The sequence below is a fragment of the Pseudophryne corroboree genome, chromosome 6, assembly GCF_028390025.1.
Source record: "Pseudophryne corroboree isolate aPseCor3 chromosome 6, aPseCor3.hap2, whole genome shotgun sequence".
NCBI classification, from domain to species: Eukaryota; Metazoa; Chordata; class Amphibia; order Anura; family Myobatrachidae; genus Pseudophryne; species Pseudophryne corroboree.
The window spans coordinates 616,911,610-616,983,698 of record NC_086449.1 but is presented as its reverse complement, the minus strand read 5'-3'; positions in this window follow the sequence as shown (position 1 = coordinate 616,983,698).

Sequence of the window (72,089 nt, the reverse complement as noted above, 5' to 3'; positions counted from 1 at the left end):
GATACGATCCGGACCATTTGTCCAGCAGATCCCACTGAAAAGTTCTTGCATGAAATCTGCCGACTGGAATTGCTTCGAAGGAAGTCACCATTTTTTTACCATGGCCCTTGTGCAATGATGCACTGATTTTAGGAGGTTCCTGACTAGCTCGGATAACTCCCTGGCTTTCTCTTCCGGGAGAAACACCTTTTTCTGGACTGTGTCCAGAATCATCCCTAAGCACAGGAGACTTGTTGTCGGGATCAGCTGCGATTTTGGAATATTTAGAATCCACCCCTGCTGTTGTAACAGTATCCGAGATAGTGCTACTCCGACCTCCAACTGTTCCCTGGACTTTGCCCTTATCAGGAGATCGTCCAAGTAAGGGATAATTAAGACGCCTTTTCTTCGAAGAAGAACCATCATTTCGGCCATTACCTTGGTAAAGACCCGGGGTGCCGTGGACAATCCAAACGGCAGCGTCTGAAACTGATAGTGACAGTTCTGTACCACGAACCTGAGGTACCCTTAGTGATAAGGGCAAATTTGGGACATGGAGGTAAGCATCCCTGATGTCTCGGGACTCCATATAGTCCCCTTCTTCCCGGTTCGTTATCACTGCTCTGAGTGACTCCATCTTGATTTGAACCTTTGTAAGTGTTCAAATTTTTTTAGATTTAGAATAGGTCTCACCTAGCCTTCTGGCTTCAGTACCACAATATAGTGTGGAATAATACCCCATTTCTTGTTGTAGGAGGGGTAATTTAATTATCACCTGCTGGGAATACAGCTCGTGAATTGTTTCCCATACTGCCTCCTTGTCGGAGGGAGACCTTGGTAAAGCAGACTTCAGGAGCCTGCGCAGGGGAAACGTCTCGACATTCCAATCTGTACCCCTGGGATACTACTTGTAGGATCCAGGGGTCCTGTACGGTCTCAGCGTCATGCTGAGAGCTTGTCAGAAGCGGTGGAACGCTTCTGTTCCTGGGAATGGGCTGCCTGCTGCAGTCTTCTTCCCTTTCCTCTATCCCTGGGCAGATATGACTCTTATAGGGACGAAAGGACTGAGGCTGAAAATACGGTGTCTTTTTCTGCAGAGATGTGACTTAGGGTAAAAAAAAAAAATGGTGGATTTTCCAGCAGTTGCCGTGACCACCAGGTCCCATGGACCGACCCCAAATAACTCCTCCCCTTTATACGGCAATACATCTTTGTGCCGTTTGGAATCTGCATCACCTGACCACTGTCGTGTCCATAAACATCTTCTTGCAGATATGGACATCGCACTTACTCTTGATGCCAGAGTGCAAATATCCCTCTGTGCATCTCGCATATATAGAAATGCATCCTTTAAATGCTCTATAGTCAATAAAATACTGTCCCTGTCAAGGGTATCAATATTTTTAGTCAGGGAATCCGACCAAGCCACCCCAGCTCTGCACATCCAGGCTGAGGCGATCGCTGGTCGCAGTATAACACCAGTATGTGTGTATATACTTTTTATGATATTTTCCAGCCTCCTGTCAGCTGGCTCCTTGAGGACGGCCCTATCTATAGACGGTACCGCCACTTGTTCTGATAAGCGTGTGAGCGCCTTATCCACCCTAAGGGGTGTTTCCCAACGCGCCCTAACTTCTGGCGGGAAAGGGTATACCGCCCATATTTTCTATCGGGGGGAACCCACGCATCATCACACACTTCATTTAATTTATCTGATTCAGGAAAAACTACGGTAGTTTTTTCACATCCCACATAATACCCTCTTTTGTGGTACTTGTAGTATCAGAAATATGTAACACCTCCTTCATTGCCCTTAACGTGTGGCCCTAATAAGGAATACGTTTGTTTATTCACCGTCGACCCTGGATTCAGTGTCCCTGTCTGTGTCTGTGTCGACCGACTAAAGTAAACGGGCGTTTTAAAACCCCTGACGGTGTTTTTGAGACGTCTGGACCGGTACTAATTGTTTGTCGGCCGTCTCATGTCGTCAACCGACCTTGCCGCGTGTTGACATTATCACGTAATTCCCTAAATAAGCCATCCATTCCGGTGTCGACTCCCTAGAGAGTGACATCACCATTACAGGCAATTGCTCCGCCTCCTCACCAACATCGTCCTCATACATGTCGACACACACGTACCGACACACAGCACACACACAGGGAATGCTCTGATAGAGGACAGGACCTACTAGCCCTTTGGAGAGACAGAGGGAGAGTTTGCCAGCACACACCAAAAACGCTATAATTATATAGGGACAACCTTATATAAGTGTTTTCCCTTATAGCATCTTTTTTATATATTTCTAACGCCAAATTAGTGCCCCCCCTCTCTGTTTTAACCCTGTTTCTGTAGTGCAGTGCAGGGGAGAGCCTGGGAGCCTTCCCTCCAGCCTTTCTGTGAGGGAAAATGGCGCTGTGTGCTGAGGAGATAGGCCCCGCCCCTTTTTCGGCGGCCTCGTCTCCCGCTCTTAACGGATTCTGGCAGGGGTTAAATATCTCCATATAGCCCCCGGAGGCTATATGTGAGGTATTTTTAGCCAAAAATAGGTTTTCATTGCCTCCCAGGGCGCCCCCCTTCCAGCGCCCTGCACCCTCAGTGACTGCCGTGTGAAGTGTGCTGAGAGGAAATGGCGCACAGCTGCAGTGCTGTGCGCTACCTTAAGAAGACTGAGGAGTCTTCATGCCGCCGATTCTGGACCTTCTTCTTGTTTCAGCATCTGCAAGGGGGCCGGCGGCGAGGCTCCGGTGACCATCCAGGCTGTACCTGTGATCGTCCCTCTGGAGCTAATGTCCAGTAGCCAAAGAAGCCAATCCATCCTGCACGCAGGTGAGTTCACTTCTTCTCCCCTAAGTCCCTCGTTGCAGTGATCCTGTTGCCAGCAGGACTCACTGTAAAATAAAAAACCTAAGCTAAACTTTTCTAAGCAGCTCTTTAGGAGAGCCACCTAGATTGCACCCTTCTCGGCCGGGCACAAAAATCTAACTGAGGCTTGGAGGAGGGTCATAGGGGGAGGAGCCAGTGCACACCACCTGATCCTAAAGCTTTACTTTTTGTGCCCTGTCTCCTGCGGAGCCGCTATTCCCCATGGTCCTTTCAGGAACCCCAGCATCCACTAGGACGATAGAGAAATTCTGGGTGCTCTCTGCGGGAGAGCGCAGCCAGGTCGGCTCAGCGGGGCGGGCAGGGGAGGCTGTGATGTAAAGGAGGGGGTGGCCGGAGGCGGGACAGGGGTGGAGTAAGGGCAGGATGGGGGCGGAGCAAGGGCGGGGTCACAGTGACACCTCCTTTAAGCCACGCCCTCACTCTGTAATGCCGCGATCACCGGCATTACACTGCAGGGGGCGTGGCTATGATGACGCGATTCAGCAAGAATCGCGTCATCGACTGCCCGGACCGCCCACTTTACACACTAAGTGGGGGGACGGGCAGGGGGGACCCCGCAAATCGGGAGACTTGCCTGCTCTTCCGGGGGGCCGGGAGGGTCACCCGATTTTCGGGAGCCTCCCGGCCATTCCGGTAGAGTAGGCAAGTATGCCTGGAGTGCACATGGTTTTGCCCAACTGCTAACAAATTTCCTGCTGCGATCAACTTGGAATTACCCCCGTAGTGCAGCACACTATTTCTAGGCAACTGTGAGTCTGTCTTGCTAGTCTGGATGTAATATTAACTGATTGTACTGTAGGTGCTATTTTCTTAAAGGAGGCTCTCAGCGATATCCACATGGCTGTGTCTGGCAATAACTAGGTTTACAACTGTGCCACTTGATCCTGACTCATCCTTAAACGCAATGTAGGTAGCTAAGGTGTCTCTCTCCCTGTTATGAGCAGTCTCTCTATCTCTGGAAGGACTTGCGATGAGTAGTTGGTGAAACAGGGTTACTGACCTGTACTCCAAAAAGGATACTGTACTCAATTGTTACATTTACACTGTCTGGCTGAGTGCAGTACATCAGCTGCAGGCCCCTGTGATATTGAGTCCTGAATCCTTTAAGCTGTCTGTGTAACTAAGACAGTATTGTTCCTTACTGCACTACAACGTTCTGGCTGTGGGCTGAGAAAACTGCAGCACGTGACTGTCTGCTTCTGCGCAGAGGTACTTACTGCTATTTGATGGCTCTTATCAGTCTCATAAAGGGTGTTGGTACTATAGACACTGGCTAATTTACTGTATAAAACCGTGATCTCTTGTATACCAGGGTATTTCAGCAGGGAGTTTGTGACAGTCAATTAGATCATTCAGCAATTACTGAGACTGCTACTACGGAGTGTGAGAATGCATAATCTGCAATGGGGCTCCTGGATCTCACTAGAAGTGGCTATTTTGCCTCAGGGCTGACGTAATCTGCTCACCACTCCATAGACACTCTCTTTGTCAACTGCTGGACTCTGATTTATTGAACATCAGGTAAGGAGTCTCCTTTGGTCACCATGTACACCACCAAATCAGCTCAGCACCTTCTGCTCCTAGGTCCTGTTCCACTCTGCCCATCCTCCTAAATTGGCCGCGGCCCAACTGCCAACAGACTCGGCACACGGCTATTAACTGTCCAAGCGCATGACAGATATAGCATAGAAAATGTTCTTAACTCTTTCCTTGCTGAAGTCTCAAATCATTTAGCCAGGCTGCATTTTGGAGAGGGGAAAAAGGGCGCAGAAATAAGTTAAATGTCCATGGCAACTCTGTTGGGGTGTCACATATATATAGGGGCCTATTCATGAAGTAGCGAAAAGCAAACCAGACTTTTCAGTGCTCTGTTGTATTCAGGAAGGAGGTTACTGTGGATACATTCCTGACTTCTCCAGCTGCAACCCCCTGCTCCGTCCCTGGATCGCTTCCCCATACAGTGGTATGGGGAGAGCGATTCATAGAGCAACGGAAACTCAGCTTTCAGTTCCACTGCTGAATACAGATTTGCCATCTCAGGCGTAATCTGTACTTTAAAACGAAAAGAGTATGGAAGCTGAATACTTGCCCGCTCTCTGCCCGGTATCCACTGAAGCTCTGCCCTCTTTCCTAGGTCAGCATGCATTGCATCTGCTCTGTATTGCTCTGCTGCCTGAAGGTCACAGATTCATAGGGGGTTTCCTCCAAATAATAATTACAAGATACAAAGCTACAACGTTGAATGTCTCATATATATTTATATAAAAAAATAGATCACATTATTAAAAAATAAATATATATTTTGTGTTATAATGTAATCTATTTTTTATATAAATATAAATGATACAATCAAAGTTATTTAAGTTATAGCTTGTAATTATTATTTGGGGGAAACTGAGAAAAACTGTCTTGTGAGCTGCAGCAAATCCCAATCCACTCCAGCTCCACTCCATTACTAACCAGTGTACCCCGGTGAGTATGACTGTAAAACGCTTATTTTCAATTAACCTTCTCACTGGTTAAGCAACTGGGTGTCTGTAATGATAAGGCATTCTGCAGGTGTGTACATAACTCTGCCATACTATCGCAACCATCAGTAGCGGATCTTGCCACGGGCAAGCAGGACTTTTGCCCAGGGCGCCGCCTTCCGGAGGGCGCCACACCATGGCAAGATCCGCTCTGTCCCGCTGCCGCTGCCTGCTGTCAAGGGAACTAGACGCGTAGCGTCTAGTTTTCCTTCGTGGAGAGGACCTTTACTGTGTGGTGCGCGATGACGTCATCGCGCACCGCATAGCATTTCAGCGGCGCTCCTACTGTACAGGGGGCATAACTGACCACGCCCCCTGTATGAAACCACACCCCTATTTCCCACCCGGCGCGCAAAAAGCCCTAGAACCGGCCCTGGCAACCATACACACATTTCTATCATACAGTATGCAGCATATGTGACAGCGCAGAGTTCTGCTCTCCCAACAGTTTACTGTTTTTCTGTCTAGTGTTGTTTTATTTCTAAGTAGAGAGCAGTACATCTGTAAGGCTTGCACTAAATAGCGTTCTCTTCTATCCTACAAAACTATGCACATCTTCTATTCTTCTATTCTCCGAAAATCCGACTTTTGGAAAAAGGTAGATAGAGTACAGACACAACACATTCCTCATTGTTATAAATAGCACCCAATAACAGAATGAAGGGAAAGGCAATGTACCACAGGCAGTTATCAAACCACCCAGAAGGAAGAGCCCTAAAAAGATCTCAAGGGGTGGGACTCTGAAGACATCATCCAGTTTTCACAACAATATTTCTGAGGAAGCGGCCTCACTTCAGAGACCGAGAAACACGTCAAGCACCGCTGTACATCGAGCCCTGCAGACTCTTCTCTGACATCAGCAACTACAAGCCTTATCAGCTAAGTTCCTGATACTCCTTTCACAGCTCCGTATCGTCTGGTTGCCGGCACCAGCAGGAGAGATCGCACAAACTATCTACAGTTGAGGCTGGGTAAGCGCTGTCCATACAAACAAGACCGACGAGTGTCCGTGGACTGCAGCGAGATTAAGAGCATACCTGATGCTAATGCCATGCATCGAACTGCCCTAATATTGCCTCTTGTTAATGGTCTCACTTCATTGGTGATATTAAGGAGCGTAATTTGGCTTTGAGAATTTTAATGCCAAACAGGAAACTTTCTGATAATTTATTTATAATAAGCTACTACTTAAGCTTTACAATTAACCTGGTTAAAGTAGACATTGCTGTGTGGAGTCATATTACCAGGGAGGAAGAAAGATTTGTTACAAAGTAATAAGGAGAGGCCTTTCCAGTGGATACAAATTATTCCTTTCCTACATTACTAAAAGGATACAACTGATCTATTCCCAGTGCTGGGTCTGCAGTCTGTCCAATGGCTATAAAGAGAGCGTGGTTTTATTTTTATATTGGTGTGTATTGTTATACTATATTTTTATATTTTTCCATTTTCATTTTTTATTTTTTATTTTTATGTGTTTATGTGGATTGTTTGATACTATCATAGCGCTTCTGTCACGATCCGGGTAACTGGACGCCATTACTTACCATTCAGGTGTCTCCTGAGGCTGGCTCAGCGCTCCAGGGCCGGGTCTCAGCTGTGTTGCTGATATCCACGTTCTACATCTACCCCCTGTCATCTCGCAGCGATGTCACAGCGGCCTCATGTTTAAGTGTCAGAATGACGTCTCCAGCCTCCGCGGCCTCCGCCACCGCATCTGTGTTTTCAGTTTACAGAATTATTCAGTGTAACGTTTCCTGCCTGCTGCGGCTTCCACCGTCATTCCTGTGATTCTAGCATTCAAGTGACTAGTATGGCGTTTCCTGTCTTCCGCGGCCTCCGCCGCCATTACTGTATTCTCCACATGGTCTCACAAACTAACTTTCCCTCCGAATGCTAACATGGGCGCAGCCATGTTGGTTTTAATCACATGCTTCACTTTCACCAATCCGCTGTACTGCTGGACCCTGCATAATTGCTCAGCCAATGCCTGCCTCTCTGCAGGTATAAATATAAATATCATGTGCCTGAGCCAGGAAGTTGTCAGTGCTTTGGTTGTCAAACCTTGTGTTACCAGTCTCTCCTCTTTGTGGTTGTTTCTGCTTCAGGTTTTCCAGCTCCTGCTTCCAAACTCCATTAGAGACCCGCACCAGCCTACCATCGTGCGGTGCAGCCTGACTCCTGGTTATTGTTAACACCAGCTTCTAGCATACAGCTTCCAGCGGTGCCCTGTTTGCCATTGCATCCTACTCCTGGTTATTGCTAACACCGGCTTCCAGCACTCTGCTTCCAGCGGTGTTCTGTTTCCAAGAATCATCAGTTTCACCATCGATTATCAAAAAAACATCGATCTCTATAATCATCGAACTCTAGCTTAATTTCTGCATAATAATTTCACAGTTCTTCAGCTGACCCGGCTCCGTCCGGCATACCTGACAGTCTACTTTTCATTCAACAATACTACCAGCTTCCAGGGAAACATCTGCTGGCCAGTTCCTAGTTTTATTTCACTACTCTGCAGACGGGTCTTGGTTAAGGACATTCCATCTCCTGGTCTATTAGAACTGTACCTGACATAACCATACCCAGAGGCATTCTCTCCTCTGCAGTACTCCAAGGAACTGTTTATTGTTTTATCACTCATTCCATACTTGCAAAGTACTGCCAATGTATTTACAGAACTGTGCTTAATAAAACCCATTGACTTTTACTCCTGTTGTCGTGGTCACGCCTTCGGGCATTGGTACTGCAATTCAATCTGCATGTCTAAGGGCCTAATACAGCCCTCTAAGTTTAAGTACATCTCAGCCTCTACAACTGAGGCTTCCTCTCGTCAGCCCCAGCCCTCAGTTGTGACAGCTTCCCTTTTTTTTTCTTTTTATACACAATCATCCAGTTTTTGTCTTATTTTCTTCTTCAAGAATTGACAATCAAGCCCTATATTACACTTTCATTGCTAAACTAAACACAGGACTAAAACTTATAATTACAAACTACAGGTATGTCATATGTGTGAAATGTTTTGATCAGCGTTTTTTAGCTATGGGCTGCAGGGCTGCAGCCCCCCCCCCCCCCCCTTCCTCTCCCCCAGGTAAAATCCTCCACCCAGCTCACTGTCAGTGAAGCCAGATGACACTACACTGGCTTCACTGGGACTGATGGTGACTTTGTATTGGAAGTCTTACCTGCCAGTCACAAACACTACAGGCAGTTCCATTGGGAGGTGTTTCCTCCCTCTGGGACTGCCAGACCGGGCTGCGATAGGCAGAGAGCTATCTTCCTGTAGGAAGCCAGCTCTCTACCTCATCAGCCCTAGCTGGCTTCTATGCAGTCCATAGAAGCCTCGGTGTTCTGCATGTGCAGTACCATCACTGCTACTGCACATGTGCCGGATCCTGGAGTCTGTGAACTGTACCTAGTACAGGTGCCGGGACCAAGGCTGCGGCAGGGACAAGGTGATGGATCCCCAGCAGCATCACCAGCAGCAGCCTTCCTCACCATGGTAGGTGCCGCCGCTTGTATTGCGTGCACATATTTAGACTGAAACTAGTACTTTATAAGATTATTTGGTTATGGTGCAATCTTTAGCAATTGTAGAATAAAACTAGAAAAATAATTTACATTATTTGTATTCAACCAACAAACAAACAGTAAGGCTATAGTGCTATTTTATTTGTATATATTTAGTTTCAATTAAAAGGCCCAGTATTTCAAAATAATCATTTTAAAACAATAATAAATCAAAACAAATCTATACAGAATGGAGAAGTTATTTAACTTTGACTGAGTCAAAAAAGTATAACATTCTGGCAGTAGAATGGAAAAAAAGACAGTATGTATGCAGTTCTCCCAGAAAACATCTCAAGATGCAGGGCCAGATGGCTGTAAACTTTAGAGACTTGTGGGGACTGTTTATTATTATCACTCATCACGGGATAAAGGTGTGTACACACAGTGAAATAAATCTGTAAGATTTTGACTATATACAGTTGTCAAAATCTTAAGGAAAGTTAGTGCATATCTCAAGGTGTTAGGCAGCTTGCGATACCGTTTCGATCCTGATGCGCGCTCCCGTGGGTTCAGTATCGTAAGGCTAGATAGAATGTGCAGGCAAGTCAATCTTGACTATCTCGTGTTACTATCTAGTACAAAGTATAGTCAAAATTGGCACTTAAGGGGGGTACTGATGGGGGAGATGTGTGCTGGGCGATCTTAACACAGACCGCTCAGTACACATCTCTCCCCCCGCTCAGCACAGCGAGGGGACGGACGGACTGGGGGCCGCACACTTCACACAGCGGTGAAGTGAGCGACCCGCTAGCACTGGTGTTAGCCCCGCGCATCGCTATCTCTGGGGGGCATACACACGACAGATTCGTGCTTAAGAGCTAAGCAATCTAGTCAGATTGCTTAGATTTTAAACACGGATCTCTCCGTGTGTACCCCCCTTTAGTCAAAATCGTACATACAGTAGACAAAATCTCAAGTACAGATAGTCAAAATCTGGGCTATCTGGGCTCTGGGATAGTTCAAGGGAAATCGCATAGTCAAAATCGGGCATAGCAAGGATCTCACCTTGTGTACACACCTTCGAGATTTGATGTTATTTTATTTTTTACTGCTTATCAAAACAGAGACATCTGATTGTTAATTAATTGCCTTTGAGAATGAACTGGTTTGGGGTAAGTATATTAACCATTTCTGTTGGACAATTTGCACAATTCTCCCATATATTAGCTGAATTTACAGCTCTTACAGGTGCAAGGGATCTGTATGACCAAGTCTCTGATTTCAGTGTCACTAATGTAAAAAAAATATATAACACACACTTTATTTCAATAATTAAATAAATTATACAAATATATATCTATAAAAACATGCAGGGTGGTTCTTATATCTGCAACATGTGCTGTGCTATGCCCTCCATCCCAATGGCTCTTACTGTTGATAAACACAGGACAGCTTTCCTGAAGCAGAGGACAAGTAGACCGGGAATGGAGCACATGTCCTGGGCCCCACACTCTCAGGGGGTCTTGAGACCTGGGGCAAAGTATAGGCAGAGTAGCTGTTAGTAGCACACTCCACCAACCCCAATACATTTTCTTGCTCTGCTGAATGTACAGTATAACTCACAGTTGAGCAGACATGGCATGGGCCCACTGCACATCCTATTAAGAGACCACCTGTTTCCTGATTGGTGCACACATTCTCAATTAGCTTCCTTGTGTACATGGGCAGGAGAGAGGACACACAGAATGATTAGGTGGAGGACAGCAGAACAATTTATAGATAACAGAAAATTATTCAAGATACTATAAGCAAGATTGAGGAGGAGGAGTAGAAAGAGAATTAGAGGTGAGAGACAAATAATGTTTAACTTGCAGACAGGGCCATCATTTCATATGGGCTCAATGGGCATTTGCCCAAGAACTCCAGGAGTATAAGGGCACCAAGACTGATAGCTGAGAGTCCCCTCTTTCCAGGGGTACCAGAATTTTGGGAAATTGGAGTTATCCAACTTTAAAGCAGTGGTCCCCATCCAAGCCTGTTCATTGCTCTTCCCAGCCAGATATTTTGGGTTCTGTCTGACTTAGAGGTCTATTTTACTACAATAATGTGAAAAAGGTTGTTTTCACACCCGTTTCACATTATTTTAGTATCACCTGAATGTATTAAAGGGCATTTGGAGCAGTTTTCATGAAAAACTGCTCCAAATCCTTTAATTCACTTTTTTTTAGTAACACTTTTCACATTTCCCATACTTATAATGGGAAATGTGATGTGGCCAAATTTACTAAAAAAGTAATGTGAAAAAATACCGCAGTGTGCCCTATGATAATCTCGCCAGCTCAGGCTGGCGAGATCACAAGGCAGCACTGCGATCTGCACCCTTTTGCCCAGCTTTCTCTGCCTCTGGCAGAGAATGCTGAGCGGGATCCGGCTCCAGTGTTCAGCTCTGTGTGTCTGATGGACACACAAGCTGATCAAAGTGTAAAAAGAAAAAGTAAAAGAAAAAAAAAAAAACATACTCACCTGTCCAGGGAGCTGGTGTCTGCTGCTCCGATGAGCGCTGCCGGGCGCCAGGTCCCCCATATGCTGCAGTGTGACCCCGGTTCAGTAAAGTGACGCTGCAAAGTGGCAGCGCACTTTACAGCACCGGGGGTCAATGCAGTGCACAGGATCCGGCACCCGGCAGCCCAGCAGAAGCAGCACGGACTGGCTCCCTGGACAGGTGAGTATATTATCCTGCTGGGGGGGTATGCAGCGCATGGAGGTAGTCGCGATGGGTGGTCAACTGGGCGGCGGCGGTAGCGGCGATGTCGGCAGGGGCGGCGCATGTTCAGAAGGACATTGGGGTATTTTTTATGAAAAATACCCCGATGATGCTGCGGAGTGTCATCGCAGGGACAGAGCTTGACCGCAAGCTCTGTCCCTGTATGCGATAATTGATACATTCCTGTGATGTAATCAATTATCACAGTGCGATTTGGGCCAATTTCATCATCTGTCATCCGCATCCTGGATGCAGATGGTGATAAATAGGCACCTTAGAGTTATATGCAGTTTTATATTGTTGGTTGATTGCTCTGGCTCCTGAACTATCTACCCCTCCCCTGCATATTAAACCATACTTGCCTACCTGACTCTCTCCATGAGGGAGAAAATGCTCTGTTCCTGGACTTTCTACCACCCTGGAAGTCATGTACCAGGGCCCCTTCATTCAGCCCAATGCCCCTTCTACAGTTTAGTGTTTACCCTCCTGCCCCATCTGTGCAGTAAAGGGGTAAAATTACTGCTCCAGGTCCTACATGCTGAGTGGAAGCTAGAACACCCCCTATCGCCCGCGGGACATCAAAGCTGCCACTGATAGCACCCCTATTGCTGGAGGATGGGTAGGGGCCTCAGTGCATTGCTGTGCCCAGGGGCCTATACTGCTGTTAAGATGGCCCTGCTTGCAGAGAGAAAGCAGGGGGTGTGACAGAACGAACACTGAAAACAGAAAAATTAAAGTGTAAATTGAAATATTGTTATTGGGATGTACTATGCCTTGCATCCCAAAATGCAAAACTTTCCACCTCCAATCAGGTATACACTGGCATTAATAATGCCGGTAGGTACCCAGAAATGCAATAAAATTTGCAAAGTACAGCTCTCCTGACACGTGCTGTCCTTTGCAAAAGAAGGATTTCCAGGTTTAGGAAACAGGAGTTCTCCTTACCATCCACAGACTGAAACTTGCCGCCGTGGGGTGTGATGGGAGGGATCAGATTTGGTCTCTCTCAGAAGGACAGTGAAAATAAGCCCATAGGCTTCTATATGTATTGCATTCCAGTGCTTGGTACATATGAAAATTCAACCAAGTCTCTGAAAACTGCCTTTTCTGAGTTTTCGCTGTATTTTCATGCTTAGTACATCCCGCACTGTGGGCCTAATTCAAGGTTGATTGCAAAATCTTCCTCTAATGGGCAAAACCATGTTGCACTGCAGGGGGGGGGGGCAGATATAACGTGCAGAGAGAGTTAGATTTGGGTGGGTTATATTGTTTCTGTGCAGCCTAACTGATGGATGCTTTATTGCTGGATGCTTTATTTTTACACTGCAATTTAGATATCAGTTTGAACACACCCCACCCAAATCTAACTCTGTCTGCACATGTTATATCTGCTCCACCTGCAATGCACATGGTTTTTCCCATTAGAGGAAGATTTTGATTTTGCAATCAACCTTGAATTAGGCCCAATATGTCTATTACATACTTACCTACTCTCCTGGGTTCTGAGTAAGACACCCAATTTTTTGGGTAGTCCCTTGCATCCCCGGAAGAGTGGGCACCTCTCCTGCATTCAGCCCACTTCCTAGTGAAGTGGGCAGAATGGGGAGAAAAATACAGCAAAAGTGCGGAACTGGCAGAGGGGCCGGAGCCTAATGACGCAATTACATGCTAATTGTGTAATTTTAGCTCCGCCCAATGCAAATATTGTCCAATCATGGACTTTCCCGGTGAGTGGGTGGGGCCTAATGAAACAATTAGCTCAGCCCTGCCCTCATCACCGCCCACCCACTTCTCCTCCCCTGACATCTCCTGGAGACGAGAATACAAATGTCAGTAAGTATGGTCTATTATTAACCATTACTTTTACCCCAATGCCCCACATCTAGGAATCTTGGGTGTTGGGGTAAAGGTTGTTGGAACGATCCCTATTGCTCTCTGTATATGGCTAGTATTTCTGGGGGGACTTACTTCTTTTTTTTGCTGGTTGATCCCCTAGGAAATTCAGGCCCATGCTAACCAGCCTGTGGATTGTTACCAGCGGTGGTTCCTACTTACTTTAAGTAAGGGGGCTTCCGCTACCCCCAGCCTGAAGAGTAGAGGAGACATGGAGCCCTGGGTCCCAACACCTGAGCAATGGATCTGGCAGGTGCCGGGACTGCACATGCGAAACCCTCCAGCTTCTATGGACTGCACTATCTACAGCCCATAGAAGCCAGATTGGGCTGCGTGAAAGGCAGGAAGCCATCTCTGTGCCTATCACAGCCCTGACTGGCAGGAACCACTTCACAATGAGACTGCCTATAGTGTCTGTGACTGACAGGTAGGACTTCCAATAGAAAGTCACTGTCAGCCACTGTGAAGCCAGTGCAGTCATAGAGAGGGGTGGCGGATTTTACCTGGGGAGGGGGGGGGGGGGGGGGGGCTGCAATCCTTCAGCCCATAGATAAAATCCACCACTGATCATTTCCAATGTGGTGGGGGGACTCAATGCTGTAGTCTCACTTGCTATAGTGCATTTTTTTTAAAAGTAGTGATGTGTGGGTTTATAACCCAAAGCATATTGCTGGAAGCTTGGCAAAGCAGCTTCAAATTCATGTGCAATTATGACCAGACAGGAAAGCCTGGGCATCTGTAGGTGCCTGGAAGTTATGGGAGTCTTAACCCTCTCCCCCACTCACACACACCATCTCCTCTACCACCCTGACTCACACAAAGTCCCGCACCTTCAGCAACTTGCAGGCTATTACATTTAGCCGAAGATGTCCATGCTACAGTATGGTAACCCTTTTCCTGGTAATGCCTTTTTAAGATCGGGTATAAATGCTGATATTAATGATGTGTCTGGGAAAACAGTGGTCAGAGTGAGATGGATGGATGGATACTTGCCTTAGCATATGCTTGTAAATCTGGTGACAGCAGACGTTCGCATATACCTGCACTTTGCATCTGAATCATGCCCTATAGCTGCAATTTCTGTTTTAATTTGGTTCTCTAGAGTTGGCTTTAAAATACTAAAAAAATAATGGGCCTAATTTACTGTAGATGCGATCACAAGGTGGCTATTGTATGGAAATTGTATATTTTCTTACTGCACATGCGTCTGAGCCGCAATGTGCACACACAGCGATTTAATTGTGATGGTGGTTACACCAAGGAAGTAGTCCCAAAGTGAGTGCCAGGTAGACAGCGTAAGAGGGTGGTAACGGGGTGATTGGGTAAATGCAGGCATGTCATGGCCGTTCAGATGGCATTTTCTGGGCATGGATAAATTAGCAATTGCTACTAGAGAGCTCTCTGCATGCCTGGAGAGCAGCTCAGCCTCTGACTCTGCCACATGACCCAATTTGCGACGATGGTATCCATGTATCAGCAGTTGTACATTGTCAGACGGAAATGATGCGACAGAAGTGGACGCCCCTATTCTGAGGTTAGCTTCTGTCCATATTAGTATATAATCTAAATTGAGAACGGCAAAATATAGCAACAGCAGCGGCAAGAACAACCAATTAGGCCCAATATCATATCCAGAACTACATATAATGTCACTTTTACAACTTCGCTAAGATTTCCAGGATAAACTGAAGCTGTCAGACGAGCACCAACCAAATTTAAGGTAAGTACACACTATGCGATTTTTGGGTCGAACCAACAATCTGCACCATTTTTTTTACTAATGGAAGCACCTGATATCGATGGTACACATCAAGCAATTATTTGTTAAAACCTGCAGATTTTCTGGTGAAGTTGCATTAGTACGCCCACAAGGAGGATGACGTAGTCACAAAAAATGGTTGGAAAGATTTTTGAAAATGCTCACAAACAAATATAAGGACCTTTTGGCCAATATCGTCTGCCAAGGCTGACCAGTATGATAATTGAAGCGGAGTGGTTCTACCCCTTTTTGGACTGTTTTATGGATGTTTGGCCTACACACTACACCAAAGACAGAAAGATATTGGCATATTGGCCCAATAATTGTATAGTGTGTACCCTAGCTTTACACTTTGGAGATGCTCCAGGCCCCAGGGACACAACTGTTCAACATATTTTGAAATTGTATTGATGTGCTCCGGCTCATAAGGTTTTTAGAACGGAATGACTCTGGCAACAAATGTCAGTCATCAAGTGAGTTATTGTTAGTGTTTTGTTTATTGTGTTACACAGTGATTGTAAATCTGCCATTAGTCACACAGCATACGTAGATGGCACAATTGATTTCGTAGAGAAGGAAAATGCATCCATTATTAACAGGTCTCAAACAAGCTGAATTGTTACTGTCAACATAATAATTGCATTATTAGTTGGCTATAAGCTGCAATAATATTTTTTTAACCTTTCGCAGTACATGAGATTTTATTGGTACCAAAGATTTCCGCAGACTGTATGTGGCCCTTAGGGAATGCTAATTTGTGTTTGTTAGTGGGGGTGGATTTATTGTAATTGAATGATGATAAAGTTATAGTTACAAAAATGCAACACTGTCATCTCATTTACATTTCATGATGAGGAGGCTGTGCACTTAAAATGTCACCAAAATCTGTCACAATGGAAGTAACTAAAGTAATCCCTTCTGCACAACAAATCCCTTCATAATATATACTGTAAATCCCTTTTTAAGATTGTCTTTATTATTTTTTAATTTTCTGGTGTCTGTTCTATTTTCAGTTTCCTTTTCAGTATGGTGTGACTGTGAACATTGGTGGTCAATCCGAGTTGTTCGCTCTGTAATTTTCTTCGCATCGCAGCGATTTTCCGCTAATTGCGCATGTGCAATGTTCGCACTGCGCCAAGTTAATTTGCTATGCAGTTAGGTATTTTACTCACGGCATTACGAGGTTTTTTCTTCGTTCTGGTGATCGTAATGTGATTGACAGGAAGTGGGTGTTTCTGGGCGGAAACTGGACGTTTTATGGGTGTGTGCGAAAAAACGCTGCCGTTTCTGGGAAAAACGCGGGAGTGTCTGAAGAAACGGGGGAGTGTCTGGTCGAACGCTGGGTGTGTTTGTGACATCAAACGAGGAACGAAACTGACTGAACTGATCGCAGTTGCCGAGTAAATGTGGAGCTACTTAGAAACTGCTAAGAACTGTCTATTCGCAATTCTGCTAATCTTTCATTCGCAATTTTACTATGCTAAGATTCACTCCCAGTAGGCGGCGGCTTAGCGTGTGCAAAGCTGCTAAAAGCAGCTTGCGAGCGAACAACTCGGAATGACCACCCTTAGCTTTAGCTCTGTCTCCTTTCCTCCCACCAACATGTTCTAACAGCAGCGTTAGTTCTACCTATGGGCCTGTAATGTCAGTGTGACTGACACTGATGGTGTCGCTAAGTGTTGCTGTTCACTAAAGGTACGATCAGAGGTGCATGCACACAGCACACAATGCCAATGTAGCTGAGCCATTATTTGCTGCTAGTCATGTGCAAAGAGTACTGGAAACTTATACATTGCATGCATTACCCTGGGGCAGATGTACCAAGACTTGGACAGTGATAAAGTCGAGAGAAACTACCAACCAATCAGGCACTAACTGTCAATATGCAAACAGCCTGTAACATGGCAGTTAGCAGCTGATTGATTGGTACATTATCTCCGTCCACTTTATCTCTCTCCAAGGCTAAGTACATCTTACCCCCTGAGTGTATTCACAAAAGCACTATTGCATACGGGAGAGCTGGTATCAGATCTCGAGAGGCAAAGTGATGGGCATTCCTGAGCGATGTCTGGGAGGTGGGCTGAATGAAAAAAAGTCATCTCAGGGGCGTGATATGGGAGCACTATGGGCATATCACTGCAAGCAGGCTGCATTCTCAGGCGCATAGCCACTTCCAAATGAGAAACTGCACGTGCCATTTGTAGGTGCAACTGTTGATGGTGGATGCGATGATGTACTAAAACTAGTCCATCTAGATTAGAACAACCATCAGTGCTACTTCATGCAGGGAGGCAGAGAATGGGTGTCTCAGGCATTTGCATATTAGAGCACCTGTGACTCTGGCAACAGGTGCTAAAGTGGAAGAAGCAGTGTCCATCTCTGAATCAGGTCCTAAGGGTAAGTGGTCAAAGTAGAGGGAGCTTGCATATCTCATAAGGAGCAGGCACAGCAATTCAACCCTGAGCAGTGTAGGCAGGGCTGCCATCAGAAATTGTGAGGCCAAAAACAAATGGAACAAATTCCTTATTGTGTATGTTCCTCAGCTTTCATCACATGTCAACAGACCTTAAACATGTCCCTTACTTTCCCAGCAATCATCACCCCTGTAAGGTGGTCTGTGTGCAAATCACCACAGGACTCTGGAGAACTGCAGAAGAGTGACATTACTAGCTGCAGATCATGCTGAACAATGGCTGCAGAGGCACCTTCCAGTATAACAAACACAACCTGTATAACAAACACTTCCTGCATAACAAAATGGATTTCAATGATGCAACTTCCGCCATCCACGTACAGCATACATCTACAACTTCATGTCCCTACATCAGGGCCTAACTAGGTATGCGCCATCGCACATAGTGCTGCAGGATAAGGTGAGCTGCTGGCAGCACTTGTCAGTTATCTGTTTTAATTACTTTCACTTGTGGCATCTCCCCTTTTTTAAGTCCAGCATCTCCAGACCACCCTTTTCTCCTTTCCCTACTTCTTCCGTTGCTAATACCATTACAACATTTACAAATGGAGCAGTACTCATCTAGCGTGGCTCCATCGCATACGTGCACTCCCGGCGGGACTAGGCGATCCGGTGCCTAGCCCCGCCACGGGAGTGCACAGAGTTGCTCCCATTCAAATGAATAGGGCGCGTGCGTGTAACGGACGCATGCGCGCCCCAGACGCTGCGATCAGCATGCCCAGGCAGGCGTACCCATACACAGACGGAGCTACGATTAGCGTGGCTCCATCTATATGAACTTAATTTGAGAGCTTTTTGTTATTCAGTCACAAGTTCCTTTATTACCATTCAAGATGCTGACATACCCGGGATTTGAACCCATTGCCTGTGGCATTGCACTCAGACACTCTATTCATTGAGATATCTGTCCTTCCATAGAAAGGGAGAGAATTCTAATCTAGAGAAATCTAACTATTTGAAGCTTATTCTGTACTTTTTGAAAATATGATCAGCATTGCAGCTGAGCAGATCTATGTAGTGTGTGGCTGCAAGGGATTGGACATGTGGCTGCACATTACATAGATCTGCTCAATTACAATGCTGATAATTTTTTTGTACAAAGTGCAAGTAGCTTCATATAGTTAGATATCTCATAGTGTTTATGCAGGATCAAATAGCTCAATAAGTAGGGTGTTTGACTGGAAAGCAACAGGTTATGCGATTGAATCCTGGGTATGGCAGTAAATTGTAACTGAATAACAACAAGCTCTAAAGTTAAGTACATGAATATGGTATAAAGAGAATTTGTGTCAAAATTCTGTTATTCCCCTTCCCCATGTGGGCATGCGCCTTATTTCCCTATTGAAAAAATGATGGGGGGGGGGGGGGGGGGGTCCAATTCTCCTTCTGGCACAGGGTTTGGTGGTTCCTTTATATCGGTCTTTGGATTAAAGTTTTGTGGTGGCAGCGTCTCCAGGCCACCACCCTGGTGTCCAGCAGTGGGACTCCCACTGGTACTGCTCTTATGCAGCAGATTCATGGGGGTCTGTTGCCTACTTTATCCTCTTTATAGCAGCCGAGGTGGGGCTTAACTGTCATCCTCCTTGTGGCTGCTGTGTACCTGTGGTGGAGGCTCCCTCTGGTGGTCAGTGTGCAGAACTGCAGTAATCGTGCCAGAGTATCAGGTCTCCTGCTTGTGCTCTAGTAGTGTTATTTCTGTGCTTGTCTGATTCTTTCCAATGGTCCAACCCAGCCACTGTAGTAGGTCCATTTTGCAGCTCTGCCTGTGATCCTGACCTTAGCCTGTGCTTTATTTATGTCCACCTCTAGGTACAGTACCCTGACATTTTGTATAATTGTCTTACATTGCTCATGCATTTATATTGCTTATTTATTTTTACTTTTTTTTAAGCTTTAATATGTTATGCCAGAATGATTTAGTTTTTTTAATTTGATCTACAGAATTGTATATTTAATATTTTTAAAATCACCCAAAAATGTAATCTGAATTAAAGATCACATCTATCAAACTTAATGTAACTTTACTGTGTAGTGTAAATAACTATGCCATATTTAACAACATATATATTCATAAACATTTGTAATTTGAAGCCGATGTCTGCTGAGGATGTGTTCGGCATACCGGCGTTGGGGATACCGACAGTCGGAATACTGACACCAGAATCCCGACACCGCTCACGATGCTGGAATTCTGACTGTCACTACCCCAAACGTAAGTAGGTAGAGTTTAAAGAGACCATTTCCATGTTGTCTCGTGTTAGCAATTTCTGAGACTGTACATAAATTTAATGAATTTAGAAGAGGGGACCTCAGTGAATTAACCACTTAACTGACAATTTAAAAAAAAGTTTAGAAATTGTAATTTTTTTTTTATGAGTGAATCAGGTGAAGAACATCTATTTAACCTTATCCAAAATGATTTTAGTGAAAAAATATATATATTTTTTTATATTTAAGCCCCCCAAAAACATCAGAACATCGGTCATCACCATCGGAACATCGAGACTATAGCAGCCGGGACAACCATCAGGTACACGGCGGGAGGGAAGGGGGGGGGGGGGGTTGTTTAATTGACACTTTCCCATTGGCTGCTATTGTCTGCAGCAGCTGGGTGGGGCTCCTGTCGTGCTGACCGATCGGCAGTGATCGATAGCACAGCAGGCACTGGGAGAGGGTGCAGCAAGGCCTCCCTCCGAGAGTTGCAGCTGTGGGAAGTTTGCCTTCCCTGCAGTTGCACGCGCTGTTTATCTGACTGGTCGCATCCTGTGCAACAAGGTCAGATAAAGCACTTGCTGCTGTGGTCACATTTGATGCGACCATGTCAGGCAAGTGGTTAAGATGAGTACATTAGAACATGATATAAGTGACTGGTGCAAAGTATAATAAACTTGCCCTGTTAACAAGCCTAATGTGCCCTACACACTGGGCGACGGCAGCAATTTGGACGATGATTGATCTCGATATCGTCCAAATTGACTTGCAGTGCAAAGCCATTGGAAAACCAATGATGAACGATAGCGGGACCGCACATCGCTCATCGTTGCTGCATACACAGTGAGCAATATGAACAATTTCTCGTTCATTAATGAACAAGAACATTCATATCGCCCTGCAACATTGCCCAGTATGTAGGGTGCATTAGAGCTGTTTAAGGTTGACATGGGTGATTGCTACTGCCAGATTGCTGCACTGCTACCCTCATACGTCACCAGCTGGCGCTCTGTATGTTCCACTTAACTCCGCTCTATCCAGACTACTCATTGGTGTATAACTGTGAGCATGGCTGTGCAATCCGCTTCTGCTACACTTCAAATAACCCTACACCTGGTTAAGCACTCATGCTGTTTAGTGCATCTGGATACTGCTGGGGCTACTATTATAACCTGCATTCCACCACCAATAGTACACTCATATCAGCAAAAGCAACATACAGAAGGCCTAATTCAGATCTGATCGCAGCAGCAAATTTGTTAGCAAAACCATGGCCCTCATTCTGAGTTGTTCGCTCGGTAAAAATCTTCGCATCGCAGCGATTTTCCGCTTAATGCGCATGCGCAATGTCCGCACTGCGACTGCGCCAAGTAAATTTGCTATGCACTTAGGAATTTTACTCACGGCTTTTTCATCGTTCTGGCGATCGTAATGTGATTGACAGGAAATGGGTGTTACTGGGCGGAAACAGGCCGTTTTATGGGCGTGTGGGAAAAAACGCTACCGTTTCCGGAAAAAACGCAGGAGTGGCCGGAGGAACGGAGGAGTGTCTGGGCGAATGCTGGGTGTGTTTGTGACGTCAAACCAGGAACGACAAGCACTGAACTGATCGCAGATGCCGAGTAAGTCTGGAGCTACTCAGAAACTGCTACGAGGTGTGTAATCGCAATATTGCGAATACATCGGTCGCAATTTTAAGATGCTAAGATTCACTCCCAGTAGGCGGCGGCTTAGCATGAGCAAATCTGCTAAAATCCGCTTGCGAGCGAACAACTCGGAATGAGGGCCCATGTGCAGTGCAGGTGGGGCAGATATAACGTGCAGAGAGAATTAGATTTGGGTGGGGTGTGTTCAAACTGAAATCTAAATTGCAGTGTAAAAATAAAGGAACCAGTATTTACTCTGCACAGAAACAATATAACCCACCCAAATCTATCTCTCTGTACATATTATATCTGCCCCACCTGCAGTGCACATGGTTTTGCCCATTAGCTAACAAATTTGCTGCTGCGATCAGATCTGAATTACCCCCAGAGTTTGGTAGTGTATATGTGAGAGGCAGAATGATAGTTCTGAAAAACAAAGAACACGGTGTACCTATAATGGGTGAAGGGGATGCCATTGCTACAAGCCCAGATACTTAGGGGGCCCCAGATGAATCCTATATAATAAAAGGCTAATGCTGCTCCTCACCTTTATAGAGGAAATTCAGGTGTTTTGCGTGCCTGCGGCCACTAGATTGTGGCCGATGGAGTGTTGCTCCATTTGAGATCGCACAGCCGCCAGTGCTGACATTACTGTTATGTTGTTCCATCATTTTTTGACAGGCTGGTAACTAGTATCATATAGTTGTCTAACAAGTTCCAGGTATTCCCTGTAAAGCTATTGAATCTGGCTTGTTACCCATTCAGAAGAGGGGGGCTTGTCAGCACGCATACAGGTGGCAGTCTCTCTTCTCCCTTACAGTAAAGTGACACAACATGATCCATCTCCTGCACCCCTGACTAACCCTCACAGACAGGGCAGTCATCAGAAATTGTGGTGCCTGAGACTAACTAAATAGGCAAACACTCCCTCCCTCCCCCCCACCCCCGGGGTGGAGCTGTGAACAAAGTGGGTGGAGCTACAGTGGGAGTGAGGCATCAATTGGTATGTAAACCAGTTTAAAAAAATTGTATCAAAGTTTGGTCTGTGGGGGTGTGTTATTATAACATGACCCTGTCTGCATATCACAACCACCTCCCTCACACATATACCAAGCCCTGCCCCAGCCACTTCTCTCTCACACACATATACCCCAGCCACGTACCTCTCACACATATGGGCGGGATGTACTAAGCGGAAAATGCGGTAAACTCCCTGTTTACCGCATTTTCCTGATGTACTAACTACCGGCCGGCAGGACAGCGCCGCGGCCTATGCGCTTCTCTCCGCGGCGCTGTGTGAGGGATCCGATCGGATCCCTCCCAGCATGCCCTGCGGCCGCCCCGTCTCCCCGCGCATGCGCAGACTGACTCCTGGGGCCGAATCCCGGAAGTCAGGCTGCCGCTGCGCATCGCGGAGGACAGCTCTTATCGGAAGAGCTGTCCTCCGCAATGCTGATCGCATAAGTTAGTACATATGCAATCAGCATCGTGGCGCAGGACGGCGATGGGCGGCGATGTACATTAGTACATCCCGCCCATATATACCCAGCCCTGCTCCAGCCACTTCCTCTCACACACATATACCAAGCCCTGCCCCAGCCACTTCTCTCTCACACACATATACCCCAGCCACGTACCTCTCACACATATATACCCTGCCCTGCCCCAGCCACTTCCTCTCACACACATATACCCCAGCCACCTATTGTACCTCTCACACATATATACCCAGCCCTGCCCCAGCCACTTCCTCTCACACACATATACCCCAGCCACATACCTCTCACACATATACTGTATCCCCAGCCCTGCCCCAGCCACTTCCTCTCACACACATATACCCCAGCCACCTATCGTACCTCTCACATATATATACCCAGCCCTGCCACAGCCATCTCACTCTCACACACTTATACCCCAGCCCTGCCCCAGCCACCAACCTCTCACACATATATGCTCATGTCCCATCCACCTCCCTCACACACATATACCCAAGACACCTACCTCTCACACATATATACCCAGCCCTGCTCCAGCCACCTCCCTCTCACACACATATACTCCAGCCACTTATGTCTCACACATATATGCTCCTGTCCCAGTCACCTTCCTCTCACACATACAGTATAGATACAAGTCACCAAGAATGATACATAATACCCTCATGGCTGCTACACCTCACACACACACACACACACACACACACACACACACACATACCCCAACCACCTCCCTCTCACACACATATACCCAGCCCTACCCCAGTCACTTCCCTCTCACACACATATATAGTAGCTATGCCCCAGCCACTTCTCTCTCACACACATATACCCAACCCTGCCCCAGCCACCTCCATCTCACACACATATACCCCAGCCACCTCCCTGTCACACACATACATACTATATCCCTGCCTTACAGCTGTCAGCCAGACTTTCCCAATGTAGATGCTACTGTAGATCCAAGTTTTCCCAGTGTGCTACTTGGTCTGCCATGATCCTGCAGACATAATGTTGCATTCTCTGTGACTTCTGTTAAACGTGATGCTTCCTTGTGTCTACAGTATGTACCTGTTTATCCATACTGTAAGTTTTAGGTCTCCTATATGGCGGTGGCCATTTTATTGAGGACATTTCTATATAGATACTTGTTTGCAGCTTCGCAGGCCCCCTCTCTGTCAGGTCCCCCCTGATGTCGGCCCTGCTCACAGGCGCATCTGAGTTAATCAGTGAGCCCACCACAGTTGGAGAGGAGGCTTCTTCTTGATTACAGTCTCTGTGACGTGAACCCTGGGGCTTGAAATTGTTCTCCTAGATTAGAAATGTCAAAGAAGGGCAACTCTGTGTAAAGAAGTCCTTAAGCTTCTATAGGCAACACCATGTATAATTGATGTTGCCTATAATCAACAAGCAAAATGGCAGCATGAACAATGTAATGTTTAGCATTAACTATTTCACTGCACTGAGGCCATGGGTCCGATTCCCACCATGGCCCTAACTGTGTGCCATTTGTATATTCTCCCCGTGCTTGTGTGGGTTTCCTCCAGGTACCCCGGTTCCTCCCACAATCCAAAAATATACTCGTAGGCAAATTGGCTCAGAAAAATTAACCCTAGCATGAATGTGTACTTGTGGCAGGATCAGGGGCGGACGGACCCCATTACAGATAATAAGCAGCAGCACAGCGACGGCGTAATCGCCCCCCCCCCCCTTTCCCTTCCACCCATCTCCCTCACTTACTCCTTGATGGGCTCCTGTAGTCAAAGGGAGGGGGAGGCTGTGTGTCTGCATGTCACCAGCAAACTGTGACACGCCAGGCACAGTGGAGGGTCAGCAAAGGGGTCCCGTCTCCACTCCAGCAATGATGTGACCAGCCTGGCACCTCTGATGACAGCCCTGCGAACCGCTTCCATAGTAACAATCACATTGCAGCCTGCTAAGGGGGAGAATCCCGCCGCTGGAGGTAAGGTAGGAGATGCTTTATGCGGAAGGTGCAAACCAGTCACCACAGTTACTCATGGCACCTTCTGTTGGCTGGCACCTGCGTAGTCGGTGTAACAGGAAATCAGGCCCTGGGTAAGCTCTACTGGGGCAGGGACTGATGTGAATAGCCAAGTATTCTCTGTGAAGTGCTACAGAATATGTGAACGCTATACAAATAACTGGTAATAAATAATAATAGTATATATTCAGACAAAGTACCTATGGTTCTTACCCTCTTGTTGAACTACATATAAAGAACTGTCAGCCAGATTTCAGATCAACAACAGCTGGAAAGCCACAGGCTATGTTAACATAACTTAATATTTTCAGCATCTGTGCTGGCTTCACAAATATAAGTATTGTCAACATGCTGTTTCTGACCATGTATCAACTTTCTACTACGTATAAGCTAGCACTGCAGAGGACGACAGGATGACTAGTGTCTACATGCCGTATTATTTGGATCCACTCATAATGATCGTAAAACTACTGTAGTTGGGCTTCCCAGCAATAACTCTTTTAGGGAATAATAATAATAATAATAATAATAATAATAATAATAATAATAATAATATTTTTATTTATATAGCACTTTTCTCCAGCTTTACAAGCATCAAAATGTAACACAGAGGTTTAGTGTTACATCAAGAGGAAAACAAACCAAAAAACAAAGAACCTAGAGTACATAATAAACTTAGAGCAAGATTGGTGCACTCATTTTAGGTAATAAATTCCACAGGTTATATAACCCACCCATGAAAGGAACCATACGAGACAGTCATTTTGGGCACACTACAATATATAGGTTACCCTGGATGGCATAGGCAATGCCTACAAAAGATGACACAGGAATGTTTTTCATTTAGGGGCCTATCAAATAATATTTGTGGCATATCTCCCAAAAATATTTCCATTTATGACAACAGCCATAGCCCCTTGTCAGATTTAGTAAGCTACGGAATGCAAAGCATTCCCAGCAATGAAATCTGCATGCTGGAATACCGACGCCAGAATCCCAACACTCAGGGCCGGACTGGGACTAAAAATAGTCCCTGGCATTTAAAGCACACAGGCCCCCCTCAGCGTCAGCATGTGGCTCTTTTAATAGACTCCTCCCCTTACTATTCCTGACTCCTCCTACTTCTTAGTATATGCTCCTACAAATATTATTAATATTAGACCAACATACAAGTGTACATCATTTTCTCTATTAAAATACCAGTGTAAATAAAGAGCACTGCCCCCCCCCCCCAAAATCTAATTAGAGCATCAAATTATGTCGCACACTGTAGTAGTGCCCAATATAGCTATTTATGACAAACCATAGTAGTGTCCATTACAGCCCATTATGCCACACACAATGATGCGCATTATAACAAATTATGCCACACAAAGTAATGCCCATTATGTCACACACATTATGTCCCAGTGATTTCTGCCTGTACTGCTGGCCACCGTGGGACTTCGGAGGGGTAAGTACAGTATATTTATATGGGTGCAGAATGTGTAGTGTGAGACCCCCTGCACCACACACCTTGCACCCATTATAGATACACCAATGCCTACAGTTTACTACATAGGAACAATTACAAGGGCCCTACACCAATAACTAGGCCCTAGCAGTGGCAGATATTACCTATGAGCTACAGGACTGCAGCCCCTCCCAGGTAAAATCCACCACCCTTTTCAGTGTCCGTGAGACTGCACTGGCTTCACTGTGGCTGGCAGTGATTACCTATTGGAAGTCCTACCTGTCAGTCACAGACACTACAGGCAGTCCCATTGGGAGATGTTGACATTTGTGAAAAAATAAGGAAAATCTGTTTGTTTGTTTGTTTGTTTTTTACAACTTGTGTATTTAATAAAGCCCAGTAAGTGCCATGCCCCACTGCTTTACTAAATGCAAGCACTGAGTCGATACAAATCATGATCAGTCAATAGAAGAGCAGGAGCAGCAACCAAGCACTAGTCCTGTGGATGCTTCCAGTCATGACAGTACTACAAGATCTATTGAAGATGGTTCAGGGGAGCAGAAAGTTTAGAAAAGGGCACTATAAATCGAAATCTTTCACAATGCTAAAAAAAAGAGGCAAATGTGTCACTTTAAAAACCAGCAAATCATCACTACCCAAAAAAAAAAAACAACACACTAAGGGCAAAGAACAAACTGTGTGTTCATAATCCCTGTGTTTCACAAATCCCTAAGGGGAGTTTAGGGATGTCCACATTGTCTACATGTCAGTCTGACATTTTTCACACTGTATCCATAGAGAAGCCTATTTTGCCTCCTGCCATCATTTCTGCACCATCTGCAAATGTGAGGATGAGAAGTACAAGTAAAGATGGTGATGATAACATAACAAAAATTGAGGAAGCTAGTATGGAAGTGCAACAGGATAAGAGGGATATTTGTGTACTATCTGGCACTAATGAGGATATTGATGATGATGATGATGATGATGATGATGGGGATGTTGTTTGTGTAAGTCAGCCACCAGTGGCAGCAGTTCTTGCCCTTGATAAAAAAGAAAATCATCGTGATGCCTGGGCATAAAACAAAAAAATCCACCTCTTGTGTGTGGGATTATTTTTTACCTATATCCTGAAAATGTCTTTGAAAACATCTGCTCTGTTGGTGAGGCCAATTTAGTAGAGGTAGGGACATTAACCAACTAGGCACCGCCTCCATATTATGTCATTTATGGCGATTTCATTAAATTTATTTTACAAAATTATAATAATTTGTAAAATAACAACAATAAACAGTCCAGTATCAACTACCAGAAGTTTGGACCAGCTAATGCAGTCTCCGCCATCAATTTCCTCATTAATGATCAGAGGTAGTCCTTCTAAAAATTGGTTTTTGGAGGCCCAAACAAACCAAGCACTTCATGCTCAAAGTGGCAGTCCCTGCCGCTAAAGTGCTTGGTTTGTTATACTGTACATGTCCTTTTTAATATTAAACAAAAGGGTGGGTGGGACAATTCTATTTTGCACTGGGTTTTTTTTTCTGCCACTGCTGTGCTGCAATGTTTCATAGATGTGCTATAAACTGCAGTGTGTTTGTGCCGCTACTCTGTCATTTAGTAACCAGCCAAACAATATTATGAATTGTGAGGTGGTCTAAATTAACTGTAAATTACTGGAAAGTAGTGTTATTGATGTTAATAATACTGTAGGAACAAACCAAATATGTGATTTTAGCTGTTTTTATACATTTTTGAAATAAAAATACAGATCCAAAACCAAAACACGTGAGAGCGGTTTTGGCTAGACCAAAACCCTGCGATGAATAAGAACCAAAACCAAAACACGGGCACATCTCTAGTTCGGGTGGTAGTCATGTGACCGCCGGTCGGCTGACCGACAGTCACATGACCTCCTCCGTGAGCCCGACGGCTCACTATCCCGATGGTCGGCATGCCGACCAACAGGGACTATTTCCACTCGTGGGTGTCCACGACACCCATAGAGTGGGAATAGAACCCGTGGCGACCGCAGGTCGCCACCGAGCCCGCAGCGTGGCGAGCGCAGCGAGCCCGCAAGGGGCTTGCTGCACTCGCCCCTCCCCGCCGGGATCCCGGCGTCGTTATGCTGCCGGGATCCCGGCGTCGGTAAGGTGACCAGCGGTCAGGAGACCGCCGGTCACCCGTACTACACCCCTCTAGTTCTTGCCATATATAAACCAATTCATATACAGTATATTACATTCAAATGTAAATTATACACATTCCCAGAACAATTGCAAGAATATAAACCATGTGCAGTATTTGTGCCATGCAAGGTGGTGCCACAGTGGCAGAGGAAGTGGGTGCTGCTATCTGAATGTCAGCAGAACAGCCTGATCTGTGAATCACATGTACCAGTTTCCTCTGAATACCACACTGTCAAGTACAGCAACCAAATGAGAGATTATATATCAGTAACATTGCTAGTGGACACACCAGACAGAAGTTCCGTTTCCGTGGTTTCACTTCTCCTGGTAACATTGTGTACAGCATGTAGAAGGTTGTTTTACTGCAAACACATACAATATGCATAGCCTATTTACAGGGGAGAATGACACAAGCTGTTCACTCCACTATTTGACCACCAATTAAATGCTTTGTTTGACATAACATATCCCTGTTGTTAAACACCTCTCTGAGCTTTGTACAAAGGCAAAAAGTATATACAAAATAAGTTAAAATAGCAATTTAACCTACATTTTGTAGTTTCAATATTGTTTCTGAAATATACTAATAATGAATATGAAATTAATTATCAGTCTGATCTAGTCTCCAGGTTACAGAGAAGGTGATTGTTCAGAGCCTACTGGGATCAGAAATAAAGTAGATACATTTTTTGTGAATTTTGGATTATCTCCATTGCGATTAGATATACTATTAACTGTAATGTTTTTTTTACTTCTTAGATGTTTTGTTTTATTTGTAACCATAGAATTATTCATATTTTATGACAATTAAATCATTAAAAGTAGATATATTTTAAATAAATATTAAAGAACGGTCATTTTTGATAATTGAACCTTTGCATTTTTCAATAATCTATAATGGTATTAGAAAAATTATTGTTATTCTATGCTTTCTCCAGCCAAGAGAGAGCACAGAAACTAGTGTACGCTGTATAGTCAGATTGAGAGTCCAGTCACTTGGCAGCATAACGTCCGCAGACAGCTTTCATCCTATATCATGTCACAGCTACCCTGGTTCTCCCGTAACGCTGTATGCTGCCAGACTCTGAACACGAGTCAAGCAATTTACTCCCAGGGATATATTTACTAAAGTGCGGATTTATAGAACTGGAGATATTGCCCATAGCAACTAATCAGATTCTAGATTTATCTTCTAGAGGGTGCTAGATAAATGATAAGTAAAATATGATTGGTTGCTATGGACAACATCTCCACTTCTAGAAACCCGCACTTTAGTAAATATACACCCTAAGTGAGGGAAGTATTGGCCATATGTCTCATCAGGAGATTACAACCTACAGTAAGAAGAGAAGATTGCTTGGGTTAAGGAAGGATTTGGGATCATCAACCTTTTTAATGATAGAAAATGGGTTTTGTGAGACTAGGATCACCTATGGAATACGTTTCTCTTGTGTGTTGTTTCGCTGTTCTCCTAGGTCAGAGTCGCTGTGCTTGGGGTCCACATTGGAAGAAGATTCACACCATTCTAGCTGTGGACTTTCTACAGGATTAACACAGCTTTTTTCTTGTAGCTTCAGAGCAGGTGCAAACTTTGCAAATTTCATTATTTTAAGGTAAAATTTCAGAACTTGGCCCAGAACCACTTGGACACCCTCCCTAATTACAAATTAGGCACCTGGAAGTTTTCAGTTAGCTTAATTAGAGTAATATTTACATATCATTGGGGTATTTTACTGCAAGGTGCAGAATAATGAGTTAAAAGGTGTGGGATAGGTATATGGGGCAGCTGTAATGGCTACAAATAACACCAAAGACAACGTTTTCACATTTTCACATTTTGCACATTTAACTAATGCATTTGTTTAAATGCAAAAAATTATATATTAATTTCCTGTTATTTAAAAATGGACATATCTGCCATTTGAACCATTTTAATTGCGCTTTTTTTATTGATGCCAGTAATAGACATCTATACTGTTTTCCAATATTTATTTTGTTTTTTTAAGGGTAAAGGCAGTTCTACACATTTTTTCTATTTTTCACGCTGTTTTTTTTTTTTTTATAAAAAATTGTGCCCAATTACAATTGGATAGCACAAGAATGGGGGCATATATTGCTGTGGTAAGCAGAAAATTGGGCACAATAGATTAGTTAATTTCTGAGGTAAAAATCACACAGCTAACTAGATACGCCTCTTTGTGTAACATTAATTATAACATCACAAGTTTAAATGAGTTAAAATTATATTTTCAAACATAATTAAGGTTTTTCTCACCCTGCAGGACATGCAGCAAATGAGCTGAAGGCAACAGCATGTCTTGAAAGCTGCAAGATCATATAGGAGATAGAGATGAGCGGGTTCGGTTTCTCTGAATCCGAACCCGCCAGAACTTCATGTTTTTTTTCACGAGTCCGAGCGACTCGGATCTTCCCGCCTTGCTCGGTTAACCCGAGCGCGCCCGAACGTCATCATGACGCTGTCGGATTCTCGCGAGGCTCGGATTCTATCGCGAGACTCGGATTCTATATAAGGAGCCGCGCGTCGCCGCCATTTTCACACGTGCATTGAGATTGATAGGGAGAGGACGTGGCTGGCGTCCTCTCCGTTTAGACACTTGATTTACTAATTTTGGGGAGCATTAGGAGTACTCAGTAGTGTACAGTGCAGAGTTTTGCTGATAGTGACCAGTGACCACCACTTTTATTTATAATCCGTTCTCTGCCTGAAAAAAGCGATACACAGCACACAGTGACTCAGTCACATACATACCATATCTGTGTGCACTGCTCAGGCTCAGGCCAGTGTGCTGCATCATCTATATATATTATATATCTGTCTGACTGCTCAGCTCACACAGCTTATTATTGTGGGGGAGACTGGGGAGCACTACTGCAGTGCCAGTTATAGGTTATAGCAGGAGCCAGGAGTACATAATATTATATTAAAATTAAACAGTGCACACTTTTGCTGCAGGAGTGCCACTGCCAGTGTGACTAGTGACCAGTGACCTGACCACCAGTATATAATATTAGTAGTATACTATCTCTTTATCAACCAGTCTATATTAGCAGCAGACACAGTACAGTGCGGTAGTTCACGGCTGTGGCTACCTCTGTGTCGGCACTCCGCAGCCCGTCCATAATTGTATATACCAGTGACCTAACCGTGGTTTTTTTTTCTTTCTTTATACATACATACTAGTTACGAGTATACTATCTCTTTATCAACCAGTCTATATATTAGCAGCAGACACAGTACAGTGCGGTAGTTCACGGCTGTGGCTACCTCTGTGTCGGCACTCGGCAGCCCGTCCATAATTGTATATACCAGTGACCTAACCGTGGTTTTTTTTTCTTTCTTTATACATACATACTAGTTACGAGTATACTATCTCTTTATCAACCAGTCTATATATTAGCAGCAGACACAGTACAGTGCGGTAGTTCACGGCTGTGGCTACCTCTGTGTCGGCACTCGGCAGCCCGTCCATAATTGTATATACCAGTGACCTAACCGTGGTTTTTTTTTCTTTCTTTATACATACATACTAGTTACGAGTATACTATCTCTTTATCAACCAGTCTATATATTAGCAGCAGACACAGTACAGTGCGGTAGTTCACGGCTGTGGCTACCTCTGTGTCGGCACTCGGCAGCCCGTCCATAATTGTATATACCAGTGACCTAACCGTGGTTTTTTTTTCTTTCTTTATACATACATACTAGTTACGAGTATACTATCTCTTTATCAACCAGTCTATATATTAGCAGCAGACACAGTACAGTGCGGTAGTTCACGGCTGTGGCTACCTCTGTGTCGGCACTCGGCAGCCCGTCCATAATTGTATATACCAGTGACCTAACCGTGGTTTTTTTTTCTTTCTTTATACATACATACTAGTTACGAGTATACTATCTCTTTATCAACCAGTCTATATATTAGCAGCAGACACAGTACAGTGCGGTAGTTCACGGCTGTGGCTACCTCTGTGTCGGCACTCGGCAGCCCGTCCATAATTGTATACTAGTATCCAATCCATCCATCTCCATTGTTTACCTGAGGTGCCTTTTAGTTGTGCCTATTAAAATATGGAGAACAAAAATGTTGAGGTTCCAAAATTAGGGAAAGATCAAAATCCACTTCCACCTCGTGCTGAAGCTGCTGCCACTAGTCATGGCCGAGACGATGAAATGCCAGCAACGTCGTCTGCCAAGGCCGATGCCCAATGGCATAGTACAGAGCATGTCAAAACCAAAACACCAAATATCAGTAAAAAAAGGACTCCAAAACCTAAAATAAAATTGTCGGAGGAGAAGCGTAAACTTGCCAATATGCCATTTACCACACGGAGTGGCAAGGAACGGCTGAGGCCCTGGCCTATGTTCATGGCTAGTGGTTCAGCTTCACATGAGGATGGAAGCACTCAGCCTCTCGCTAGAAAACTGAAAAGACTCAAGCTGGCAAAAGCACCGCAAAGAACTGTGCGTTCTTTGAAATCCCAAATCCACAAGGAGAGTCCAATTGTGTCGGTTGCGATGCCTGACCTTCCCAACACTGGACGTGAAGAGCATGCGCCTTCCACCATTTGCACGCCCCCTGCAAGTGCTGGAAGGAGCACCCGCAGTCCAGTTCCTGATAGTCAGATTGAAGATGTCAGTGTTGAAGTACACCAGGATGAGGAGGATATGGGTGTTGCTGGCGCTGGGGAGGAAATTGACCAGGAGGATTCTGATGGTGAGGTGGTTTGTTTAAGTCAGGCACCCGGGGAGACACCTGTTGTCCGTGGGAGGAATATGGCCGTTGACATGCCAGGTGAAAATACCAAAAAAATCAGCTCTTCGGTGTGGAGGTATTTCACCAGAAATGCGGACAACAGGTGTCAAGCCGTGTGTTCCCTTTGTCAAGCTGTAATAAGTAGGGGTAAGGACGTTAACCACCTCGGAACATCCTCCCTTATACGTCACCTGCAGCGCATTCATAATAAGTCAGTGACAAGTTCAAAAACTTTGGGTGACAGCGGAAGCAGTCCACTGACCAGTAAATCCCTTCCTCTTGTAACCAAGCTCACGCAAACCACCCCACCAACTCCCTCAGTGTCAATTTCCTCCTTCCCCAGGAATGCCAATAGTCCTGCAGGCCATGTCACTGGCAAGTCTGACGAGTCCTCTCCTGCCTGGGATTCCTCCGATGCATCCTTGCGTGTAACGCCTACTGCTGCTGGCGCTGCTGTTGTTGCCGCTGGGAGTCGATGGTCATCCCAGAGGGGAAGTCGTAAGCCCACTTGTACTACTTCCAGTAAGCAATTGACTGTTCAACAGTCCTTTGCGAGGAAGATGAAATATCACAGCAGTCATCCTACTGCAAAGCGGATAACTGAGTCCTTGACAACTATGTTGGTGTTAGACGTGCGTCCGGTATCCGCCGTTAGTTCACAGGGAACTAGACAATTTATTGAGGCAGTGTGCCCCCGTTACCAAATACCATCTAGGTTCCACTTCTCTAGGCAGGCGATACCGAGAATGTACACGGACGTCAGAAAAAGACTCACCAGTCTCCTAAAAAATGCAGTTGTACCCAATGTCCACTTAACCACGGACATGTGGACAAGTGGAGCAGGGCAGGGTCAGGACTATATGACTGTGACAGCCCACTGGGTAGATGTATGGACTCCCGCCGCAAGAACAGCAGCGGCGGCACCAGTAGCAGCATCTCGCAAACGCCAACTCTTTCCTAGGCAGGCTACGCTTTGTATCACCGCTTTCCAGAATACGCACACAGCTGAAAACCTCTTACGGCAACTGAGGAAGATCATCGCGGAATGGCTTACCCCAATTGGACTCTCCTGTGGATTTGTGGCATCGGACAACGCCAGCAATATTGTGTGTGCATTAAATATGGGCAAATTCCAGCACGTCCCATGTTTTGCACATACCTTGAATTTGGTGGTGCAGAATTTTTTTAAAAACGACAGGGGCGTGCAAGAGATGCTGTCGGTGGCCAGAAAAATTGCGGGACACTTTCGGCGTACAGGCACCACGTACAGAAGACTGGAGCACCACCAAAAACTACTGAACCTGCCCTGCCATCATCTGAAGCAAGAAGTGGTAACGAGGTGGAATTCAACCCTCTATATGCTTCAGAGGTTGGAGGAGCCAGAGGCAATTTGGAGGCCCTTGCACAAACTGGCTTTATTCTACCTAAGTTCAAGCCTATACAATTGAGCACGATATAGGAGATGGAATGCACCTGTCTCAAGTGCAGTGGAGAATGATTTCAACGTTGTGCAAGGTTCTGATGCCCTTTGAACTTGCCACACGTGAAGTCAGTTCAGACACTGCCAGCCTGAGTCAGGTCATTCCCCTCATCAGGCTTTTGCAGAAGAAGCTGGAGGCATTGAAGAAGGAGCTAAAAGGGAGCGATTCCGCTAGGCATGTGGGACTTGTGGATGCAGCCCTTAATTCGCTTAACAAGGATTCACGGGTGGTCAATCTGTTGAAATCAGAGCACTACATTTTGGCCACCGAGCTCGATCCTAGATTTAAAGCCTACCTTGGATCTCTCTTTCCGGCAGACACAGGTCTGCTGGGGTTGAAAGACCTGCTGGTGACAAAATTGTCAAGTCAAGCGGAACGCGACCTGTCAACATCTCCTCCTTCACATTCTCCCGCAACTGGGGGTGCGAGGAAAAGGCTCAGAATTCCGAGCCCACCCGCTGGCGGTGATGCAGGGCAGTCTGGAGCGACTGCTGATGCTGACATCTGGTCCGGACTGAAGGACCTGACAACGATTACGGACATGTCGTCTACTGTCACTGCATATGATTCTCTCAACATTGATAGAATGGTGGAGGATTATATGAGTGACCGCATCCAAGTAGGCACGTCACACAGTCCGTACTTATACTGGCAGGAAAAAGAGGCAATTTGGAGGCCCTTGCACAAACTGGCTTTATTCTACCTAAGTTGCCCTCCCACAAGTGTGTACTCCGAAAGAGTGTTTAGTGCCGCCGCTCACCTTGTCAGCAATCGGCGTACGAGGTTACATCCAGAAAATGTGGAGAAGATGATGTTCATTAAAATGAATTATAATCAATTCCTCCGCGGAGACATTGACCAGCAGCAATTGCCTCCACAAAGTACACAGGGAGCTGAGATGGTGGATTCCAGTGGGGACGAATTGATAATCTGTGAGGAGGGGGATGTACACGGTGATATATCGGAGGGTGAAGATGAGGTGGACATCTTGCCTCTGTAGAGCCAGTTTGTGCAAGGAGAGATTAATTGCTTCTTTTTTTGGGGGGGTCCAAACCAACCCGTCATATCAGTCACAGTCGTGTGGCAGACCCTGTCACTGAAATGATGGGTTGGTTAAAGTGTGCATGTCCTGTTTTGTTTATACAACATAAGGGTGGGTGGGAGGGCCCAAGGATAATTCCATCTTGCACCTCTTTTTTCTTTTCTTTTTCTTTGCATCATGTGCTGATTGGGGAGGGTTTTTTGGAAGGGACATCCTGCGTGACACTGCAGTGCCACTCCTAGATGGGCCCGGTGTTTGTGTCGGCCACTAGGGTCGCTAATCTTACTCACACAGCTACCTCATTGCGCCTCTTTTTTTCTTTGCGTCATGTGCTGTTTGGGGAGGGTTTTTTGGAAGGGACATCCTGCGTGACACTGCAGTGCCACTCCTAGATGTGCCCGGTGTTTGTGTCGGCCACTAGGGTCGCTAATCTTACTCACACAGCTACCTCATTGCGCCTCTTTTTTTCTTTGCGTCATGTGCTGTTTGGGGAGGGTTTTTTGGAAGGGACATCCTGCGTGACACTGCAGTGCCACTCCTAGATGGGCCCGGTGTTTGTGTCGGCCACTAGGGTCGCTAATCTTACTCACACAGTCAGCTACCTCATTGCGCCTCTTTTTTTCTTTGCGTCATGTGCTGTTTGGGGAGGGTTTTTTGGAAGGGCCATCCTGCGTGACACTGCAGTGCCACTCCTAGATGGGCCCGGTGTTTGTGTCGGCCACTAGGGTCGCTAATCTTACTCACACAGTCAGCTACCTCATTGCGCCTCTTTTTTTCTTTGCGTCATGTGCTGATTGGGGAGGGTTTTTTGGAAGGGACATCCTGCGTGACACTGCAGTGCCACTCCTAGATGGGCCCGGTGTTTGTGTCGGCCACTAGGGTCGCTAATCTTACTCACACAGCTACCTCATTGCGCCTCTTTTTTTCTTTGCGTCATGTGCTGTTTGGGGAGGGTTTTTTGGAAGGGACATCCTGCGTGACACTGCAGTGCCACTCCTAGATGGGCCCGGTGTTTGTGTCGGCCACTAGGGTCGCTTATCTTACTCACACAGCGACCTCGGTGCAAATTTTAGGACTAAAAATAATATTGTGAGGTGTGAGGTATTCAGAATAGACTGAAAATGAGTGTAAATTATGGTTTTTGAGGTTAATAATACTTTGGGATCAAAATGACCCCCAAATTCTATGATTTAAGCTGTTTTTTAGTGTTTTTGGAAAAAAACACCCGAATCCAAAACACACCCGAATCCGACAAAAATAATTCGGTGAGGTTTTGCCAAAACGCGTTCGAACCCAAAACACGGCCGCGGAACCGAACCCAAAACCAAAACACAAAACCCGAAAAATTTCAGGCGCTCATCTCTAATAGGAGAGAGACTTTCTTCCAATTGTCCTGATTGTGATGGGACTATCCCATGTATCAGGACTTTGTCCCTTCCTGTGAGGCCACGCTACATTTTAGGGGATACTACCCGTATTGGATATCACCAACCATGGTGCAGCCACTGGTCCTGACTACAGGTAAATTGGTAAGCTTTGCCTTTCCTCGTGCTGCTCTTCTCTGGGAAGGCTCTACACCTAACAGTGGAGTGTGTAGCATTACTAGTGTTTGAGAGGGCAGTTGTTAGAATGGGCTAATACTGAATAAAATGATACTACCACATCCTAACATGATAACAGACACACCCACTAGTGGCCTGCCTACTTTTGATTTGACCCCACCTACTGAAAACTTTTCTACACCTATCACATGACGATACTTTGGGATTTTTTCTCTGGTTACTTTAAATTCCCATCCACCCCTGCTTACAGTGCATCCCTTTTCCCAAGCTAAGGGAACATAGAAAACTGTAATGTTTTAATACATATACAGAATAGTAAATGAAATTAAAAAAAAACCTCACAGAATATTTTATGGATACAAAATTTAATATATTGCAACAAGTCAAAATGGGGAAGTAGCTGTGCTTTGACCTGACTCCTATTAACCCCATGCACTGAGAAAGAACTGCAAACGAGGTACACAATATATAACCACTATCAGTGCTGTTGCCTGGGTTGTTTACCAGTAGAGGTTTGGGAGAATGGGGTCCCCCTGAATAAGTGGTAGCTAGCACCATGCTTCAGACCTGCCCCTTAAATAAGAGACATCACGCAGGGGGTGGGCATGCTGGTAAAAGGCAGAAGAGCACTGCCTGGAGTGTCCTAAGGACAGTGTCGAACTGGGGCATGTAGGGCCCACCGGGGGAATGCAGTGGTAGGGGCCCATGTTTAGGGTTGTGGCCAGTCTGCTGAGGGGTTGTGGCCTGCCACCTCATTGGTATAACTAACTATTAGTGCAACGTCTGGGCCCCTTCATAAATATATACAGTAAATTCAGCTGCTGCATGAATGATAATGTACCAGATTAATAACAGATTAATAACAGCATTGCACTGTAGAAAATACATCATAGTCCAGTATAAGGTAACATATGTATAATGTATAATTCAAGTGCACAGTCTAGAACCTGATACTTAGAGCAGAGGGTGTGCCCCCTGGCAGTGGGGCCCACCGGTGGTTTCCCCTGTACCCCTGTGGGCCAGTCAAAGCCTGCCTAAGGATGTTCTAAGGGTAGCTCTGTAGCTGCATTACTGGCTGGAGGATGCTGTTCCAGGCAAAGGTGAAGGTGACGACCCCAGGTCTGGGTGCCCTTGATGATGACACAGCTTGCACACGCCAAAGCCCTTAAGGGGGGTACTCATGGAGCGATATTCTAAGCAATCTAACTAGATTGCTTAGAATTTGAGCATTATCGCTCCGTGTGTACCCTCTACAGCGATAGCGATGCGCAGCCCCGTGCATCCCTATCGCTGGTGCTAGATTGGCCTGCATGCAGGCCAATCTAGCGGGTCGCTCACTTCACCCGCTGGGTGAAATGAGCGCCCCCCCCCCGTCTCCCCCCGCACGCTCAGCACAGATCGCGCTGTGCTGTGCGGCGGGAGAGATGTGTGCTGAGTGGTTCGCTCAGCACACATCTCTCCAGCAGCGGCCCGTCTATGTGGGCCTTAACATGCTTTGCTAGGCTAAATATTCCAATACAAACCAATGATCAAAAAAAGACAGCAGCTGAATACATGGGTAATCTGTACACTACAATAGATAAACACAAACTGCTAATCTTAACTCTGTAGCAAATTGATAAACATATGTACTGATACCAAATGGATGCTCTGAAGTTGTTATCCACTGTAAAATGGAAAATCTATATACAGTACAGTCAGTTTGAGCAGTAAGTATAAAACAACATAAAGTTCAACAAAGTGCAACTAAAATGTAGCTGATAAACTATCCAGGTAAACTCACATTTACAAAGACAAACGTAAATATATAAACCGTATGTATTTCATATAAAACAATCTAACTAAAACTATATCTAAAAGTTGTACAGTAGCTAGCAAATTATGATGACATATGAGTAAAAATTGTGAAATACATATCTGCACAGACATTCAAATAAGATCTGACATTAATTACAAGTGTCTGACAGTTTAAGTTTTGGTCAATCAGTCCCAAATGCAGAGTCTACTATAAAAAATACATGTTAATTAAGAAAAAAAGAAAAAAAATGTCCAAAGTTGAAATACTGCTAGCTATGATATATAAAGTAATCAAGATGTTGTATATCAAGATGTTGATCTTCTTCTTCACAGATATAAACCAAAGTCTGGTGGTAAAAATAAATCAAATGAAAAGTTCAAATCTTTAGTTCATATCTGAAAGAATATATTCAGGTCAGTTGCTTGACAATATGTCACAAAGTGCTGCACACTTTCCACGAAAGTGTAGCAAATACATTAATTGCACCCTTCATTCCATACACCCTATTAAAGTGAAGGGTCTATTGTTTTCCATTAGGACTCAAGTAACGTAATGTCATGTAGTGGGATTCTTTTATTAATGAACAGTAATGTGCTGCTCTCCCAATCTGCCTATGTCAGAAGCTCTCATACTTCTGCAGTATGCCAGTATCCCATGAAGCATAAGTGTTGCACTGCACTTGATTTCTGATGTTTGTGGCCTTTGCACAGTATCAGTGACAGCAGGGTGAGTCATCCGCATTCTGGACAGTGTCTTCCAAAGGCTAAGCAGAGGTGTTAGCTGCTGTTAAGAAAGGAAGCCTGCTCCTGTGGACACTGCAGCAGGTACTGTATGTAGGCAGTGCCGTTACTAGCCATTTTAGTGCTGTATGTAAGAAACCACATCGGTGCCCCCCCCCCACACCTCCATATAGTAAATAGGGCCAATGCACGCCGTAGGCACGCACCAAAAAATATGGGTGTGTGGCTTCATGGGGAAGGGGCATGGCCACATAGCTACCTTTTAAACAGTACGGCAGGTAAAGTCCCCTTTTTACACATTATGGCAGGCAGAGTCCCCTTTTTACACATAACAGTAGGCAGAGTCCCCCATGTTAGGCAGGTAGTGTCCTCCTTTATGTAAACCTTACAGCAACAGTGTCCACCTTTTGACAAATTACTTCAGGCAGAGTCCCCCTTTTTACACATAATAGCAGGCAGAGACCCCCATTTTTACACATTAGGCAGGCAGAATCCCCCATATTTTACACATTACAGCAGCAGAGTCCCCCTTTTTACACATTATGGCAGAAGAGTCCCATTTTTACACATTATGGCAGCAGTCCCCCTTTTTACACATTATGGCAACAGAGTCCCCATTTTTACACATAACAGTAGGCAGAGTCCCCATATTAGGCAGACAGGGTCCTCCTTTTTTACACATTACTGCAACAGAGACCCCAATTTTACACATTATGGCAGACAGCATCCCCCTTTTACACATTACGTCAGGCAGAGTCCCCCTTTTTACACATAACGGCAGGCTCCCAGATTTTTACACATTAGGCAGGCACAATCCCCCTTTTTTTACACATTACAGCAGCAGTCCCCCCCCCCCCCTTTTCACACATTAGGCAGGCAGAGTCCGAGAGAGAGAGAGAGAGAGAGAGAGAAGGTGATAGAATTATACTTACCTGTGAGTCTCACATGCCTTGGGTGCTGACAGGTGGGGGGGGATGCTGTGACACTTCCCCCCCCACCTGTCAGCACCTGAGCCATGTGAGAGACACACAGAGTTAGTGGAGACAGTTACTGGCCTGCCAGCTACAATATCCTGATCAACCCTATGTGGACCTGCCACTGCAAGTATCCCTTCCTAGAAGGTCTGGCTGCCGCACTAAAGACTCCTCCACCCACCCAGCAACAGCTGCCGCTAAACACCCCATCCCCACAGAACTTGCTTCACAGTACTCACCCACTGACGTTCTAAGCTGCTCTTCTTTTAGCCATGGCAGCAGTAGGGGAAGTCTCCGTGCAGGTGACGCACAACCTCCGCGCGGCTCCCCGCCAGAAGGAGCCGGAGGCACGTCTTGGCTCTGTTTTCAGCGCGCTGCTGGAGTCAAGGGGTGAGGGATCGCTGCTGCTGCCGCCTGTAAGTATATCAGCAGCGCTGCGTCCAGCAGAGAAGGAGCTGGGTGCAATGCTGCTATATTAGCTAGTGCGGTGGCCAAACGGGGTGGATGCTGTGCAAATGCGCTGTGTACAACGCATTATCCGCACACACCTAGTTATGGCACTGACTTTAGGAACATGTGGGGGGCTTGGGTCACACAAGAACAAAATAGTATGGGAGCATCTGCAACAATTGGGAAGTGGAGAGTGTATAGATATGTCACATATGCCCCCATCACTGGTGTTACACTTACCTATAGTCTCCCTTTATGGGCATGCACATGTGCACTGAAACTAGTGGAGGGGAATGGAAACACATTGCTTGTATCCCTCATATGTTTTTTAGTGAAGACTTTTTGAAAGCAATAAAGATATAAAGATTTGTGTGCACACAGAGATCTGTCAGTATTCAACCGGATCACTTGAACCCAGAGGAGGATTTTCCACAATGCAACCTAGGTTCCTGCCTAGGGCCCAGCAGGTCCCAAGGGGCCCCATAAAGATATCCTGGCTGCCCAAAATGTTTTCAGAGGAGCATTGTGCGACTACTGCGTGACGTCATGACATCACATGGACCTGCCCACACTCTCAAAGTCCTTTTGATGTTATTTGATAGGATTAAAAATGTTTGGACACACAAAATGGTTTCATCCACTGTATTTGGGCAGTCAGTTTACTTTATATGTCACCCAGGTATTAAGCCTACCTCCAAAAAATTTAGAGCCTGATTCAGATTTGTAGTCAATGCTGATGTTCATGCATCTAAGCCTTTCTCAGTAGGCTGTGCACGCGCCAAGGTAATTTACTGATGCCACCTTCAATCAAAAGCAAAAATACAGAGCTATGGATTGTTTGAGGGAGGGGGGTCCCAAACTGGTATCTTGCCTAGGGCCCCATGAGGTATAAATTCACCTCTGCTTGCACCAAGGATAAAGCTGGTAATAATGATGGCTATATGAAAAAGCATATGAATATATAGAACTTGGCATATGAGATTATCTATATTTAGTGATAAAAGTGGAGAAGTGAGCCAGTGGAGAAGTTGTCCATGGCAACCAGTCAGCATTGACGTAACATTTATCATTTACATACTATAAAAGTATACAGAGCAGCTGATTGTTTGCCAAGGGCAACTTCTCCACTGGCTCACTTCTCCACTTTTATCACTGCTTAGCGCATGTCCCCCTAGTTCCATGCACTCAGTGTGGGTGGAATTGCGGCAAACTTACATGCCACTCTGGACTGACCCCATAGAACACTAGTATAAAACAACTTGTGCTCTTAATGAATGGTGGAAGTTCTGCAAAATTGGTAACCAGCACCAGCAGCTAAGAGATGCTACTTGTTCCTATGTGCTCCTTGCAGAGAGTTGGAAAAATAAATTAAAATGTCAATACGCAATCGTTCAATCAGAAAAGGGTGCATCTAATTGGCTGTAATGCAACTCAAATCTGATTGGATGTATTTTTCCAAATACAGTCTAAAGTAATCCTTGTAACATAAAAGTTTTATAACAAAGCTGCACTAATATAAAACTTCACTTGTCTCAAAATATATGTCAAATGCATCAAACCACTGTACCCAAGACTTACCCAAGTAAGTGGTAAATAGACATAGTACATAATCAGAAGAGAGAATGGTCAGGTGAAGAAAGAGAATGTTCAGGTCATGGTCACAAACACAAACACAGGCACATATGTGGTGAACAGGCAGAGATCAGTCATAGGTTCAGTATTCTAAGCATTTAAACAAGCAGGGTTTGGTACACGAAGTAGCCAGAAATTCAGTAACACTGCAACAAGTTATGTATGAAACTTTGGCGCTGGATGTTGGATTTACAAAAGGGTTCCTAATTATAAACTGGAGCAAGTTTTCACCCAGAGTAGAACTAACTACATATGTGATTTGCACAAACATCAGAGTCATACCCTCTAGTATAGAGAACAGTCTTGCAAGATGTTATTTTAATTGAAGGAGCTTGACCTAATGTTTAGCTTACTTTAATAGTATAAGAAGACTTGAACCGGTGAATGGATACTGCATCTATATCAATAAAGTTGTTTTAATTCACTATATTCTCTGCATTGTTCATTCAGCATATCCTATCGCCAGTTGCACACTTCCAACATGATATCCACAGGTGAGCACTTAGTCACTCCCCTGCTATCATTGTAAGATGCTGGTCATGCAAAACTAATGTTGTCAGTTGTTTTGAACATCCTGGCTTCTGGCTATGCAGGTGATGCGATTTTAGTATTGTGTGAAAGCAGCATTACATAACAGATTGTTACATAAAACTAGGGACTAGGGAAATATATACATGGTCTTTCTGAGGGGAATACGTACGGGAGACTGGCAGCGGGGCAGTGAGTCCCCTCGCGGGTTTGTTGCACTAGCCATGCTTCAGACCCGGTGGCGAGCTTAGCTCACCACAGGTTATATTCCCAATAGGTGGTGGTGTGGACATCAGACGTCTTTTTTGCTGAATATGCATCTTAGGCGCAATGCGACTACTGTAGGATTCACCAGGAGACTGTGCTGGTTAATTTGATATGCAACACTTGTATATATATATATATTGTGTGTGATGGAGTCTGTATATGAAGCACAACAGAACTTGTATTAGAGAAAAGTTGCAGCTGTTACATTGTAGTACTTCGTATACACATTCATAGACTCAGCCACACAGAGATACAAGTTTCAGATATCAGTCTGCTGGTAGGTCCTAGCCATGTCACATTGCAACTAAGATGCATTTTCAGCTAAAAAGATACAAAATACAGGTCTGATGTTAGCAGAGTCCAGCGGGTATTTGTGCGCTATAAGGAGCTGTTTGGCATGCACCCATTGGAACACCCTTGATGGCCAGGGACATTCTTTGGGTGGAATTCAAATGTTTGAAAAGTCAGTTGGGTGTCTTTTTTTCCCTGTCTATTAGATAGGAAAAAACAGACTCCCAACTGACTTTTCAAACATTTGAATCTCCCCCTTTATGTCAAAGGGTTTTGATAAAAGACATTTCTGCAGTAGGGTACACTGGTATTCCACAGGGAAAAACATTGGGGTGTGGAGTTGGATCTTGATCCGAGGCACCAACAGGCTATAGCTTTGACTGTTCCCAGGATGCACTGCACCGCCTCCTCTATAGCCCCGTCTCCAGGCACTGGAGCTCAGTTTGTAAGTTGGTGCCTGCAGTGCAGGCAGCTAACATGTGGGGCTGCGCTAGGCAGCCCTAATAAGAGCTGTTTTAAGAAGAAAGAAGAGTTCAAGAGCCGCAGCACAGGCACTAGATGCTGTGTATGTCATGCTGACATTCTGTGCTGCGGCTCCATCACCTCCCCCAGCAGCGCTGCATACTTCCGCGCCCTGGTTGCCGGGTACTTGCAGCGGAGGCGCTCCGGTCATCATGCACACATAACCACTGCTGCTCTCCTGGATTGTGTGGCCGCACTTCAGGGAGGAGGTAAGAATCGCGATCCGGTCGCGGCCCCAGGAGATGAACCACGCCGCTGGCGTGGACACTGTGGCCATGCAGAGACCACACTATGTCCACCAGGGCAGGGAGCACAGGTCGGATTTACTAAAATCCGTTTAGTATAAGCTGCATAGTACCCGGTGGTGAAGTCCAGCAGAGGGGATAAGGCGCTGACCTGTAGCCCCTCCCCAGCTCCAGGCGCCATCTACAGCAGGTGTTCCCGCCCTGGAGATGCATCTATCTCTCTCCCTCACTCCCTGTCAGCGTTTGGTCGCCATGTCACAGAGCTGCGCTGATCCTGGGACTGCTGGGCACTGTCTCCTCTGTAAAGCCGCCTGCCTCATCAGCGCTGTGCATTTACAGGACATGTAAGTATTCTACATGTCGTTTAGACAGCGTTAGTTAAGAACAAGTGCACTACTCTATGAATATTTAGTACAAGTATTCTGTGATATCCATCCAGTGTTTACTGTGCATTGTTATATCTGTATACATACATATCTCTATGTCAGTGACGTGCGGTGGGGTGAGGCAGGTGACGTCCCTGCTCTATGTAGTATTACTAGTCCAGTGCAGTCTTATTGTTTATATGTAATAATTTCTGCATTGTACCTGTGACTGTATGTGCCTATAGCTGCTGTGTGGATTCTGTTCTATGTATCACACATATTGCTATCACTATATTCTGTACCCTGGGAAACTAAGTGCATCAGGGTCTCATATACCATATAGTGATCCACAGGATATACTGTTTTGTATTTTTCACTGTGTGTTTCAGTCACCTCATACCACTTAAATCCTCTGTTTGTGCTTTTCAATTGCAGTCACATATCTTAGGGGATTTTTGTCAGGTATTGTGTTTGTCTGGCTATATTGTGCCGATACACCCTAAGGCTACATTCCCAATAATGTCTGCTGCACAGGGCGGGAAATCTGCAGATGCTCCTGCATAATGCAGTGCTGGCGCCACGGATTTACCTGAGGAAATGATTTCTGCTGAGTGTCCAAGTACCAGGTGTTCTACACCCCCTAGTCAGCCCGCAGCACCTGTGGCAGATCCACCTTGGGCTGCATTTTCAAATATGCTGACTACGCTTGTAACACGACTTATGCCGCCTGTGGGACCTCCTGTGCCATTACAGCCACATATTGTCCCTGTAGTTAATCCACCATGGGCGAATACTCTGTCAACCCAGTTACAGCAATTAAATCAGTCCTTGGTTAAACAAAAACCTAACCTTCGCCCTACTGGGACCAAAGGGTCATTTAAGCGGGCTATTTCTTCCTCACAATCCACTAATATTTCAGATGATTCTTCCGATTCGGATGGGGATTATACTGATCCATCAGATGCTGATACTGCTGCTTCTGATGAAGATTCTACAACACAGGTTGATGTTCCTGACCTAGTGGAGGCTATCAAGCTGATTCTTCAGATTGATGATGAGATTGACCCTCCTGATACGTCTAAGAAACCTGATAAGTTCAAACGTTAGAAGGTTACAAATTTAGTCTTACCACATTCTGACCAATTAATTGACATACGTCAGGAATCCTGGTCTTCTCCAGCAAATAAATTTTCCCTGTCTAAAAAGATGCTAGCTCGTTATCCTATCTCTGCGGAGTTGAGTAACAAGTGGGAAACCCCGCCACCAGTGGACTCACATGTAGCCCGTCTTGTGGTGTAATCTACTCTGCCTGTCACCACCGTCACCTCTTTGAAGGAACCGGTGGATAAGCATGTGGAGGGTTGCTTGAAGTCTATTTACACTCTTATAGGTGCTGTACATAGACCCACTATGGCAGCCTCTTGGGGTGCAAAAGGCATTGAAGCATGGGTTCAAGCAATTGAGGAAGAGCTACCTCTGAATTTTTCTGACACTGCCAGCCAATATCTGACCTATATTACCACAGCCTCCAACTATATTCAGGAGGTGGCCTCTGATGAAGATGTTATGGCGGCCAAGGCATCTACTACGTCTATCCTGGCTCGCTGGATTCTGTGGTTACGGTCCTGGTCGGTGGACCTGGACTCTAGAAGACCTTGGAGGTAATCCCTTTTAAGGGAGATATACTATTTGGAGATGGTCTGAACAAAATTGTGACGACTTTGCATCAGCCAAGACTGCGTTTCTCCCAAGTACTAATCCTTTGGTTCCGAATTCTAAGAGTACTACTTTTCGTTCCTTTCGACCTCCAGGTAAAGCAAATGGTCAGGTGTACCATCTAAGCCCAAACCTAAACGTTCTTGGTACCCCAGGGTGGGAGGCCAACTTCTGCAGTTCGCCCAGGTATGATTACAGACCACTTCGGACACCTGGCTGCAGGAAGAGGTCTCTCACAGGTACGCAATCTCTTTCAAGAGATGTCCCCCTCGCCAGTTTTGCTCAATGGTTATCCCTTTGGATCTGTTAAAAGCACAAACTCTACATTTGGTTGTCCAGTCCCTCCTGGATACAGGAGTGATAGTGCCGGTGCCTCTGTCTCAGAGAGGCAGGGGATACTATTCAACGCTGTTTCTAGTTCCGAAGCCGAATGGATCACACAACCAACGTTTGTTCTTGTCTCCAGAAAATGTCATGAAACTTCAGGACAGAATCAGATACTTCCTCTCTCGCCAAAGAGTGTCGATACACTCGGCGATGCAAGTACTAGGCCTCATGGTGCCAACTTTTGAAATGATAGAGTATGCTCAATTTCATTCCTGCCCTCTGCAGAGGTTAATCCTTTCCAAGTGGGACGGCCTTCCTCACCGGATCAGGTCTCAAATTATCTCCTTGACTCCGGAGGTTTGTCTGTCACTGAGTTAGTGGCTACAGGACCAACAATTGAGCAATGGTCATCCCTTCTGGATCTCCAACTGGGTCCTCTTAACGATGGATGCCAGTCTGTGGGGTTGGGGCGCGGTGTTGGAGCAACACTCTCTTCAAGGTCGGTGGACCAGGTAGGAATCTCTCCTCCCGATAAACATTCTGGAAATGCGTTGACACTGGCCCTGCCTTTCATACAGAACAGGCCTGTTCAAGTACAATCAGACAATGCCACCATGGTGGCATACATAAATCATCAAGGCGGCACTCAAAGCTGCATGGCAATGATGGAAGTGTCAAAAATTCTTCGATGAGCGGAACGCCATCTGGCAGCACTATCGGCAGTGTTCATTCCAGAGGTCCTCAACTGGGAAGCGGACTTCCTCAGTCATCAGGACGTACACGCTGGGGAGTGTTGTCTTTATCCAGAGGTCTTCCAACTCCTTGTGGACAAGTGGGGTCTACCAGATGTAGACCAGATGGCATCTCGACACAATCACAAGGTTCCGGTCTTCGGAGCAAGGACAAGGGATCCTTAAGCAGCTTTCGTGGACGCACTGGCAATACCATGGAACTTTTAGCAGCCATACGTGTTCCCCCCCAGTGTCACTCCTGCCCAGGGTACTACGGAAGTTCAAGCAAGGAGGAATATTGCTTCTAGCCGCTACAGCATGATGGCATTGGTTCTCAGACCTGCAGGGCCTCTCGATCGAGCATCCTCTTCTACTTACGCAACGCCCAGACCTCCTTGTTCAGGGCCCTTGTGTTTATCAGGAGCTGGCAAGACTGTCTTTGATGGCGTGGCTCTTGAAGCTTTACTCCTGAGGGCCAAAGGATTTTCTGAGGTGGTTATTCAAACTATGGTGAAGGCCCGCAAACCGGCTTCTGCACAGATTTATTATAGGGTCTGGAATTCTTATTTCACCTGGTGTGCTGCTAAGAATTATAATGCATACAAGTTTAGTACTTCCAGACTTTTGGCTTTTTTGCAACAAGGCCTGGATTTAGGACTTCGCCTGGCCTCAGTCAAGGTTCACATTTCTGCCTTGTCGGTGTGGTTTCAATGAAAAATTGTATCTATTCCTGATGTTCATACATTCACTCAGGGCATACTATGGATTCAGCCTCCCTATGTCCCTCCTGTGGCTCCATGGGATCTTAATGCCCTTCAAGAGTCTCCGTTTGGACCTCTTGAGTCTGTGGACCTTAAATTCCTTATGATTAAGGTAATTTTTCTGTTGGCTATTGCCTCTGCTAAGAGGGTGTCAGACTTAGGCGCTTTGTCCTGTCGTCCACCCTTTCTGATTTTTCACCATGACCGGGCAGTTCGTAGAACTTGCCCTGGTTATCTACCTAAGGTGTTGTCATCTTTCCACCTTAACCAAGAGATTGTGGTTCTGGCCTTTATCTCTCCAGGTTTGTCCTCCAAAGAGCGGTCTTTGGATGTGGTACGGGCTCTCCGTATATATGTAGAAAGGACTGCCTCTATCAGGAGGTCAGATTCTTTTTTTGTACTTTTTGGTTTTCACAAATGTGGCTTGCCTGAGAATAAGCAGACCTTGGCCAGATGGATTAGGATGGTGATTGACAAGCTTATGCGCAGGCTGGGCTCCCAGCTCCTGCTGCTATGAAAGCCCATTCTACTCGGCCTGTAGGACCTTCTTGGGCAGCCCGTCCGCAGAACAATTGTGCAAGGTGGCTACGTGGTCCTCAGTGAACACGTTCATCAGGTTCTATGCCTTTGATACTTCCATCTCCCAGGATGCTTCCTTTGGACGCTGAGTTCTTGTGCCCACTGCAGTACGTCCCCTCCCATGAGGAACTGCTTTAGGACATCACCGATGTTATTCCTGTGGAATACCAGTGTACCCCGCTGCAGAAAAGGAGATTTATGGTAAGACTTACCATTGTTAAATCTCTTTCTGCGAGGTACACTGGTTTCCACAAGGCGCCCACCCTGACGCACTTAGCTTCTTTGAGTTTGTATGGCATTAGCCGCTAGTCCCTTCTCCTGTCGTGAGAATGTGGGTCTATGTGACTAACATCTACCGTCTCTCTTACTTGCTACTACATTGGACTGGTTAACAAAACTGATCTCCAGTGCCTGGAGGCTGGGCTATAGAGGAGGTGGGCAGTGCATCCTGGGAACAGTCAAAGCTTTAGCCTGTTGGTGCCTCGGATCAAGATCCAACTCTCCACCCCGATGTTATTCCCTGTGGAAACCAGTGTACCTCGCAGAAAGAGATTTAACAATGGTAAGTCTTATTATAAATCTCCTTTTACTGAGAATCTCACCAAAGGAGATGAGTGGTGGTATCCATGTACATTGCCCCCAAACCCACGGTTTAGCACCTCAAAGTACAGCTAATCTGGCTAAAGGCCTTCTCTTTATTACGGGTGTATATTAGGGTCAGGGTCCAAGTTGACAGAGTGCATCAAACGAACAATCTGACACATATAACGGACTTCCTTCTCAGTATAAAGACCACATGATAATTGTTTGGTATGTAATCCCGTGTCCGGTATACCAAATGTCATTATCCTGACATCGGCATCCCAAGCGGTGGAATGCTGGCAAGTTGGTGAGTGCAGCGGAGCCCCTTGCGGGCTCGGTGGTGAGCTATGCTCACCACAGGTTCTATGCTCCCTGTATAAGCATCGTGGACACCCATAGAGGGGGAATCACCTACCTCACCGGTATACTGGCGGCGGTATGGTGCTCCGGTCGGGATCCCAGCATCTGTATTGTGACTGCTGGGATCCTGACGATTGGTACGCTAACCGCATACCCATGATAAGTAGGATAGGACAGCATTCCGACATGCTCACATATATCTTGATATGGGTGTTCAGCATCAAGATGGGTGTAATGTGAGCACTGTTGGATGGATTTTTCCATTCTTAAAGTATAGAACCACTAGATATCATACTATTGAACAATCCAGCGAGATGGGGAGCAACGGTCGGAGAAGCACGTGGCTATGGTCACTAGTATGAACTGAAGGTAAAGGATTTAGGTAATAATGGTGGTAATAAACTGTTAAATTGTATACAAGTGGGGATCTGCTATGTAAAAGGACTTATGGATTCTAGTAGACAATTAGCAACGGGATGAGTATGAAATACCTACAATCAAAATTGCGACAGTTAAAATCCTGACAACAATTGACCGACGGTGAAAATCCTGAGTAGGTCAAAATACTGACAAGGTCAAAATACCGACATGTAAAATACCTACGACAAGGACAAAATATCGAAATTTAAAATGTCGACTTGAGTTTTTCATTGTTTTTTGGTGTGTATGTCGACATGGACACCATATAAGTGTACCGCATCCCCTTACATGGCTCGCTGCTATTATATTCCCCCTCCAGGTCCACTGGGATGGTAAAGTTTGAACAAAGATAAAAAAAAATTCAATAAAAAAATCATGAAAAACTTGTGTCGACTTTTTGACCTGTCGTCATTTTAAATGTCGTATTTTGACCTTGTCAGTATTTTAAATGTAGGGATATTGACCGTCAGTCAACGGTTGTCGGGATTTTGACCGTCAGGATTTTGATTGTAGATAAATTGACCACATCCCCTAGCATCAGTAAGTAGCAGCACCCAATGTCATGCATTAGTTCATGAAAAGGAAATGTAATTTTGTCACTTCTTAATTCACTTGTTAGACCACAGCTTTAATATGGGCAGTGCTTGACTAGCCATAGGGTGCTAGGTAAATCCCTGGTGGGACTCACTGCTGCAGAACTCTATACCCTACTGTGGGGATCCACACTGTCTACATAATATCTCAGTGAGTGTGAAGATAAGAAAATGTGGACTTTAACTACCACCACAACACTGTCAGAGTGAGCAGAAGGATCCAAACAGGAAAATCCAGGAAGATGTGAATGTATGAGTCACATCAGAGTAGCCATTAAGGGAGCTGGGGACCTTGGAACAGAATGCGGCATGAGGTGCTGTTCAGAAGAGTGAGACCCTATGGTAAGGGGGGATGTTCACTGCACTACAAAATATATGGAGGAAAATATGGTGATTTTTAACATTGCTGTAGTGTTTGAAGAGATGTGGGTCATTAGTGGTGAAGACCCAAATCAGAAGCAATTGGCTGTCAGCAGAGCCGGCCATAGGCATAGGCAAACTAGGCAAATGCCTAGGGCATTTGGAATGCCTAGGGGCACAAGCAGCTTCTGCTGATTAAAATGATATGCGGCATGCCTATATTCTGTGTGTGACTGCGGCTGTATCTGCATATGAAATGCTACGTTACAGTGTATTCCTGGAAATCACTGTAACATAGCTGTTCGCATGCAGATACAGTACAGTCTCACACAGAATATAGGCATGCCACATGTCATTTTAATCAGCAGAAGCATCCTAGTCACACAGTAATACAAATAAGATGCATTTTTGGCAAAAAAGGCGCCTAACTTTTCGGCTAAAAAAGGGTTGCAGGGTCAGAGGTGGAACTAGCGGCGGTGCTAGGGGGCACCAGCCAAAAAATTGCCTAGGACATCATATAGGTTAGGGCCGGCTCTGGCTGTCAGCAGGGGTACCCTATGCAGACCATGGGTGGGACCCCTTCTATCCCTGGCACAGTAGGCACCGGCATTGTGCCGATGTCTACTGCGCATGCGCAAGTCTCCAGAAACATGGTGGCTGCCATATTCCGGAGACTAATTTCACTACTGCGCATACGCGACAGGCTGTGATATTTGACTCGCCTGCAACGCCCGATGCAGGACTCCGGAAAGGTAAGTATAAAAACGTGGGTGCAATGCATACGGTGTGGGTCCCCCTTGACCCAGGGGTCTGTGTGCACTGCACACATTACACCCATTATAGATACGCCAATGTCTGTCAGGCAGTATCTTGTACTCTGCCACTGTGATTTATAAAAAAAATGTGGGTTTGTTGATTGTTGCTTTATTTTTCACAAACAAGCCAAATACTGTATGATTGTATGCAGTGGCAGTTTTAGGTGCAAGCTAGCAGGGCAGGTGCCTGGGGCACTGCAGCCTGAGGGCGTGGCTGCAGTCACCCCACCAGTGCCATCTGAATTTTGTGTGCTGACCCGCTGCCCACAATGTGCTGGCCACCTCTCGCAGTCCACCCTGTGCTGACCAACTCCCACTGCCCACCCCCCACCGTCATCTCCTGCTGCCCACACCCCGTCCCCCACTGGCTGCTTCCTGCTACTCACTTCTGCCCACTTTCACGCTGGGTGGAAGTTAGGTAAGAGATGATCAGGACTTGGGCGACCTGCTGCCGTGGCCGGATGTTGAGTGATGGTGACACAGGCAGCAGCGAGGTTGGCACACGCATACACATATATAGGAGCTCTACCTGGAGCAATGTTCACAAGAGGCTCTACCTGTCACAATGTGTATAAGGGGCTCTACCTGGTGCAATGTGTATTAGGATCTCTACCTGGCGTAATGTGTATAAGGGGCTCTACCTGGTGCAATGTGTATAAGAGTCGCTACCAAGAGCAATGTGTATAAGAGGCTGTACCTGGTGTAATGTGTATAAGAGGCTCTATCTGGCACAGTGTGTATAAGGAGCTCTACCTTACATAATGTGTATAAAAGGGGCTCTACCTGGTGTAACGTATATAAAAGTGTCTCAGCCTGGTGTTACATTCATAAAAGGGGCTCTACCTGGTGTAATGTGTATAAGGAGTTTTACCTGGCACAGTGTGTATAAGGGGCTCTACCTAGCGTAACATGTATAAGGGGCACTACCTGGTGCAATGGGTATAAGAGTCTCTACCTGGCACAATGTGTATAAGAGGCTCTACCTGGCGTAATGTGTATAAAGGCCCTACCTGGCACAATGTGTACAAGGGGCTCTACCTGGCATAACGTGTTTAAAAATGGGAGTTTAATTACCTACTGGTAAATCCTTTTGTCGCAGTCCATAAGGGATATTGGGGAGACTTAGTATGATGGGTATAGATAGGGTCCAAAGGAGCTGGTGTACTTTAAATTTCTTCACTGGGTGTGCTGGCTCCTCCCCTCTATGCCCCATCCCACAGGCAGTTATAGGTAAAACAGTGCCCGAAGGAGAAACAACATATATGAGAGAAGGAACATGATAACAAAGAGTGGTAAGATTTAATACCAGTACACCACAAACATATAACAACCTGTAACGGCTGGTAACAATAACAGCTACAGCTGAACAGGTAACCACATAACAGAGAACCTGCGGAAGAGTCAACGCACTGAGGCGGGCGCCTAATAACCCTTATCGACTACGAGAAAAGGCTTTACCGGTAGGTATTTAAAATCCTATTTTCTCTAGCATCCATAAGGGATATTGGGGAGACTTAGTACGATGGGGACGTCCCAAAGCTTCCAGAATGGGCTGGAATGTGTGGAGACTTCTGCAGCACCGCCTGCCCAAACTGGGTATCCTCTTTGGCCAGGGTATCAAATTTGTAGAACTTTACAAAAGTGTTCTTCCCTGACCAGGTAGCAGCTCGGCGCATTTGCAAGACCGAGACTCCATGGGCAGCCGTCCAGGAAGAGCCCACTGATCTTGTAGAGTGGGCCTTCAGAGACTTAGGAACAGATAAGGCAGCTGACACATAGGCCTGTTGGATAGTAAGCCTAAGCCAACAAGCAGTACAACCCTTTTTCTGCGCATCATAGAGCACGAACAAGGAATCTGTCTTTCTGATCCGAGCCGCTCACTTGACGTAGATCAATAAGGCTCGCACAGCAGCCAATGCCTCCAGAGGAGCAGAAGTGTCAGAACTGGATGGAACCACAATAGGTTGATTCAGGTGAAACGCAGAGACAACCTTTGGCAGGAACTGCTGCCTAGTCCTGAGCTCCGCTCTGTCTTCGTAAAAGATCAAGTATGGTCTCTTACACGATAAGGCCTCCAATTCTGAGACACGTCTAGCAGAAGCCAGGGCCAGTAACATCACTGTTTTCCATGTGAGTTACTTGTCTTCTACCGTCATCAGAGGCTCAAACCAGGATGACTGTAGAAATTCCAACACCACATTAAAATTTCAGGATGCCTTAGGCGGCACAAAGGAGGTTGTATGTGGAGGTCTGAACTTCTGGCAACAGTGCCAATTTCCTCTGGAAGAAAATGGAGAGAGCTGAAACCTGGACCTTAATGGAACCCAGACGCAAGCGGGAGCTTTAACATGTCCCGTATAGCCAGAATGAGGGGTTCAATACCCTGAGCAGAATCAGAATCCCCACTAATTAGATCTAAGTCCTCCCCATCATCCTGTATATCCGCATCTGAATCAGAGAGCATGGCAGGTAAACCACGCTTCTGTGGACCTGCATGAGAAATGGAAGGATGTGTAACATCTGCCCTAGCAGCTAAATCTGCAACAGCCTGTTGCAGTAGCTGAGCTTTCTGAACATTAGCAGTGAGTTGTGATGACATATCAGACATCCTAGTTTTTAGTTTTAAGGAGGACTCTGGACCCTCTCTCTCAGACCCTTCACTGATTTGGGAAGATTGGCTGCATTGTTAGCATGAAACAGAATCAGTAAATAAGGGAGAGAATCTAGTGTGGCATACACTACAGAGTTTGTGTTTACACATGTTTACAGTAATCACAATAACATAAACACAGACAGTATACTGATCAAGCCTGCCCTTACTGGATGTGAGAGGAGACACACAGAAAAAGATACCAACACACTCCTAGCTGCACAGTCCCAGTTGTTAGGGTCTCCTGCTCTGTGCTGCCACGTCGTCATGGCAACCGAGAGACAAGTGCTAGCGGAGTAACCTGAGCGTAGCTGATACTCCGGTACGGGTCTTTTGCTGTGCAGTGGTTACAGGCTCTGTGCACGGCAGGGGATCCGGTGCTGGTTTTTGTGCTCACAGTCTGTGAGGTCTGAGTGGGGCGTGGACAGCACCTGCTATATAAACCCTCTTCTCAGGTTAGGCAGATGCTGCTGAATCTTTGTTGGTTAGTCAGTTCCTGAAAGCTAGCTAGTACTGTGTAAACTTCGTATTTGTTTGTTGCTTACTGCAAATAGGCCTTGGGATTTGGTATTACACTCTGCCAATCCAGACCTAGCAGTAAGACTGGAGTCAGTCGTTTAACCTGCTGGGGTTCTTTTGCTACTTTGTGAACCTAGCAAGTTTGCGGCTGTATTCTCAGACTTGCCTGCCAAAATCCATTCTCACTGTGCAAGGTGTTCAGGTGTCAGTTTAGTGGCAGTAAGCTGAACCAGTGCACTGCAAGTGAGGACTAGGATTGTGGAGACTCTCCTTGTGTCTATTATTCCATCTCTGACCAAGGAGTTTACTGCCACACCCGTTGGTAACCCTTTAGGGTTTTGCTGTTGCCCTTAGCAACAGCATTTCGGGTTCTCTACGTATTAAATCACTACATCTCGCTTCTTTCCATCTGAGCATTCCTAATACTAGGGAGACACCCAGTTTCTTAGCCTTTGGGCTTCTCTGTTCACTTTGTGTTTATTTTGTTACCCTATCACCTTCTGTGTATGTAATGTCATATTCCCCAGTCTGTCTGTGAGTTCATTTGTTTTGCATCCCTCACCGTTCAGACACCAGTACATTCCTGCTGGCACTGGTGTGTATAACACCAGTGAGGCTGTCAGCTAACTATAACACAGTAAAACCTAATGATTTCTGTCCTATGTAGGACACAGATTGTGTACAATAGTGGCTCTCCCCCTTTGCTACACCCTGTACCAGTTTTCCAACGTGTTTGAGGAGTCAGGAAGTGCTGTGTGCTGTCTGCTGCTGCATTAAGAAGAGGAAGGTGCAAAAATCCCTCTTATCCCGCTCTGAGGTAGCTCCGCCCCCCAATGGCGCCGGAGCTACAGTGATTTTTATACTGGCAAAGTCTCCTATCATGCTTAAAACATCACTCAAGTGCTAGTTTAAGCCATCTTGAGCCAGTTCACATGGGGGGCTCTAGCGGTCCCCGCCAGGAGGGTGTCATATGCCGTGCCCACTTTCAGCCGCACTTTGAACCTGGGGACCTCCCTAGTGGGGCCCCCAGTTTGTGCTCACCACAGACGTCACCTTCAGGCATGTGTTAGGGCTTTGCGGCATGCTGCGATTGCGACAGCCAAGGCGCAGTGCCCTTCTGAACAAACAACCTCTCAGGATGGTGGTCATGCAGTGGGAAAGCGGCTCTGCACCTCACAAGGCCGGTGAGTTCTGCTCAGCATGTAGGACCTGGAGCAGTCATTTCTGCTAATTACTCCTTTACTGCACAGATGCAGACCCTCCAACATGACCCGCCCCACTAGGTACAAAATGCTCTGTTCCTGGACTTCCCTCATAATTTATGATTTCCATCACCTGTGTTGAACTAGTTAAATGATAAAAAAGCTGTTTCTTCACAGGTGATGGCAATAATAAATTAAGAGGGAAGTCCAGAAACAGAGCGTTTTGTACCTAGTGGGGCGGGTCATGTTGGAGGGTATGCAGATGGGGTGGGAGGGAGAACACTAAACTGTAGAAGGGGGCATTGGGCTGAATGAAGGAGCCGGTACATGACGTCCAGGGTGGTAGGGGGTGTTTAATACATAGGTGAGGGGTGGATAGTGGAGTGGTCTTAATATTCATCATTTTCTGGTGGGAGGGCAGCTTGCTTGACCACAGATATCTCCAGTTCCTGGATATAGATTTCTTAGCTTTGAATTGGATAAAAAAAACTAGAGAGTTCCACCTTTCAAAAGGTACTGGGGACTTGGGGATAAGAGTTAAGGTGCCAAAGTAATCCACCAACAAACATAAAACTGCATATTAGTCGTGTGGAGCAGGGACCAGATGCTTGAAGGCTGATATCACTGGTACTGGCAATAGTAGAGACAAGCTGCCAGTATCCAACTATAAGGAGAGAGTCCCAGCTTTTGGACCCTCAGAAAAACTCTAACTCAGACAGAACCCGAGATATCTGGCTGTGAAGAGCAATTAACAGGCTTGGATGGGGACCACTGCTTTGAAGTCCGATAACTCTGGTTCCCCAGGGCCTATTTTCAAAAATCTGGTACCCCTGGAAAGAGGGTGCCCTCAGCTATCAGCCTAGGGTCCTTATACTCCTGGGGCCCTTGGGAAAGTTCAATGTAGCAAAAAAAGATTTCTGTAATTTCCACAATTCGGCGCAAGGGAAAATGCAGCCAGGTGGGAACCTATGACTCGAGAATGGATATCACCCCTTAATCCAACGAAATATACATAAATCAAAACAAAAATTGAGTCAAAGGCTTCCTTCGGCGCATAGGAAAATGAGGAATGATTAAAACTTTCCTCAATTGTATAGTGTAATGTTATGTTAGGCGTACCCCCACTCACGCTGAAATGAGGTGGGTTAATCTCATCAAGGTATCTTTTAGTTTTCTAATGTCAAAAAAGATCTTGGATGGCGTACCCCAACTCACACGATAATGGGAATCTGGACTCCTATCAAGGTTTCTTTGAGGTGTCTTCTAACGATAATTTATGCAGATGTGTCCTCCATATATGATGACATCATTTACATGCGGAAAACGACAAGAAAATATCCAATGTGTAGAATTTTCTATACCATACATTACATATAAAATATGCAATTTTATGCTGTTATTAGGATATTCGTATATACCACCAATGCGTGATTCCTTCACCAGATTGTAAATAAGGTAAGCGTACCCCTCACTCACACAGAGATTTGATGTATAACTCGTATAATGGTATCTTTGTGTAAAAAAAGGTATGTATCTCATGGGCGTACCCCAACTCACACGTAAAGAAGTGGATGGAATCCCATCAAGGTATCTTTATCTGGTCTTTAAACCACACCCTCACTCGCACAGAGATTTGATGTATGACTTCTAAGATGATATCTTTTTGTGCAGAAAAAAAGGTATATATATCTCGTGGGCGTACCCCAACTCACACGTAAAGAAGCAGATTGAATCCCATCAAAGGTATCTTTATCTGGTCCTTATATCAACACTTTATGCAAGAAGATCCTCTGTATCAATCTTTAGGAGTGTCTGACTCCAAAGCATAGATCCCAAAATGAGAAATTCAGAAAAGGGGAATCTTTATGTGACATATGAGTTCCAGAGACATCGGTAACAACAATATTCCAAAAAATTTTTTATTGAAAAACCATAAAATATCTTGTATCCAACAAAAATTGATATATATAGCCTGTTCGATAACAAGTGTTTACAACCCAAAACATGGATGTATGAATGAAAAAAGAATTAAAAATATATCCAATAAAATGTGAAAAAAGGTTCAATAAAAATAAGTTCAATAAAAATTGCAGTTGAAAGAAATGGCTACTCACACAGGGATCTGTCGACGCGTTTCGGTCTCCTGGACCTTTTTCAAGACATGACCTTCTGTGTGAGAAGCCAGCTATTTATGATGCCTGTAGCCAATTATCTCCTAACCGGAAGTCAAACCACCGGAAGTGACCTCATTACTTATAATTCACATTTTCATTAAAAATTACATTATTCATAAAAAGACAGAACAAATATGGTCCCTATTGTTTAACCAAAAATGTGCCTTATTGTTATAGACATGTTGTAATAAAGGAGAGGATCTATCTTTCCTATTCTCCGACATAATGACACTCGGAATTATGGGAAATGTAGTTCCACATAGATATCGTTTTTCCTTGTTTGCTATCCCGTCTTTTACTGAAATAGTCTGAGCAGAATTTTCGCATGTTATAGTATCCAAGTGATATATACATATGATGATCTTATTATTGAAATATTCTCTCCGTTTTTAGAGAAATACAAAATCCCGATATTCCGCCGCTGAGCAGCCTGGGAAGTGTAGTTTCACAGAATCGTTGGTTGCCGCGGCGTCATGCAGCTGGAACCGGAAATCGGCAATTTGTCCTTTTCCCTTCTATGTATGACGGGAAATGTAGTTCTTTGATTATCTTTCGCGCATGCGTTCTCGTCTCTCTTTTTGGGAAACACGGACGTCATACTCCTCCGTTCTCTATAGCATTGAAGACTATGATTTTTCTCTCTCTCTGGGTTTTGCGCATGCGTCTTTGCATTTTGTCTCCTTCATTGAAGTTCAATAGCATTTGGATTATGCGCGGCCGCCTCCATCATCAGTACTTCTCAGATGATGCGGGTTTCTTTTGACAATTCATGTGGCCGGTCATATTCAAATGAAGGAGAAAAAGATAAACAACTGGATTAATACTAATGTACAAAAAAAAAAATTTAAATAGATACCCCTTTCATTAAAATGACATTATGTACTTGGTAAAAGATGACATTTAATCCTGATAAAAAATGACATTTAATACTAATAAAAGATTTCATAGGGGAAAGTAAAAATGTAATGAATAAAGTGAAAATGGACATGTATATGGCAGGGAAATTTTCATAGAAACCACTTCAATTCAAAATCTGAATTGAGACCATTGGGAATTAAAGTTTTGCATTGATAAATTAGTTTCATTTCTGCTTTTGCTAGTGCTGTAGATGAATCTTTATTTCTCACATTCGGTTTAATCACTTTTAACCCATAGAAACCCGTTATTCCTGACGGGCAACAATTGTGATGTTCTTTAAAATGTGTGGATAAAGAGTGCGTTAATAACCCCTTTCGTATATTTCTAAGGTGTTCACCTACACGGATCTTAAGGGAGCGTGATGTGCGGCCTATATAATAAAGACCACAACTGCAACCGATGGCGTATATCACATTCTTTGTGTCGCATGTGATAAAATCCATTATTTTAATGATTTGATTATTAATGCATACCTCATTGATCTTATTTGCTCCTTTGGTGTTTTTACATCCCATACAGTTCAGGCATCTATAAAACCCCTTTGATGTTATTTTTGAATTTAAAGTAGAAGATGGTAAACAGCTTGCTACTAACGCTGATTTAATATTGGGGGCCTTCCGATATATATGAATAGGTTTGTCAGGTATTAATGAACCGATGGATGGATCTCTTTTTAAAAGATTCCAATGTTTTTTAAAGATGTTTTCTATCTTTTTATGATGAGTGCCATATTCAGAAATAAAGGCCCATTCAAATTTGTTCTCTTGTTTAGATTTTTTGATGTTTTTCTTTAGTAGTTCATGGCGTGGAACTGCATTCGTCTCATTTCTGGCTCTTTCTATGGTATCTTTAGAATAGCCACATGCGGTAAATCTTTCCTCCAATCCCTTAGCTTGAGACTGGAATATCGCATCATCGGTGCAATTCCTCTTGATACGTTTGAATTGGCCCACTGGAATCGATTGGAGCCAGTTTTGATGATGGCAGCTATCTGATGGAATGTAACACTGGGAATCTGTAGGTTTTGTGAAAGTCCTAGTATTTAATTTGCCTTTTTCGTGTCCTATGTTCGTTATATAGACGATATCTTTTTCATTTGGAAAGGAGATCTTGATTCCTTGAATTTATTTTGTAGTAAACTCAACAACAATAATAGAAATATTAATTTGAGTTTCGAAATAAGCCAACAAGAGGTGAACTTTCTAGACATCACGGTTTATGTAGAAAAAGGCAAATTAAATACTAGGACTTTCACAAAACCTACAGATTCCCAGTGTTACATTCCATCAGATAGCTGCCATCATCAAAACTGGCTCCAATCGATTCCAGTGGGCCAATTCAAACGTATCAAGAGGAATTGCACCGATGATGCGATATTCCAGTCTCAAGCTAAGGGATTGGAGGAAAGATTTACCGCATGTGGCTATTCTAAAGATACCATAGAAAGAGCCAGAAATGAGACGAATGCAGTTCCACGCCATGAACTACTAAAGAAAAACATCAAAAAATCTAAACAAGAGAACAAATTTGAATGGGCCTTTATTTCTGAATATGGCACTCATCATAAAAAGATAGAAAACATCTTTAAAAAACATTGGAATCTTTTAAAAAGAGATCCATCCATCGGTTCATTAATACCTGACAAACCTATTCATATATATCGGAAGGCCCCCAATATTAAATCAGCGTTAGTAGCAAGCTGTTTACCATCTTCTACTTTAAATTCAAAAATAACATCAAAGGGGTTTTATAGATGCCTGAACTGTATGGGATGTAAAAACACCAAAGGAGCAAATAAGATCAATGAGGTATGCATTAATAATCAAATCATTAAAATAATGGATTTTATCACATGCGACACAAAGAATGTGATATACGCCATCGGTTGCAGTTGTGGTCTTTATTATATAGGCCGCACATCACGCTCCCTTAAGATCCGTGTAGGTGAACACCTTAGAAATATACGAAAGGGGTTATTAACGCACTCTTTATCCACACATTTTAAAGAACATCACAATTGTTGCCCGTCAGGAATAACGGGTTTCTATGGGTTAAAAGTGATTAAACCGAATGTGAGAAATAAAGATTCATCTACAGCACTAGCAAAAGCAGAAATGAAACTAATTTATCAATGCAAAACTTTAATTCCCAATGGTCTCAATTCAGATTTTGAATTGAAGTGGTTTCTATGAAAATTTCCCTGCCATATACATGTCCATTTTCACTTTATTCATTACATTTTTACTTTCCCCTATGAAATCTTTTATTAGTATTAAATGTCATTTTTTATCAGGATTAAATGTCATCTTTTACCAAGTACATAATGTCATTTTAATGAAAGGGGTATCTATTTAAATTTTTTTTTTTTTTGTACATTAGTATTAATCCAGTTGTTTATCTTTTTCTCCTTCATTTGAATATGACCGGCCACATGAATTGTCAAAAGAAACCCGCATCATCTGAGAAGTACTGATGATGGAGGCGGCCGCGCATAATCCAAATGCTATTGAACTTCAATGAAGGAGACAAAATGCAAAGACGCATGCGCAAAACCCAGAGAGAGAGAAAAATCATAGTCTTCAATGCTATAGAGAACGGAGGAGTATGACGTCCGTGTTTCCCAAAAAGAGAGACGAGAACGCATGCGCGAAAGATAATCAAAGAACTACATTTCCCGTCATACATAGAAGGGAAAAGGACAAATTGCCGATTTCCGGTTCCAGCTGCATGACGCCGCGGCAACCAACGATTCTGTGAAACTACACTTCCCAGGCTGCTCAGCGGCGGAATATCGGGATTTTGTATTTCTCTAAAAACGGAGAGAATATTTCAATAATAAGATCATCATATGTATATATCACTTGGATACTATAACATGCGAAAATTCTGCTCAGACTATTTCAGTAAAAGACGGGATAGCAAACAAGGAAAAACGATATCTATGTGGAACTACATTTCCCATAATTCCGAGTGTCATTATGTCGGAGAATAGGAAAGATAGATCCTCTCCTTTATTACAACATGTCTATAACAATAAGGCACATTTTTGGTTAAACAATAGGGACCATATTTGTTCTGTCTTTTTATGAATAATGTAATTTTTAATGAAAATGTGAATTATAAGTAATGAGGTCACTTCCGGTGGTTTGACTTCCGTTTAGGAGATAATTGGCTACAGGCATCATAAATAGCTGGCTTCTCACACAGAAGGTCATGTCTTGAAAAAGGTCCAGGAGACCGAAACGCGTCGACAGATCCCTGTGTGAGTAGCCATTTCTTTCAACTGCAATTTTTATTGAACTTATTTTTATTGAACCTTTTTTCACATTTTATTGGATATATTTTTAATTCTTTTTTCATTCATACATCCATGTTTTGGGTTGTAAACACTTGTTATCGAACAGGCTATATATATCAATTTTTGTTGGATACAAGATATTTTATGGTTTTTCAATAAAATTTTTTTTGGAATATTGTTGTTACCGATGTCTCTGGAACTCATATGTCACATAAAGATTCCCCTTTTCTGAATTTCTCATTTTGGGATCTATGCTTTGGAGTCAGACACTCCTAAAGATTGATACAGAGGATCTTCTTGCATAAAGTGTTGATATAAGGACCAGATAAAGATACCTTTGATGGGATTCAATCTGCTTCTTTACGTGTGAGTTGGGGTACGCCCACGAGATATATATACCTTTTTTTCTGCACAAAAAGATATCATCTTAGAAGTCATACATCAAATCTCTGTGCGAGTGAGGGTGTGGTTTAAAGACCAGATAAAGATACCTTGATGGGATTCCATCCACTTCTTTACGTGTGAGTTGGGGTACGCCCATGAGATACATACCTTTTTTTACACAAAGATACCATTATACGAGTTATACATCAAATCTCTGTGTGAGTGAGGGGTACGCTTACCTTATTTACAATCTGGTGAAGGAATCACGCATTGGTGGTATATACGAATATCCTAATAACAGCATAAAATTGCATATTTTATATGTAATGTATGGTATAGAAAATTCTACACATTGGATATTTTCTTGTCGTTTTCCGCATGTAAATGATGTCATCATATATGGAGGACACATCTGCATAAATTATCGTTAGAAGACACCTCAAAGAAACCTTGATAGGAGTCCAGATTCCCATTATCGTGTGAGTTGGGGTACGCCATCCAAGATCTTTTTTGACATTAGAAAACTAAAAGATACCTTGATGAGATTAACCCACCTCATTTCAGCGTGAGTGGGGGTACGCCTAACATAACATTACACTATACAATTGAGGAAAGTTTTAATCATTCCTCATTTTCCTATGCGCCGAAGGAAGCCCTTGGGAAAGTGCCCATTGAGCCCATACGAAAAGACCACCCTGCCAATATCTGTTATGGATGCTAGAGAATGGGGTTCTACTTGCCGTAACATGTAATAAAGGGACTCTACCTGGTGTAAAGTGTATAAGGGGCTCTACCTGGTACAATGTGTATAGGTGGCTCTACCTGGCTTAATATGTATAAGGAGCTCTACCTGGTATAATGTGCTCTGCTGTGGTGTAATGTATGTAAGGGGCTTTAACATGGCATAACAGTGGTCATTCCGAGTTGTTCGCTCGCTAGCAGATTTTAGCAGCATTGCAAACGCTAGGCCGCCGCCCTCTGGGAGTGTATCTTAGCTTAGCAGAATAGCGAACGAAAGATTAGCAGAAATGCTACCAAATAATTCCTTGCAGTTTCTGAGTAGCTCAAGACCTACTCCTAGATTGCGATAACTGCAGACTGTTTAATTCCTGGTTTGGTGTCACAAACACGCCCTGCGTTCGGCCAGCCACTCCCCAATTTCTCCAGCCACTCCTGCGTTTTTACCTGGCACGCCTGCGGTTTTTAGCACACTCCCTGAAAACGCTAAGTTGACGCCCAGAAACACCCACTTCCTGTCAATTCATCCCTCGAGCGTTGAAAAAACATTGCTCGAGCTTATGCAAATCTCCAAAGTTTTGTGTTAAATTACTTAGCGCATGCGCGCTGCGTACCATGCGCATTTTCCACCTAATCGCTGCGCTGCGAAAAACGGCAATGAGCGATCAACTCGGAATGACCACCAATGTGTATAAGGGGTACTACTGTGTGGTGTAATGTGACTGACGGACACTACTGTGTGGTGTAATGTGAATTGGTACTATTCTGTGGCCACACCCCTTCCCCATGAAGCTATATCCCTATATTATTAACATGCACTCTCCCTATTATGAGTGGGGGTGGTGGCACCAAAGGTAAGTTCTACCTGGGCGCCACATACAACCGGCCCTGATTGTATGTTGATGCAAACTTTAATCCTTTATTAAGAACTCATACCTAATATAGTGTTAAATCTTTAATTAACCCTTTGTTTAAAGTTTGTATCTTACACTTCTCTTTTAAACTTTTTTACTACTGTGCATCTCTGTTTCTCTTTGGTGTGTATTTTGAGAGGCCTCAGACCAAGTTACCCAGAGAGTGTTTATAGGTTTAGATGGTCTAGTTTAGTTTTAAGGTGGCGGGAAAGAACGGCAGTGCAGTGGCTATCTCGCTGCAGTCCATCTAGGTGAGCTCCCCTTCAGTACTTTATTTAGCCTGAATCTACCCTACTGGGGTCAGTAGCAATGGCTTTCTGGCCAGGCCATTTTGTTGTGTACTGGAAGAGGGGTCTGTAAGCTAGCACCTGCCATTGAGAAGAGCAATTGTCCTTGCAAGTTTGTTGTTGTCATCTTGAGAGCATAAAATGAGTTGTCACTGATTAGCTGCCGTTCTTTCTTTTGCCGTCATAAGTTTTGTGGAATTTGAAATAAAAAGTTGACCAATTTTTAATGCCATATGGTTGTCTGTGTATTTATTTTAGATAAGGTATTGTTAGTAATGTTAAGTTACCTGATGGCTGGTTCCCATCTGAAATATGTCGATAGGGCGTTTATTAGCTGGATCAATAATGGAGCAAGCTGGAGCTGAAGTATGGGAATGAAGTGGGCATAGTAATGTTTGCATGAGCTCTTACAGACATGCATAAAATGTTAAAAAAAATTTAGACATTTTAGAATATTTTTATATTTAATTTATACATTTGTTATTTTAATTGAAAATTCACGAAGAAATCTGTATCTCTTTCTCACTTTAATACCTTCTCTATTGCTAGCCTTCTGGATCCATGCCAGTATACTGTATGTTCTACCGAGACCCACCCATGATTTTATCAACTGATCATTCATCCTACTTTATATGCAGTTATCAGGCGTTACGAGCAGTGAAAAGCACATTAACAGTGGATAGCCTGGAATAAGCTTTAAACTTCAGTCTTGTGTTATGAAGAGAAATGTACAGACCTGGTTGTTCTGTAAACACTAAACTATTATGGTCACAGAAAGTTGGAATTTATACAGTGATAAAGCTTAAAATTCAAAACAGGGTAGATAAGTAGATTTGTTCTTTGTCAGTATAGCTAACATTATTTTTATCTACAGTACTTTTGTATTAAGTTTTTATATGCTTATTTACATGGTGCCATAGTACTGTATATGCATCAAATACTAAAGAACAACAAATAATACAAAATGTGAGTAACCAGTGCATAGGGAAATAAAACATTGGGAGCAAACAGAAGTACCACCATAATTCCTTTTCTGTTAATTACATATAAGAAATGTATTAGCAGATACAAAAGCTGAAAGAATTACTTATTTCTAAGCATTTTAAAATGAATTGCCAATTGGATAGCTCCCAGAAAATTGTGTTACATTTTATAATTTACATACTGTAATTTACAATTGATTGAATTTGTGTGTGTGTTGTGTGTGTGTGTGTGTATATATATATATATATATATATATAGAGAGAGAGAGAGAGAGATGTCCTTACTTTGCTCTGATAAATTGAGCTACACCTCTAGGAAAGTATCCCCTGTTAGACAGGGTACAATATGATAAAGATACAAAGTTGGGGATTTCCAAATGGAGCTAATATAAACAGAAAGATGTACTTTCTCCTCCCACAATAACAGCAGTTTTAAAAAAATAAGAGCAAACTTGACATAAAATGACTTATAGTCTCTGTTACGACAGTGTAATTTACAGTTTGCAATGAACAATGACATCCAATTTTGGCATTAGACAATAAACAATGTAGATTATGGTGATAAAACGAAGATTCTGATAGCAATTCAGATCAGCATAAAAATTCAATGCGTTTCGTCCATAGGACTTATTCAGGTGTCTTATAACAATGCACAATTATACGGTCCTTCTATAGTCGTTAAATAGACATTGGAGTTCAAAAATAGAAAGTCGATACGAGAACTTCTACAGATCATATGACAGTAGTTCACAACAAATGCAGTATGGACATGTCAATACCAATAGTTCACTTCAATTTCACAAACCATGTAAATATCATTCACAGTGGATAGCTGTACACAGATAGCTTCTCACAGCCAAATAGCATCCAAACCAGCAGTCTGTTCAAACATATTTCCGTCTGTTGCCACAACCAACATGGCTACTCGACGGAAGTAGGTCAAATTCCCCTAGCAGCACCTTTTACATAGAACCTCCATCGAGGCTACTTCCGCCGGATGTGACATAGTCCTATATACATTTTTGGTACCGTGTGTGACGCGGCTTGTTCGATCCCCGGAAGTCTCGACCTGGATATCGCAGTATTAGACATTGGGGACCTGTCACCGCTGCCAGTGATGTTTTCAATATAAATATATATATATATATATATATATATATATAATTATTTATATATTTTTTCCGGCACCATACATGCTCTGATGGTAGGGACCCCGCAAATTACCTTTCCTGAAGCTCTCACAAACTTAATCTTGCCATGCAGCTGAACAAAAGAGTGCTAAATATTTTTTTGCCTTAGGAGATATCAATCTACCATGACATCACTGAAAATGTTATCTGATTTTATGTTTTTTTTGTCAGCTCATTTTACACACAATTCAATGAAATAGTTTGCTCCACACAGAGGCGGATTGGCCCACCAGGACACCATGACAGATTCCGATGGGCTGGTCCCATAGCCCCCTCAGCCAAGCTGGGCTGGCTCACACTGCTTCCAGTATTTGCAGTTCATTGGACTGCAAATGCAATTTGGAAGTTAGGCTAGAAAGGACTTCCGGGTGCCGGTAGCCGTGAAAAGTGGTGAAGCTGTTCTACCAATGGGGAACCTGGAGAAAGTTAACCAGCCCAGCAGTATCCTCTCTCTGGCCCCGGCCAAAGGTCTCTTCAACGAGCCCGGCCTGGGAGCAGCAGCATAGCGATGGTAGGAGCCGGGTTCACTACACCCGCCGCCACCCTAGCTCCCGCGCTCTCACTGGACTGGCCAGAGCGGCAACTGAGCACTGAAGGGAACCCGGCAGAGAGGTTATTTTTTATTACATTATTTGCATTATCATGATGGAGTAAGGGTTAGGGCGTCCCCGGTCACACTGTATGGTTTGGGGACTGGACAGGAGCAGGACGTACTTTGTTCTCAGGATGCCAGCTGATCAGGCAGCACTCACACCCAGCCCTGGAACAATCTCTAATGCAAAGTCCTTCAGCCCTATAGCTGCCCAATGTCTGTCCATTGTGATGGGCCTATTTATGTAATGCGGTGGCTACGTATGTAATGTTCTGGCTATGTATGGTACTATTTGTGTAATGAAGTACTATACGTGTAATGTGGTGCTAGTCGGATAATGTGGTGCTATACGTGCAGTGCCGTGCTATACCTGTAATGTGGTGCTATTCGCGTTTTGTGGTGCTATTTGTTTAATGCAGTGCTATATGTGTAGTGCGGTGCTATACATGTAATGCAGTGCTATACGTGTAGTGCGGTGCTATACATGGAATGCGGTGCTATACATGTAATGTGGTAGTATTCGTGTAATGTGGTGCTATTCATGTAATAATGTGGTGGCTATGTATGTAATCAGGGGCGGATTGCCACTGGAACAGAGTCCGCTGTGCTGGTCCCCTGTGTCTGTGTTTCACTACTTGTGTGTGCTACCTCCCTGTACTGTGCTGTATATAGTGTGTGCTCCCTCCGTGTACTGTACTGTATGTAGTGTGTGCTCCCTCCCTGTACTGAGCTGTATGTAGTGTGTGCTCCCTCCCTGTACTGAGCTGTATGTAGTGTGTGCTTCCTCCCTGTACTGCACTGTATGTAGTGTGTACTCCATCCCTGTACTGCGCTGTATGTAATGTGTGCTCCATCCCTGTACTGCGCTGTATGTAGTGTGTGCTTCCCCTCCTTGTACTTTAAAACATATAAGGTTAAAAACAAGGAGTTTGTAGAATGAAAATTCAATAAAATCAGAAGTAGATTAAAGGCATGACTGCAGTGTCAGTAGACCCTGAAAGTGGGCATATCAGTCCTTGTATATTCAGACGTACAGATGTCCATCAGGGAAGGGCATTGTAGCAGCATATACATAAAGTCGTAGGTACACATTAGCAAAACGTAAAGCAAAGGGGGCCCCAACTGTGTCTATCTCACAATCAGGACCTCTGAGGAGTGACCCCGCCCACTTGACAGGCCTCTCCCCTCAACAGAATCCGCCCCCATTAGGGCTGCTTCCATAAATTTCTCGGGTTGCTGTTCGATCCCAATCCGCCCCTGGCTCCACACATATTTGGTCTAGTTGGGAGCAAAGCAAAACAAATGAGACAAAACATGATTCAAAGCAAGGAGAGTACTGTACATACATTTATTTGCATGCAGGGTAAATACTGACTGCTTTGGCATGTATCATGCTTTATTTTTTACACTGCAATTCCAGCAAAGAAAAGTTCCTCCCAAATCTAATTCTCCATACGTGTCACGTCTCCCCCAGCTGCAGTGCAGCATGGTTTTGCCAAGGTGCAAAGTTACTCTTTTTTGCTTTTCTCCCAGCTCAGCCCCAATATGTGCGGAGTGAATTATTGAACTGAATTGTGTGATAAAGTAAATATTAAAACTTGTACTTTTTAAATGACAATGTGCAGGAGGTTATGCCTGATGTTTTGATGGGGACGTAATATTAGAGATGAGCGCCGGAAATTTTTCGGGTTTTGTGTTTTGGTTTTGGGTTCGGTTCCGCGGCCGTGTTTTGGGTTCGACCGCGTTTTGGCAAAACCTAACCAAATTTTTTTTGTCGGATTCGGGTGTGTTTTGGATTCGGGTGTTTTTTTCAAAAAACACTAAAAAACAGCCTAAATCATAGAATTTGGGGGTCATTTTGATCCCAAAGTATTATTAACCTCAAAAACCATAATTTACACTCATTTTCAGTCTATTCTGAATACCTCACACCTCACAATATTATTTTTAGTCCTAAAATTTGCACCTAGGTCGCTGGATGACTAAGCTAAGCGACCCTAGTGGCCGACACAAACACCGGGCCCATCTAGGAGTGTCACTGCAGTGTCACGCAGGATGTCCCTTCCAAAAAACCCTCCCCAAACAGCACATGACGCAAAGAAAAAAAGAGGCGCAATGAGGTAGCTGTGTGAGTAAGATAAGCGACCCTAGTGGCCGACACAAACACCGGGCCCATCTAGGTGTGGCACTGCAGTGTCACGCAGGATGTCCCTTCCAAAAAACCCTCCCCAAACAGCACATGACGCAAAGAAAAAAAGAGTCGCAATGAGGTAGCTGTGTGAGTAAGATAAGCGACCCTAGTGGCCGACACAAACACCGGGCCCATCTAGGAGTGGCACTGCAGTGTCACGCAGGATGTCCCTTCCAAAAAACCCTCCCCAAACAGCACATGACGCAAAGAAAAAAAGAGGCGCAATGAGGTAGCTGTGTGAGTAAGATAAGCGACCCTAGTGGCCGACACAAACACCGGGCCCATCTAGGAGTGGCACTGCAGTGTCACGCAGGATGTCCCTTCCAAAAAACCCTCCCCAAACAGCACATGACGCAAAGAAAAATTAAAGAAAAAAGAGGTGCAAGATGGAATTGTCCTTGGGCCCTCCCACCCACCCTTATGTTGTATAAACAGGACATGCACACTTTAACCAACCCATCATTTCAGTGACAGGGTCTGCCACACGACTGTGACTGAAATGACGGGTTGGTTTGGACCCCCACCAAAAAAGAAGCAATTAATCTCTCCTTGCACAAACTGGCTCTACAGAGGCAAGATGTCCACCTCATCATCATCCTCCGATATATCACCGTGTACATCCCCCTCCTCACAGATTATCAATTCGTCCCCACTGGAATCCACCATCTCAGCTCCCTCTGTACTTTGTGGAGGCAATTGCTGCTGGTCAATGTCTCCACGGAGGAATTGATTATAATTCATTTTAATGAACATCATCTTCTCCACATTTTCTGGATGTAACCTCGTACGCCGATTGCTGACAAGGTGAGCGGCGGCACTAAACACTCTTTCGGAGTACACACTTGTGGGAGGGCAACTTAGGTAGAATAAAGCCTGTTTGTGCAAGGGCCTCCAAATTGCCTCTTTTTCCTGCCAGTATAAGTACGGACTGTGTGACGTGCCTACTTGGATGCGGTCACTCATATAATCCTCCACCATTCTTTCAATGGTGAGAGAATCATATGCAGTGACAGTAGACGACATGTCCGTAATCATTGTCAGGTCCTTCAGTCCGGACCAGATGTCAGCATCAGCAGTCGCTCCAGACTGCCCTGCATCACCGCCAGCGGGTGGGCTCGGAATTCTGAGCCTTTTCCTCGCACCCCCAGTTGCGGGAGAATGTGAAGGAGGAGATGTTGACAGGTCGCGTTCCGCTTGACTTGACAATTTTCTCACCAGCAGGTCTTTCAACCCCAGCAGACTTGTGTCTGCCGGAAAGAGAGATCCAAGGTAGGCTTTAAATCTAGGATCGAGCACGGTGGCCAAAATGTAGTGCTCTGATTTCAACAGATTGACCACCCGTGAATC